The sequence below is a fragment of the Hevea brasiliensis genome, unplaced genomic scaffold (genome assembly GCF_030052815.1).
Source record: "Hevea brasiliensis isolate MT/VB/25A 57/8 unplaced genomic scaffold, ASM3005281v1 Scaf1, whole genome shotgun sequence".
Classification (NCBI taxonomy): domain Eukaryota; kingdom Viridiplantae; phylum Streptophyta; class Magnoliopsida; order Malpighiales; family Euphorbiaceae; genus Hevea; species Hevea brasiliensis.
Window position 1 is genome coordinate 5562689 of NW_026614585.1, and position 72089 is coordinate 5634777.

At 33.4% G+C, this 72089-nt stretch overlaps 4 protein-coding genes and 1 long non-coding RNA gene across 6 annotated transcripts; 1 reads left to right on the top strand and 4 right to left on the bottom strand.

Annotated features, from left to right (window-relative positions):
* Positions 1 to 478: 478 nt before the first annotated feature.
* Positions 479 to 13484, bottom strand: LOC110645058 (26S proteasome non-ATPase regulatory subunit 4 homolog). 2 transcript variants are annotated; one of them, XM_058141347.1, is made up of 10 exons: positions 13270 to 13484; positions 13056 to 13169; positions 12839 to 12944; positions 7494 to 7608; positions 7207 to 7416; positions 5814 to 6105; positions 5512 to 5611; positions 1174 to 1256; positions 1011 to 1079; positions 479 to 892 (listed from the first exon to the last, which is right to left on the bottom strand). In XM_058141347.1, the coding sequence occupies exons 1-10, from the start codon at positions 13279 to 13281 to the stop codon at positions 845 to 847; spliced, it is 1149 nt and encodes a 382-aa protein (XP_057997330.1). In that variant the 5' UTR covers positions 13282 to 13484; the 3' UTR covers positions 479 to 844. The 2 variants fall into 2 exon arrangements, with proteins under 2 accessions (XP_057997330.1, XP_057997329.1); XM_058141346.1 differs by having other exon boundaries at positions 5512 to 5614.
* A 5615-nt stretch (positions 13485 to 19099) lies between these two features.
* LOC110639228 (uncharacterized) lies at positions 19100 to 24473 on the bottom strand. Its single transcript, XM_058141318.1, has 3 exons — positions 23198 to 24473; positions 19984 to 20329; positions 19100 to 19511 (listed from the first exon to the last, which is right to left on the bottom strand). The coding sequence occupies exons 1-3, from the start codon at positions 24277 to 24279 to the stop codon at positions 19251 to 19253; spliced, it is 1689 nt and encodes a 562-aa protein (XP_057997301.1). The 5' UTR covers positions 24280 to 24473; the 3' UTR covers positions 19100 to 19250.
* An 8323-nt stretch (positions 24474 to 32796) lies between these two features.
* Positions 32797 to 33719, top strand: LOC131176350 (uncharacterized). The gene is made up of 2 exons (XR_009146454.1): positions 32797 to 32838; positions 33402 to 33719. It is a non-coding gene; the product is annotated as an uncharacterized LOC131176350 (long non-coding RNA).
* A 1984-nt stretch (positions 33720 to 35703) lies between these two features.
* LOC131176333 (uncharacterized) lies at positions 35704 to 37204 on the bottom strand. The gene has a single exon (XM_058141396.1). It carries the CDS (start codon positions 36688 to 36690, stop codon positions 35947 to 35949), a length of 744 nt encoding a protein of 247 aa, XP_057997379.1. The 5' UTR covers positions 36691 to 37204; the 3' UTR covers positions 35704 to 35946.
* Positions 37205 to 38881: 1677 nt separating this feature from the next.
* LOC110639236 (peptidyl-prolyl cis-trans isomerase CYP21-1) lies at positions 38882 to 47253 on the bottom strand. Its single transcript, XM_021790100.2, has 7 exons — positions 46771 to 47253; positions 43892 to 43970; positions 43654 to 43701; positions 43084 to 43107; positions 42780 to 42962; positions 42566 to 42641; positions 38882 to 39302 (listed from the first exon to the last, which is right to left on the bottom strand). The coding sequence occupies exons 1-7, from the start codon at positions 46855 to 46857 to the stop codon at positions 39140 to 39142; spliced, it is 660 nt and encodes a 219-aa protein (XP_021645792.2). The 5' UTR covers positions 46858 to 47253; the 3' UTR covers positions 38882 to 39139.
* Positions 47254 to 72089: the final 24836 nt, after the last annotated feature.

Here is a 72089-nt window from a genome sequence, read left to right on the forward strand (position 1 = left end):
ATTTAAAAATTTAAAAGATTTTATGTTATATTTTAAAATAAAAAGACTGTAGTGTTACAACTATATAAATTATGAGACAGTTATTAAAATTTATTCCCATTTTGGACAAGGGACAACAGCCACGCAATACTCATAGGAGACTCATGCTCTTGTTGGACCTTAGGCCTTGCTTCTATTATGTGATTGACAAGAAAAGATTAGAAAGGCCGTTTGGTCCATGTTATCTTTTCCATTGAGGTTTTGCATCAGACAGCAAGTGCCTTCTTCTGTCTGTCTCATTTGTCTCTGGTAGCACCGTTTCAGATGAACAAACATAATCACATGCAAGGCAACTGTATTATAGACAACATCTGACAAATATCTAATCCTGTTTACCCTTCCATCTATAAACACTGCAACGTCTGTACTGCTTCCAAATTCTCAACAGATCATTAGGTTTTGGATGCATAGTTTAGTTGCTTTATAGATAAAATCGATGAGCCTTACATGGTACCTTTCAATTCTGAGAAACATTAAGCCCATATCCTGCTTTCACCGAAGCAATACAAGTACATCTATTCCATATATCTGCTGCATAATAATATGTTGGCAAACACAAGATGGCAGCAATTCATCAATCATCCCAATCACTTTCAAGTGAAATGCAAAAACTTTAATTTTAAAAAAAAAAAAAAAAAAAAAAAAAAAGGCATAGTGAATTCAGCAAGTGTATACTACCAACTTATTCTATTTGTTCTTGTACCATATTGTCAAGATGAATAGAAGCCTTCCTCAATTCAATAAAGTAAATACTCCATCCAAGGCAGATTGCAATTGATATAGAAGCCTTCACGGAGAACAAACTTCACTTCTCATCATTTGGTGGCTCATCTTCCTTCTTCTTTTGTTCAGACTAGTAACAATTGGGAAAGAAAATAATCAGTAATTACATGTTCAAAATATTTGAAAAAAACTCACACAAAGCATAATTCAATCAACCACGCAGGTTATACAACAGTTCATTGAACTACCTCAGATTGGCCTTGCAAAGATGCAAGCAGATCTTTAACTGAAGGATCATTAGGGTCAACTCCTGGAAGCTGTAAGAAGAATAGAAAAGTGTTAGGGAATTCATGGCATGTGCCAAAACTGGTCAATTAAATAGTTCATTAGCACAGGTTCAACAATACATACTGATGCAAGGACAGATGACACAAAGGACTGATCCTCCAGCACCTTGCTCATATCTGATTCATCTTTCATGGACATTTGAAGAGCTGCATTTAACAGATACAGGAAATCAAACAGATGAAACGAGATTCACCAGTCTTCCCAAGTTTGGTACACAACTTGCCAAATTGGCCAGGTTTGCAAAATACTTGAATATCAATTTCACCATGACTTACGACAATTAGTTTGCTAGGAGTTAAGCAAGAACCTTTTTTCACAGAAAATATTTTCCTGAAAAATATTTTCTAACATTTGGAACACTTAATAAAATTGAAAAACGAAAAATGTTTTCCCAATTAAAGGGAAAACTAAGTTATTTCCAGACTTTGACAACCTTGTTAAAAAAGAAAAGAACCTAATAGAAAATCATATTAATACTCAACTCAACTCAACTAAGCCTTTATCCAAAAAATTTGAGGTCGGCTATATGGATTCGCTTACTCCACTCTGAACGATTTTGGGTTAAATTCTCAGAAATGTGTAATGCTTCTAGGTCATGTTGTACTACTCTCCTCCAAGTCAATTTAGGTCTACCCCTTTTTTTCTTTATATCCTCTAACCTAATGTGCTCTACTTGTCTAACTAGAGCCTCCGTATGTCTACGCTTCACATGACCAAACCACCTCAATCTCCCTTCTCTCAACTTATTTTCAATTGGCACCACTCCTACCTTTTCTCTAATACTCTCGTTACGGACTTTATCTAGTCTAATATGGCCACTCATCCACCTTAATATTCTCATCTCTGCAACTCTTATTTTAGATGCATACGACTCTTTCAGTACCCAACACTCACTACCATATAACATAGCCGGTCGTATGGCTGTACAGTAAAATTTTCCTTTCAATTTATTGGGAATTTGACGATCACATAAAACTCCCGTGGCACGTCTCCACTTCAACCATCCGGCTTTAATCCTATGACTAACATCCTCCTCACATCCCCCATCTACTTGAAGGACTGAGCCTAGATATTTAAAGTAATTACTTTGGGGCAGTATCACTCCATTCAAACTAACTCCTTCCCTATCACCAGTTTGGCCTTCACTGAACTTGCAATGCATGTATTCTGTCTTCGTTCTACTTAACTTAAAACCCTTTAACTCTAGAATACTTCTCCAAAGCTCTAGCTTTCTATTGACTCCTTCTCGTGTCTCATCTATCAGAACAATATCATCCGCAAACATCATGCACCAAGGAATACTCTCTTGTATATGTTTCGTCAGTTCCTCTAAAACTAACGTAAAAAGGTAAGGGCTTATGGCTGATCCTTGGTGTAATCCAATTGAGATCGGAAAATCTCTTGTGTCCCCTCCCACTGTACGCACAATAGTAATTGCTCCTTCATACATATCTTTCAATACTTGTATGTACCTAATAGATACCCTCTTTTGTTCTAACACATTCCATAAGACCTCTCTTGGAACACTATCATAAGCCTTCTCCAAATCAATAAAAACCATGTGTAGATCTTTCTTCACATCTCTATATTTCTCCATCAAGCTTCTAATGAGAAAGATCGCTTCCATAGTTGAACGACCGGGCATGAAACCAAATTGATTGAGAGAGATAGAAGTATCATGACGTAGTCGATGCTCCACAACTCTCTCCTACAACTTCATAGTATGGCTCATGAGTTTAATTCCCCTATAGTTTGAGCAACTCTGTATGTCTCCCTTATTTTTAAAAATAGGTACTAAAATACTCTTCCTCCATTCATCAGACATTTTCTTTGAGTTTAGAATCTTATTAAATAATTTAGTTAACCATGCCACTCCCATATCTCCCAAATACTTCCACACTTCAATTGGTATTTCATCGGGTCCACAGGCTTTACCCACTTTCATTCTCTTTAGTGCTTCCTTTACTTCTAAAGATTTAATCCTTCTAGTATAATTCACATTCTTTTCTATTGTTCTATAATCTATATTCACGCTATTACCATTTTGACTATTATTAAAGAGATTATTAAAATAATTTCTCCATCTTTCTTTAATGTCCTCATCTATCACCAACAATTTTCCTTCTTTATCCTTAATACACCTAACTTGATTGAGATCTTGACATTTCCTTTCTCTCCTCCTTGCTAATCTATAAATATCTTTCTCCCCTTCTTTAGTTCCAAGTTTTTCATATAACTTTTCAAAGGCCTGTGCTCTTGCTTGACTAACTGCCTTTTTTTGCCTCTTTCTTTGCTATCTTGTACTGTTTATATGCCTCATTATTATCACATTTAGGTAATTTCTTATACCATTTCCTTTTTCTCTTCACTGCCTTTTGTACTTCCTCATTCCACCACCATCTCTCTTTTGAGGGTGATCCATGTCCTTTAGACTATCCAAGTACTTTTCTAGCTACTTCTCTAATCTTTGATGCCATCTGTATCCACATATCATTGGCCTCCATATCCAGCTTCCATGCTTCGGACTCGAGAAGCTCATTTTTGAACTTCACTTGCTTTACTCCTTTGAACTCCCACCACTTTGTTCAAGCTACACTATTTCTTCTGACCTTACTTGAATTGTTCATAAACTTGACATCCAAGACCATCAACCGATGTTGACTTGTTAAAATCTCTCCTGGAATGACCTTGCAATCTTTGCATAGAACTCTATTTGTTTTCCTAGTTAAGAGGAAGTCGATTTGGCTTCTATGTTGCCCACTTTTGAAAGTCACTAAATGCGACTCTCTTTTTATAAAGTAGGTATTTGCTAGTATTAGGTCGTATGCCATAGCAAAATCCAGGATGCTTTTTCCCTCCTCATTTCAACTGCCAAAACTAAAACCTCCATGAACATTCTCATAACCTTGTCTATCACTTCCTACATGCCCATTCAAATCTCCACCAATGAAAACATTCTCTTCATTCGGTATGTTTTGTATTAAATCATCCATATCTTCCCAAAACCTTTGTTTACTCTCACTGTCTAATCCTATTTGTGGGGCATAAGCACTAACTATATTTATTGTTTCTCCTTCTAGTACTAGCTTTACTAGTATAATTTTATCTCCTACTCTTTTCACAGCTATTACTGCGTCTTTCAATGTCCTGTCTATGATTATGCCCACTCCGTTCTTGTTTCTCTCCTTTCCGGTAAACCACAGTTTGTACCCTGAATTACCCACTTACTTACTTTTCTCTCCTACCCATTTAGTCTCCTAAATGCAAGCAATATTCACCATTCTCCTTTCCAAGGTATCCACAAGCTCCATTAATTTTCCAGTAAGTGATCCAACATTCCAAGTACCAACCTTGATCCTTCTCCTATCCTGCTCCTTCCTATTTGGTTTCTTTCTATGATATCTTCTATTGTTTTCTATGTCTATCTTGTGTTCTGTTCCACTATTTATTCTACTATCTGTCCTATAGACTAACTTCTTTACCCACACCAGTCCATGATATGGGAACCCTTGCTCACTTAACACCACACCCGGGCACCGGCATGGCGCGTCGCTTTCGGTGAACGCCCTACACCCTTGCATATTTCTCACTACACCCGGGCTCCAATGTAGCGCGTCGTTAGTAGAGGACGCCCCAACGTTTATATCATTTGAATCCATATCATAGGGTGTGACGAAATTTTTACGCTGGTCGTCACCTACCGCAACCCTCCTCCTTTATCCGGGCTTGGGACCGGCTAAGCGCAAACTACTTAGGCCATATTAATACATACCCATAATCTACTAACAACCACTAGTCATCCTTAGCCGTCGCTGATTATCAGTGGCAGTTGTTAGTAACAACCACAATTTTTTACCCTTTTTCCTCAATTAAAAAAAGGGTTCTTAAATTTCTTCGAAAAAGATGAAAGTTCTTATATGCTCAGACATTTCCATAGACATATATTTTGAAAGAAAATTAATATTTTCTTAAGTACTCTACACCAATAAATACTTTCGCATTGATTTTCAGTATTACAAACAAGAAAATATTAGAAAATCCAACACACCATATATGAATGAAATGTCAAAATAGATTCTGGAAAATTGGCTTGATGTTTACCCATTGAATTGCATACCATCAAATAAGAATTAGCATCTAAAAACATATTCTCCTTGTTTCTTAATTGCTCTGGAGTTGAATTACCGCATAAATAAACTAAATACTAAATTAATGATATAAATGTAGATTCCCTAGAGAATTGGAGATTGACTATGAGTTTGGAATTGCTAATAAATAGTTCATGCAGCATTTTACACACATAGAGTGATTTTTATATAAAAGTTTTTTACTTGACATCAGCCATTAAGAAGAGAGGAATGTGATGTAATTAGATCCTTGAATAAAATGGAAGGCACATACCAATAGCCAACTCCTCTTCCTCATGAGTTGCTTCTGACATATCAACATCATGCACAGAGGGATCATTATGTCCAGGAGTTTGCATTGACAGTGTTATAGCCTGCTGCAACAATAAATTAACTTCATCCCATTGCAATATCATTTGCAAAGAAGTTTTCAATCAATCAAAAAGAGAAATTCAAACTAACAAAGACATTGAAATTGAGCACCAGCATGCTTCAACCAATAGACAAAGTGGCACACAACTCATACACATTTACAGGTAGTCAATATATATTGTAAAAGTAAAAAGCGATACTAACCACTGGATCAGTATTGTTCCCAGATGCTTCAGAAGCTCTATCATCAGCACTATCAACCATAGTTGCATCCTGGGAATTGGATGATGGTTCCTCTACCTTTTCTTGTCTAGCTGATTCCTCAGCAGCCCTCTTGGCAGCAGCTTCTTGCCTTGCCCTCTCCTCTTCCATAGAAACTCTAAGGGCAAGAGCTAGCTCAGGATCTAAGTTAGGATCTACACCAAAATCAAAGTCATTCCCTCCTGCTGCTGCAGGAAGGTCACTTCCTCCCCCCTCCCCATTGAGTACAGGAGTACTGCCAGAGTAATAAAGGATTATAATCTCTCAAACTGTGTTTTTAACAAGGCAAGATATTGTAATAAATCATTAATATTTTCTGAAGAATAATATCATACATGCAAATTTATCATTAAACAAGCATGTATTATTGTACGAAATTCTTATCACAAGGGCACATACTGTGAGCACCTCTTTAATTAACTTTATAATACTCATTAGTACCAAAATCACAGTTCAGCTTAAAAAAACCACACTGAGTTTCAACTATGCCAAAATGATTCAATGCATATAGAAAATTTAAGCTAGGTGAGATCAGCCTGAATCTGAAATCACAGTTTAGATTATTGACATTGCCATTTGATTTGTTATTTTAATGATTTAATAAATCCATTTTCTTGGGATCTGTTTTTCTTTCATAACCACCATAAAGGCAATGGTGAAAAGTGAAACTAGGAGGTTGTGGTTAGGGGTGTGCAAACGGTCGGTTTGGTTCCGAACCGAACCGAACCGATAAAACCGAAAACCAAAAATCGAAAATTTTAAAAACCGAACCAAACCGATTGATAAGAGAAAACCGAACCGAATTGAACCGATAAATTTCGGTTCGGTTCGGTTTTAAACCGATCAAACCGAAATTTATAAAATTTCATATTTTTAACATTAAATCTAAATAATAAAAACATAAAAACAAAAAAAATTAGAAATCAAAACTCAAAAATCTTTAGGTTCGGTTCGGTTTTCTTTGATTTCGGTTCGGTTCGCTTCGATTCGGTTCGATTCAATTTAATTCGATTTTTTTCGATTTCCTATATATATTAATAATTTTGGTTCGGTTCGATTTTTTTGATTTTTTTATGAAAATAACCGAACCGAACCGAACCGATTAACCGAAATTATCAAAATTATAAACCGAACCGAACCGATTAAATTTTAAAACCGAACTGATTGAACCGAATTAATTGGTTCGGTTCGGTTTTTCAGTTTAAACCGAAAACTGCACACCCCTAGTTGTGGTGGTCAAATGATGTCAGAAAAGTGAGATCAAAGTCGATCTGTTACGTATCAAGTAATATTGCAACTGTACTCAGAATTTAAAAATTAAATCAAGATATCGCACCTGATAAGCACATCAGAGAGGGCATTTGGACCAGGAGGAATGTGAACTATATGGCTGCTGTCATTATTGTTCACAGCAGAAAGGAGGGCCTCTAACTTCTCTGGCTTTCGACCATCTTCTTCACCAAAATTAACAATATCAAGAGCTACGCTGTTCTTCTTCAATGTCTTCCCTATGACCTCCAGCACCCTTTTGTCATATTTGACAGGACTGAGTATGCAGCAAACAACAAAAACTTAGAAGTCCACAAAAATGGAAAAGCAACTAATAAACGAACAGGCAACTACCTTCCAGCAAAGACTATTATTCTTTGCTGCTGATTTTTGTTCTGGCGATGCTTAAGAGCTAGTTGAGCAACCTGGATTCCAGCTGCCATGTTCATCTCACCCCCCATTTCAACATCTACACAAAATTTGTTAAGAAATGGAGAGAGCATGAGTTGCCCATTTGATATCAAACAAGTGAGGAAAAAAAGATAAAAAAAAAGATGTATGTTAAATTGACACAGAAAACAGTCTGAGACTAGCCTATTTACACAATTTGTTAGAATTATACCAGGGCCAGGTATTAAATTCATACCAGGTGGCAAATCAAACAGTTGAGGAAGAAGGGTAGGGAAAGAAAGGAGAACAGCAGCAGGTGGGGGAAGTTTTAAAAGAACAAGATAGGTCTGGGATTAACAAGGATGATGGAGTGGGAGATGAAAAGGGTGAGACCCATTCTAAGGCTCTGATGGCTGGCCCAAAGCCACCAACAGTGCCATGAATGCCATCACTTGGAACTGCCAGGGGTGAAGGCAACACACAGTAGTTCGAGCTCTGCGGGAGCTCAACATGAAATACCACCCTTCCATTAAATTCTGGATGGAGACAAAGAAGAAATGGAGATACATGGACAGAATCAGGAGAAGTTTGGGTTTCAATAATGGTTTTTGGATTGATCCAGTGGGAAAGTCGGATGGCTTGGCCTTGTGGTGGCATGATGATGTGGATGTTCAAATTGGTATAAATACCAGTAATTTTATTGATGCTATTTTTTGTGTTTCGGGCAAGGATATCAGTTGGCACTCAACTTTTGTTTATGGATGTCCAAGCAGAGAAGACAAGATATTTCTAGGAAGTTATTAGAAGCTTAAAAGCATCAATGCCTGAGCTGTGGTTATGTATGGGAGACCATAATGCAATTTTATTAGCAGATGAAAATATGGGTGCCAACCAAGTCCAAAATTCTCAAACCTGAGATTTCCAGGACTTTGTAGCCAGCTATGATTTTCTAGATATTGAAAGTAAAGGCCCCAAATACAGTTTGATGATACAACTATTCTTGAGAGGCTTGATAGAGTATTGGCTACAGTCGAATGGAAAGAACTGATGCCCAAAGCTTTTGTTAATCATTAAGCCTTGTTAGCATCGGATCATAGGCCTATTGTGCTTTGCTGTGCGCCACTGCCAGTAAGGAGAAGGTACCTGTTCCATTTTGCATCGAATGGATTCGTCACCAAGAATTCAAAGGGTTGATTAAGAATGCATGGAGAGAAGATATGGGAGGCTCCCCAATGTTTAATCTGGTCCAAAAATTGAAGCATTGTCTGGGAGCTCTAAGCAGATATAATCAAATCCAATTCTGCAGGGACAACAATGAGATCAGAAACCTAGAATGCCAGCTTGAACAGCTCTATGAGGATCCCAACAACCCAAGCAACGATGCAAGGGAGATAACCATCTTGAACAAGCTGCACTCTCTTTGGAAGAGGGAAGAGGAGCACTGGAGGCAGCGATCTCACATTAATTGGCTAACTTCAGGGGACAGAAACACTTGGTTCTATCACCTCACAACCATTTAGTGCAGATAGAGGAATTCAATAATGAAGCTCTAGAAGGCAAATGGGGTTTGGGTAGATACTGAACCAGAAATCAGGGAGGAAATTCAGTCATATTTCAAAAACATTTACTCAAGCCCACCCTGTGGTAGAATGGATGAAGTTTCAAACTTGTTACCTTCCCTTGTCACACAGGAGATAAATGACAGCCTGCTAGCTCCCTTGCATGATGATGAGATTAGGAAGGCGGCTTTTAACCGAGATGGCTCTAAGGCACCAGGTCTCGTTGGTTGCTCGAGTTTGTTTCATCATAGAAGTCAGGATGTAATAGGGCCAGATGTATGTAAGGTAGATAAAAGTTTTTTCTGAAAGGAGATATATGTCTAGTGAGATGAACAGAGCCAATATAGTCTCAATCCCCAAATGTAAAAATCCAACTTCAATCAATTAATATAGGCCGATAAGCCCATGCAATTTCGTTTAAGATCTCAAAAACATTAGTTAACAAACAAAAGCCCTAGATGAATAGGATGAATTCTTTGGTGTCTCAAGACCAAGCAACCTTTATACCCGAGAGAGCCATTCAGGACAGCATCATCATTGCTCACAAAATTTTCCATCATATGAGGAAATCTAAAAGCAAATTGCATTCCATGGCTATCAAGTTAGGCATGTTCAAGGCCTATGACCAAGTAGACTAGAATTTCTTACACTCAGTCCTCACTGATCTTGATTTTAAAGCTCACTGGATTCAAATGATCATGCAATGTGTAATGTCCATGAGTCTTTCCATTCTTATAAATGGCGCTCTTTGACACCTATTTATCCATCTAGGGGGATTCGTCAAGGCAATCCCCTCCTGCCGTACTTGTTCTTATTTGTGTCATAGGCTCTCTCCTTCATCATAACAAATGAATATCAAGCTGGGAATTTGAAGGGAGTTAAACTGGGAAGACATTGCCCAGCTATGACGAATGTCCTTTTTGCAAACGATACCCTGCTTTTTGGTAAAGCTTCTCGATTGGAGGCTAGTAGTATTAGTTCCATAATTTCTAAATACACAGAAACTTCAAATCTGAAAGTCAATCATCACAAGTCAAACGTGTTGTTTAGTAAATGCACCCTTATCAATCTGAAAGGCGAGATTCTTAGCATGTTATCGATGGGGGGAATGTCTAGCACAAAGAAATACCTAGGACTACCTTAGATGTGGGGGGAGTCTAAATCTCAAGCCCTAAGCTTTCTTGTTGATCATATTACCGCCAAGACTTGGGTGTAGAAACAAAGGTCCTATCGCAAGCCATAATGGAGGTTTTGGTGAAATTAGTTATAAATGGTATACCGAAATATGTCATGGCAATTCTCGAATTTCCGAAAAACTTTGGTGATCATTTGAATCAAATGGCATCTTTCTTTTGGTAGGGAGCAAAGAGGAGAAAAAAAAGATTTGTCAGATCAATTAGCAGCAAGCATCCCATTCTAAATTCCTTGATGGAATGGGATTCAACGACTTCGATAACTTCAATATAGCTCGCTTCGCTAAACAAGCATGGAGGCTTATTTCCAACCCCTCCAGTATGTGGGAAAAGGTGATAAAGGGATTATATTTTCCCCATTCCAACTTTTTGGAGGCTTGAAAGACTAGAAGAGGCTCATGGATATGGAAGAGCATTCTTGAGGGTAGAGACCTGTTGAAAGAAGGCTATAGGTATAATATTGGAGATAGTCGGACCACTTTAGTTTGGTATCACCCTTGGATTTCAAGCATTCTGGGTTTTAGAGTTCAACAACTAGTGATATTTCCTCCTAATGTTAATTTAGCGGCAGATCTCATAGACCATGATTGTCTGAAGTGGAAAGAAACACTAATGAGATCTATTTTCCATCAAGACACAACCAAAGCAATCCTATCTATCTCAGTAGCCCCAAGAGGAATCAAGGACACAGTAGTGTGACACTTTGAGTGGGACGGTTAGTACTCTTTTCAATCAGGATACAAACACCTCGTTGTTAGGTGTTATCATGGGCAATAAGGCAGCCTAGCCACTCATTGTTTGTGCCTAGTGACACCTGGAAGAAATCTTGGTCCCTCAATATTGCTCCAAAAGTAAATATATTTATATGGAGAGCCTTAAATAATGTGCCAGTGAAAGAGAACTTGAAAAAAAGAGGCATTCAGGTGGATCCCTTATGTCTTGTATGTTACAAGGAGGAGGAAATAATAGAAATGCCTATTTTGATGTGAAATGCGAGAACTGCTTGGTCTGCTAGGCCATGCAACTATAAGCTAGACCTAATGGGTTTTCCTTCTTTTCCAACCTGGTTATATCAAGTCATTCAAAGTCTCTATATGGGGAATAATCTCCACAACTATATGCTTTTAGTGGCGTTAATGTGTTTGGAAATCTGGAAAGAACACAACAAAGCTGACTTTGATCATATACTACCAGACCATCTTGCAACCATCCTAAGGGTAGATAGAGCACTGGTTGAACTTACTATGTCAACACTGACTTCATGTCAGATTCTATGGGCTCTCACCAGGCTCCTGTGTCCCAAAGATGGCAACCCCCGATGACTAGTTTCTTGCAGCTCAACTATGATATAGCGTGAAAAGACGAGAAATCATATGCTATGATTAGGGTGTTAATTAGAAATTTGAGGGCTATATGGTGGATGGAGTGGCCAATTTTTGTTTATGTTCATCTCCCTTAACAGAAGAAGCCAGTGCAATCCTAGAGTCCATGTTTGCTAGATCAAAGGGTTTCCAATGCATTATCGTTGGGTCAGACTCCGAAGTTTGCATCTCCTCTTTGCAAAACATGGCACAATCTACCCCATGGGAGATAAGAACAGCCATTCACTCAAATAAATCCTTAGTCAATGTTTTATTTCAGTGGGCTTCAATCATGTGAGAAGAAGTGTTAACGTGGTGGCTCATAAAATAGTAAAATTGAAATTCCAAAATATGTTGCCTTTTAACTGGGTTGTTAATACCCCCCAGCCTTTGTTGGATATTTGTATTTCTGATGCTGGTTTGGCCTTGTAATGCATCAAGCAATTAAAAAAAATTCGCAACAAAAAACAAAAATAGTACAAGTCAAAGAAATCAGTGTATGATCCTACAATTAGGAGCAGAGTTCATGATACAAAACACACAAAAAATCCACCCATTAGATTATCCATCTACTTAGATGATCGTTCTTCAAAGTGATATTGAATTGGCATCAAATTCCTGTTAATTCATATTGTTTTTGAATTGTCAATATTCTCCTGCATTTGATCTTCTGTTTCTCTTGCACATACTTTCCTTTAGTACAATCAATCACATTATACTTTCAATCTAACCAACACATACCTATGAAAGCACTCTTGAAACCAACAAACCCCAATGCATGAGGCTTCTTCCATTGCAGACTCTAGGGCAGGTCTGACATATGTCCTTGCATTGCAAGGAGACAGTTTCCATGGTTTGAACCTATCAACCTACTGCACCCTCACTTTTGAAACACCAAAGGGCAAAAATAAATAACCTTGTATTAAACCTCAAACTTTTCATTCACAATGCAATTTGGAATATATTTGATTCCCACTTGCCGTAATTACTAGACCATCACTTGTGATACCAAATGCTCGTAAAATTCAAACTTGACTAATTATAATTCAATCTCAAATAATAATAATAATAATAATAATAATAATAATAACAACAACAACATAAATTCACCAATTGCAGCGCGCAACAGAAAGCGAGATCGCCCATTAATGAAAAATAATTTTTTTAAAAGAAAAAAAAAATCCCATGAAGCGTACCATGCATACAAGCCAAAATTTTGCCAAGGTCAGTAGTAGGAGTGGTCAAAACACGCACTCCTCTGCCTGCCATTGTTAGAATCCCCACTGTATTCTCTGGATTCGACTGCCAGTTTATCGATTAAAACCCACTTTTAAAAAAAAAAAAAAAAAAAAAAAAAAAAAAAAAAACCTAACTGAAGCTAAAAAGAAAATCTTCTTAAATGCAAGAAATTACTTGTGTTTTGGCGCCACAGATGAGATTAACAGCGTCTGCTTGAGCTTGAAATCGACAAGGAGAGTAATCGCCATTTCGCATCCATTCGGAATTATCGATACATATCATAGTCGCCTAATAACAATCAAATTTTGTTTAATGAAAAAATTACAAAATAAATGGATTAACAAAGAGATTAAACAAGTAAATGAGCTGCAAATTAACCAATACAGACCTCGAGAACCATTGTTGCAGCGAGCGAGCTAGCGCGCTTAGCCGAGAAGATCAGAAGAAGAACTTCGCATTATAAAATGGCTAGTGTTTCTTGCTCATTAAGGTTGAGTATCAATGCTGTACGTGATGTTGGCATGTAACCGTAAATTTATAATTTTCATTTGGGTAAAATTATTATTCATTAATTATAATTTTGATTATATCATGCCATCGATTTTTCAGTAGTAAATATTTATGTTCCTAAATTTTTACCGCATTAGATATTTATATCTCAAAGTTTTTATAATTATTAACACTTTTATACTTCACCGGTCATCATAACTAAAAATTAAGTTTGGTCCACTGATATTAAGCAATAGGAATGTAGAATGTTGTCTTGTATTTTTTTGTTGGATCAACTTTTAGCTATCGAAATTATGTTTTAAGATCAAACTTTGAGAAGTTATGCGTTTTTTGTAAATGAGTGAATATAGAACTGATTTTGAGAAGTGAAATTTATCATCCATTGAAAAATTATTAAAGTGTTTATTATCAATGACTAGCCTTTTTTTTTTCTCGAATTCTTTTTAATCTTTTTTTAACATAAAAGGCTTGATAGACCCATCCTGAACTAGTGAGCTCAAAGTTGCTCACTCACTATTCCAAAAAGTCATGGTTCGAATCTTTTGAGCCTATTATTTATAGTATCATGATCTATATTGATGATATTCTGTTATTTTTAAAAGATAGTTCAGCCCATAAACAACTCTTAGCCCAATTTTACTATTTGATCCAACAATATGAAATTATGATATCTGAAAAAAAGAGCTACTTGACCCAAATTTATATTAAATTTCTTTGAATGAAATTTGAAAATGAAATGTACTAAAGTGGACCTCACATTGCCTAAGAATTGCTCAAATTCTTAGATACAAATGAGGTAATGAACAGACCACAGCTGTAAAGGTTTTGAAGAAAATAGCTCAAAACCCCGCTATTCTAAAAATTCCAAGTACAGAAAAAATAATTCTCCAAATTGACGCCAATGATGAATATTATGGTGTTATTTTATTTGAAAAACTCAATGGAAAATGACAAATTTACAGTCATGTAAGTGGACATTTCAAAGAGTCTAAAAAATACTATCATATGATCTACAAGGAGATCTTGGCCATTAAGAATGGAATTAAGAAATTTGAGTTTCATCTTATCGACCATTGTTTTCTGATAGTGATGGACAATTCAACTTTTTCCAAAGGTCCTGAATTTCAAAAGTAAGAATCTTCCAGAACTACAATTATTGAGGGTCAAAAGTTGGTTTGATAAATATAACTATACTGTCAAACATATAAAAAGACATCTCAACCTCATCCCAGATCTCCTCACCAGACCACTGAATATTTCTTTACTCACTTTTCTTCAGACAATTCCTCTCATCTTTATGGCAGACTCCTTCAGCTTCTCTAAAGCTCAAATACCACAGTTCTTCATTCTAGCAACAGAAGCATTTCCACCCGGATGCACACCAACCATGACCCTGTCCCAAATTGTTAAATTTGCAAAAAACCATTTGTTCCATTTTCAAAACCTATCCAATGTCCTCAGACAATATAAAGACAACCAGACTCAGTTCCGTCTAGACGCTCCATTCCTCACAATTTTATGTTTTAGTCCCTCAGAGGACTTGCTCCTTGAAGAAAAATGGTTCTTATGGTACATGATTACTCTCTATGCCATTGGTTTTGAAGTTTCCAGCATACCTATGTACTATGTCCTAAATGACAGGAGCAATAAGAAAAAAATCATCTGGAACTTTCTCGAATGGTTCCAGCCAATTCCTCAATGGTGCAATGATCTAAAAAAGATCATCAATCACTATAGTCTGTGGCATAGATCATCAAACGATGGTAAGGAATTCTGGTCACTGTTCATCATGCATCGGTCTTTCTTTAGAAACCCTGAAGAGATACTCTGGACTCAAAATTCAGTCTACGAATACCTGACTTATTTCAAGTCTGTCACAACAAGAGACATCTCCACCTTCCTCAGAAAAAAAATTAGAGCCTATCTACATGAACTCAACCACTTTAAGCCTCAAGCTTAAATTTTGGAATCAACCTGATCCGAAGGCAAAACTTGAAGCAGTTCTGGACTACAGTTTAGAGATTTGGCAAGATTCACTAGATCCAATAGATATGGACACCGACACCAAACCCTTTGATGAACCTAGAAGCTCGTGAAAAATAAATTTTTATATGGCAAGGACATCGATTCTGATGACTTATATTATTATAATAATAATAATTTGAGTCCCAGTCAGAATTCCTTCTAGAAAAGAACTCTTCTAGACAGAACAAAAAGACACCCAGAAAATCCAAAATGAAACCTGTAGACTATTCTGGCTCAAGCTTCACAGTATGTAACCCGTGACAAATGCCCTCAGCAGACTATCTCTCTAAAGCTGAAAAAATATGTATCTGTATAATTAAATTTAGTTAGATAAGTCCTCTGTATAATTAATTTTAGTCAAATGAGTCATTTGTTTTATGTATGACCTAGTTAAGTACAAGTCATGTGCTTATCTAACTAGATTTTATCATCTTAAATGTCTCCACCTAACTATTAGGTAGACATGTGTTTGTATAAAAAGTTATTATAATAGTTCCAACTCTCCTCCTATAAAAAGGAAGCTTGGGTTTCATTTGGGGCATGAGTTACCAAAAGAATAACATTCCAGCTTTCTTATCTTATGGCTTTCTAAATTTCTTTTCCTCTCCTGAAAGTCGAGAATTCTATCTTATTTATATCATTTTCTACTGAGATATAAGTATACTCTACACTTGCCACTCTTAGTGGATTCTGTATATCAGAAAATATTAGTTCATCGATCCATTGTTACGATCCTCAAATCTAGTTCTGTATAATAATAAAGTAAAATAATAGATGAAATCAAATGTAAAAAGTTAAATAATGTATTTTTAAAGATATAAGAATAAAATTATTGTTTAATATAAATTAAAAATTAATAATAATTTATCCTTTCATTTTTTACCCTTTCACTTTTCAATGCATTCCTCTGACTTTTTATAAAAGTTGTGACTTGAAATCCAATGCTCAATATAATAGTAGTCTTTAAATTTTAATTTATAATATAAAATTTATTTATTTTACTTTAAATAATAATAAACTCATTATTAGCTTTACATTTAGGCAATGTTTAGGAAAAGGTTAGAAGGTTTTGTAAGACTCTAAAATTACTGGTTTGTACTTGGGAGGATTCATGTTTTCTAAAATGGACAAAAACTCAAATTTGCCGCTCAAAGGAAATTCAAATAAGTCAATTTTGAGTTTTCTCTCAAATTAACCCAAACTTTTTGATTTAAACCTAAATCAACTGGAATTTTGGCAAAAAAATAAAATAATAATTTTTAAAATTTTAACAATAAAATATCAATTTTATATTTTAAATATTAAAAAGTATTTATTATTTTTAATCAAACAAAAAAAAAGAAAAAAAAAAACAAAACATTATACCCAAAAAAAAAAAAAAAAAAAACTCACACCTTAATTCTTCTCCTCTCCCCCTACTTCCAACACTAGCGAGTTACACACCATCAATAGCGTCACCAAGTAATGACAATGGAGGTAGCAGGAGGCTGGAACTGCACAAAATGGCGTAATGGTTCCATGCCCCACAATAGAACCACACAGAATAACATAACGAAGTTTTTGGATTCCTAACACCTTTGTAACTTTGTTCATGTCATTAATGTTGACAGCATAATGACCCCACAACTTCTTCCTTTATGCCTCTATAATAGATCTCCTTATGGGTGGAGTTCAGGGTGTACATGGGTCTAGGGAACAACCTCCACAGGAGTTGGTTAATTATGTTGCCCTGATTAACAAGTTGGATACGCAAAGGGGAGATAATAAGAGTTGGTTTTACGCTTTTACTATTTCTGTGTTAACATTTTTCTGACACCACAGATTTTGGCATATAAATTGATTTACTTATCACTTGTGTTGTTAGAGATAGTGATAGGCATCCTTTGTCTACATTGGAAAATAATGAAGGGTGAACAGTGTTTACAAGCTCCTACTTCCCACATAAATTAGATTTGGATTGGTCGGAAATATTGGAGGGAAATCTAAAATGGCCTTGGCTTGACCTTTAGTTAAAACAATATTGAATGTTCAAAAGATGGGCACTTGGATTTAGGGCCTTTGGATTAAAATTCAGATTTAATTAATAATTTTTATAATTATTAATTATATTTTTGAATTATTTATGTACAATTATTGATAGTTTATAAACTGAATGTTTAATAACTGCTTGTGCCTATACCAAAGGTTGTATTGCTTCATAAATAACTTTAAAAGTACTGTAAATATTTGTTTCTCTCTAGATTTAACTATCTTTTGCTTATCCTCTTTTCTTCTTCTACTCTGCATAAAAACGTTCTTCTCTTTTACATGTTCTTGGAAGAAAATCTTGGTATTGCCATCTAGGTTTTCTGTTAGACTTTGTTTATCCTGGAAGAAATCTGCCATTAACCCAGCAACGGCGTATAATTTCCTTAAGGACAATGTTATCACATTCAAATTCTGTGTTGTATTTTCTAACATGTGTTTGTTGGTAACTATGGATGTAGGTCTACTGTAGAGTGGACCCGAGAATTATTGTGGATCTAAGTTTGTCTTTCTTTACTTTAGTTCTTTTCACCCCTTTCAAGAGTTCAAAAGCGGAGAAGTAAAAAAGAGAAGAATAGAATCAATTCACACAATCAAGAGTTACAAAGTCAGGTACCAGTAGTTATTTTGATGCTTACATAGTTACTAGGAGTGTTCATCAAACCTGATCAACCCATCAAGCTGATTAAATCGATTCTTAGCAACCCAAGTATCGGTCTTGTTATTTAAATTTTTACCTGTGATTTTTTATCTTAGTATCCATCACGTTGGTTTTCCTGAAGATGGTGAAAGCTTCCAAACATGTCATTTTAAGAGGCTTTCCAGTGGCAGTAGAAGTGTAATGAAAGGCTTGGCTCATACCAAGACCAACAATGTCGTCGTCATCATCATCAAAGAATAGCAATTGAAAGAAAGTGGTAGTGTCGGTGCCTCTGCAAACCGAAACCGATATTGAACTGATAAAAACCGAGTCTCTCGCTGTAATCCCTTCCAAAGTTCAGTGTTGGCTTGAAAGTGAAAACCAATAGCATCGGTTCGGTTGAGCATTTACCCTCTAACCCCGTTGACCCAAACCGTGTATAGCCCTAATAGTTATAGTAGAGCTATAAATTTCTACTCCAATTTCATCCATAAAATTAGAAAAATTGCAGTTAAAAAAAAAAAGAAAGAAAGAAATCACAAGATAAGATACATGTTAGAGATATAAGATACCATAGGCCTGGACACTGGTCTGAGCCAATTCCAGAACGGAACCAGCAGCTTAAGCCTGACCAACGGGTGAACCAAATCCAAACCTGTTTTGTGGTTTCTATCAATTTCAGTTTCCAGTTGGTTTCAGTCCGGCTCAATTTCAATTTGTTTTTGATGGTTTCAATTTTGATTTGAAAAAGATTTGGTCTCTATGACATCGCCACCTTTTAAAAAAACAATGGTTTGAATTGCAATTGAACCAGTGGCTCAAACCACCAGTTCCGGTCTGGTTTCTAGGTAGAGGGACCGAAACAGGCTCCCTTTAGCCGGTCCAATTCCGATTCACGCTCTTGAACAGTTGAGTGTTGACCCAGGCTATCAACCCTTTGCCCGGTCTTTTCAAACAGGCTAAAGTAACCAAATTCAGGAGAAATTGGCTCAAGTTGCGGGCCATAATGACATCTAAATGCCCAAAGTTGCCTGAAAACTCTTTATTGAACAAGCCTCAAAATGTACAAATGCATTAATTGAAGGTATGCACAACTCGTCAACTGGCAGTAACATACAAAATAACAAATGACAAACAAAAAGCAAAACATTATGGGTCAAGGATTTTTATTATACATCGGGAGTTCCAGGAACAATAGGCGATCTGTGGCTTCTACTGATGGGTAGGTGAACGTAAACCTCATGAACTTCTTGTTTACAAACCTCGTCTCTATCTCTATCTATAGCGTAGCATATGTAAACAGTGTCGATCACGTTGTCTAGCACATGGATAAAGAAGCCCAGCACCACTATCAAAAGCACCCATGCAAGAACAGCTACAAAGTATGAGTCAACCCCAAGATTGCTCACGCCCTTCAAGATGGCACAAACCTGTTAAAACAAAAAAAAGAATCAGGAAAATAAGAAAATCTTAAGAAGATATAAGCTCTTTATTTCGTCACCAAATGAAAGATAGCAGCAACATGCAAGTTGAAAGAAACCATGGCTAAGAAGAAGTAAAACAAATGCGTGGGTTCTTGCAAGTTACAATTGTCTACTCATATGGTAAGGATTAAGAATTTAATCATAAAATAGCTATATTAGGCACAATTATTAATAAAGAATAACAGTAACCATACTCTCTCCATATATTCATTGGCGTAAAGGCTAAGGCATGAGGAATCTGTTTCCATTTATTATAGTTATTCTCTCTCATATTCTCTCTTATGGCTATTTAGTTGGCACCCAGGATCCGAGATGCAAAACCAATCTTCCTAATCAACTAGTTAAATATCAAATTTTATCAACTTCCATTTTGAACCAGTAACTCACATGGATAATAAATTTTAAAAGAAATACTAACCACAATTGCATATATTGCTGAGAGGACAAAGGCAATTCCAGCCAACAAACGAGATGAGACAGTCTCCACGAAAACGGCAGAGAGAAGATTGCGTTTTAAGAGCTCATATGTCATTCTTGCAGAGGTACAGTAGGCTTCACCAGTTATTGCCGCAAAGTTGATTGTGAACTTGTTAAGAAAATCTACTGCTGACAGTAATGCATTAACACAACACCGCAACATAAGGTTCACCATCCCAGGAATATCCTCTTGTCTTGCACTATCAACAGCAGCCCGCACCATACGAACAACACAAATAAGTAGTCCAGATAGGCATACAGTTCCAGAGGAGGGGCCAAATGCATTTCTGCAAGTGTTTAGAACACATGAAAAACATGAACTTGACATGATTGTGCTTGTGCGTCTCTAAGCATACCCAGAAATACAGGTATCAAGGATGACATATTATTGAAAGCGATAAGAGGACAAGAAGTGGTAATAAGGAATCAAAGTTAGACCACTCTAAAAATTACAAGGACATGGAACAGTATGCAATAAGTCTGTACTTAGACCACTACTTCAAGAGGACGAAAATCATAAGAAAAGGTCCAAATATAAACACTAGTTCAGTAGAAAGAAAAAGCTTATTGTTAGCTTGGGGCCTAGTTTAAGTGGTTATGTATATATATGTAACATCCATGAAGCAGTGGCAGTTGTTGATCTTACTTTAACCACAACTGCCTTGCAAAATACTTGTCCTGCCAACATCACCTAGCTTACTGGACAAGAAGGGGTCAAAGCATGTTTAAGGCATCAATGAATGCTTATTCCAGGATAGAATACCTGAAGCATGTTAGATGGGTCAGGACATATTGCCATAGCCTATGAAGGCAGCACAAGAGACCTTGCTTCAATGTAACTGGAATTACTCTCAAGCTTAGTTTTCCAGACAATACTTTAGTTTCATAAGTACATCTGTCTCCAACTCCTTAAATTGATATAATGGAGAAGGAATATGTGTGCCCAAGTCTACCAAAATCTAAATGTCCTTTATATTATCAAGTCATATAGTAGGACTAGACAATAATTCATTCATTCAAACCTATAGATAATATCTCATCACCATCAAGCATGGTAAATAAATTTTAGAAGATATATGTTAGACAATAGCGCAATTTAAAACTCGAAACTGCTCAAAATATTTAGTAAATAATCAAAACCACCCAAGCTGTACTCTCAAAACATTCAATCTCAAAACAGAAACTTAATGGAAAATAAGTTAATCATCATCTAACACAATAAGAAAAATGCAAAGAAGGACCATCCTACATCAGCAACATATGGCACAGCAAAATCAAAACAAAATTGTTTGGAAATCTACAAACTGAAAAAACTGAGGATGTTGAAGAGAGGAAAAGTTATCAGGTCTTGTGCCAAAGAAGATTTAAAGTGCAACAGATTCACTAAATAGGTCAAAGGGTAATGGAGTTAACGCCTAGAACCAAGCATGAAATCCACTGATGCAATTACAAACAAAAGCATTGTTGACAAGTAAGCAGAGAATGAAAATTTGTTATACATCCATAAAAAATGAAAAAAAATAAAAAAATGAAAAAAGAGCAAAGGAAAGAGTGGAGATAACAAGATCGCAATTAGAGAGAGAGAAATTACATTGTGAAATGTTATCTAATTGGAGGTACTGCTATCTTCACTCCAGCCACTAATGCAAAAACTTAACTTCTGTTTGGTAGAGGAAAAATAGTGGAGGGGGAGGGAAAATGGGACTTTAGGGCTCACATGTTAAGAAGCAAATTTGTGGGACCCTATACCCATTGTCATCCCTCTCCCAAACATAGCCTAAAGTTCTTCCATTGGATGTTCCTTGAAATAAATGAAAACTAGGAATAACAACGAGGCGGGTCAGGGGCAACAGGCTGGGTTAGGGGAGGGAATCGCTCCTCCTGTCCCCACCTCATAGGAGTTCCGGGTTGGGGCGGAGCATTCCCCGTTGGGGTGCGGGGTGGGGCAAGGCAGGGCGAGTTTTCCCATGGGAAATTTTTTTATTTTTTTATTTTAATTTATTAGTATATAATATAAATTTATTTATTAAAAAATAAAATATAATTAGAAATACAAGTTTTACACATTATTTTAATAATACATTTATATATTTTGTTAAAATTATAATATTTAAATATATAAATATATAAAAATAAATTATTTTTTAATAAAAAATAATAATATATTACTGTGTAGGGCTGGTTACAAGATTTCGGGGCGGGAGAAGGTCATCCTGTCTCCGCTCCGCACTAATCGGGGTTGAGGTGGGGTCGGGGAAAATTGATCGGGTTCAGAGAGGTGCAGATCAAGTTCGGGAACTTCTGCCATCTCTAATGAAAACCACCACCAATCAGCACTTAGCTCATTACAAACTCATTAGACCTTCAATGCTAAGTAGCATTGGCTAAAGGTAAACAACCTAAGCTCACAAATAATTTTGAAAATCAAAATTTATAAGGATATGGTGCAATCCACAAGTGCTTAAAAAGTACACACAATGTGCATGTAGGACCATATCCCTGCTATCAGTGCACAATGTGCATAAACATAATTGACAGCATTTGGAGGAAATTGAGCTGATATACGTAATCCATGTGACAATTACTAAAAGCAATTGACAAACACTATGATAGTCAGCAAACAATCGTTTGGCATTAATCAGCCGCCATTATATACCATACAGTCCATACACTAAAGCCAACTGCCAAAAGTTCTGAAAACAAGTATACACCCAACGTTCTCTATTCTCCAAGTATACTCCTAAAATTCTAAAAGATCCTTTCGAAAAAGCATCATGTAATTTCGTGCTTCATCACATACAGGAAAAAGTTTTTTTTTCATCAAATAGATACTTGTGGTTTCGCTCTGTTACCCAGTCTCTCTCCTGTTTATGGCATGCTGACTTGAAACCCACTTGATTTAATTACGGATGACTAATGGCATAAGACGGAACAAGGGACAAAGTATCAGCTCAAAACCACAGGTTACCCATTTGATGAAAAATAAACTTCAATAAAGCCCAAACCACATCATACTTACTTGAAACTATCCCAATTCTAAAACAGAATCAAATAAACTAGTAGAAGAAAATGTTCGGTGCAACCATATAAACCCGAAAACATTATGTAAGTATGCATATGTTAAACAATACAAAGATGCAAAAGCTGGAAATCACCTCAAAGAGCTTCTAATACTCCTCTTAGGAGCTGAGTCTTCCTTTGTGAAGTACCACTGAGCAATAGTCCCACTGATCACATAAACCTGAGCTTCGATCATTACAGTCAAAGACCACAGCATTGTAAGAATTGCCAATGCATAGTACGCAGGCACCCAACTATCCTGCTTCCAAACACAAGCATACCCAGCACTGGATTCCTTTGGCACAATTTTCCCATTATGCCTTGAAAACACCAAAAACACTATAATTGGAGCATAATAAACCACTAAACAAAGTGTCAATAACGGTAACGCCACAAATAAGCCCAAATTCTTAGAAAGTGCATCGGAGGCAACCCCAATTATCATCACAGTCAACTCAATTCTATGCCAATTAACCACAAAAATCCACACAATGACCCCAATAACCAAGAAGACAAAAACCAGCACCAAAATCCTATAAACCAACGGGAATACATCGCTGCAAGAAGAGCTAACTGTGCAGGCAACGAACCAATAAACATTGAAAAAGATGGGAATAACGACAAAGAAGGGAAGCGAGATGTACACAATCTGCTTGGTGTAATGATTGAGCAACAAAAGCAAAAGAAAGCAAATGGGTGCACTCAAGATCAAAGTAATTACAAGACTCCATATCAAAGCTTTCCAAACACCAGAATTCGACGAACTCAAAAGGTAATAATACACATGAGTTTCGAAAAAACCATCAGTGGACGAAGACAACGAGTCCTTGACGCAAGAAGTTGAGTTGAAGTCGTATGTATAGGAGGAAAGCCTGAAGTAATTTTGGTTTCTGTGGAAAATAGAGAAGATTCCAAAAGCGAAAGTGCAAATAACAAAGAAAGCAAAGAGAATGAGAAAGGGAAGGTCCTTGAAGGTTCTGATACCATAATTGTAAGAGATCTGTAGGTACTGGTTAGGGTCGGATTCATCTGGGAGGGGTTGGGTGGCTTCTTCGATAGGAGGAGGGGAAGGAGAAGGAAGAGAAGGAGAGAAAGTGGGTTTGGAGAGGAGAGGCTCTGAGGGGGAAGATGAGTCGAAGAAAGAATTGGATTTGTCGGTTTCCTCGTTGCTGCCCATTAGAGGGAATAGGGTAGACGGAGGTGGAGGTGATAGCGGTGGCGGTGGTGGTAGTGGGGGTCGGGGTGGTGATTATGGTGGCGACAGGGGTGGGAGCTTCTTGGCGGTGGGCTGTGGTTGACTGACAACTCAGCTGGTATGATGGTCGGTTTTTACACAGTGCAAATGATGACTATTTTGGAGTGCGTACTCATGACTGAAGAGACCATAGTTATCAAAACCCGCCGGGGCATGACTCAGCAAGAGGGAGTTAATGGTCAATTAGTAAATTAAATTATTAAAACATCAATTATATATAAATTAATTATATATTTTATTATTAATAAAAATAAATATATTTAATTTTTCTAAAAATTTAATATTTATTAAATTATTTTATAAATAAAATATTAAATAATATTAGAAATATAATATCAAATAATTTATTTTTATAAAATATTTATATATTTTATTAAAATTTAAATTACAAATATTATATGATATAAAAAATAAATTAATTTTATTTAAATAAAAATCAAATAAATTCTTATTTTTTCTGTCAAACTAAATATGTCAAAATTAAATTTTGAACTAAATATTTATTTAAATAAAAATCAAATAAATCTTTATATTTTCGGTTCAAGTTAAATAAGTTAAAATAAAATTTTGGGTTAAATAAGGTTATGCAAAATCTTATTAAGATCAAATAAAATATTAAAAATAATAATTTGAATATTAAATAATTTTTTATAATTTTCTTTAATTTCTTTTTTTTAAAATTTTGTTTTAATTAAAAATAATAAATAATATTTAATATCTGAAAATTAAAAAAATATATTATTTATTATTTAAAAATAATATTTTATTATATGAGGACTTCTTCGATTTTAATTAAAAAGTAAATATTTTTATTTGGCTCAAATTTTTTTTATCTGTAACACCCCTGATTTTTTATATATTATTATTGGGCTTCGTGTAGGTATCCTCAATTCGCGGAAATTCGACAGTTGTCCGGATCTGTGAATTTCCTACTGAACAGACCGAACAGTCTCCGAATTGGATCGAGGTTTTGGCTACCCCACCATTGTCAGGCATCCCGAGCGCGTTCCTGAAATCGGAATCGGCAAAGGTAAACCCGAACCTTGCTTTTTCGTAATTTTCTAGTGCTTAAATAGGATTAAAAATCCATAAAATATTCGTGGTAGCTTAGAAAATTACGATTCTTTTTGCAATAGCTTAGTAATATTTCTAAGGACCGCGAGGCAGAGTTTTATAATTTTTAGAGCTTATTTGAGCAGTTTTTGCAAAAATGATCAATTATAAGGACTAAATTGAAATTTTACATATTGTGATGAATGATTGATTTAATGGGCCCAAGAGGGGCTGTGTGACGTGATTGAGTTGTGGATATGTGGATATAGAAGTGTGTTTTAAGCCCTTTTGCAGGTTGGGTAGGTCCTAGGTATAGGGAGACTCTGCGGATTTTCTGCAATTAGGGCGTATTTGGTCTTTTTCCTTGTTTGTATGGAGTCAAATTTATTAAATGATTGTAATAAAATTGTCAGTGAGCAGATGACCTTCTTCCTCCGCCGCCTCGGTGACCACCACAAGTCGTGAGTAGAATATTAATTTTAATTGTAATTTCGATATTATTATATGTTCAGCATGCCCATGCATCACTTATATGCATATATTTATGTAGTTAAACTCTAGGCACGATTTTTGATGCATTGATAAATGTTAAAGTGCCATGTATGTTGTTGTGGTAATTTGGAGCAGCGGTGTCGTGCGTTGGCGTGCGTGTGATGTGGTGTGGACTATGGATAGGACGGGTAGACACGGCTTGAGTTCTTCAGGACCGGTCCTTCGGGTAGACACGGCTTGAGTTCTTGGACCCCGATTTGGTATTTAAGTGGAAGTCCGAAATGAGTTCTTCACTGCACGAGTTGGATTTAAGAGAGTCAGATAGGATCAGCTCCCATATATTATGATTGATGTTACAGGGTGCGTGAGTGCTCCAAATTACCTTTTTGATGTTATGATGTGAAAATGATGTGGATGTTGCATTTCACTCTACAGGGTGCATTAGATTTAGAAAGTTATAGAGATTATGGTTAAAATTGATATTTTACTCTCTGAGTCGAACGCTCACTCCTGTTCAATATTTTTTTCAGGCTACAGGAGGATTTTATTTTTGGTTAACCTGCTTTTCTCCTTCGCAGGTTGTTTATCAATATTTGTGTAATTTTATTTACTCCTAGAATTTCCGCATGTGTTAGAAGTATTTATTTGATTATGGTCTGTAATATTATTATCATGTTGGACCTGTAAACATATAATAATATGTATGTTTGATGGATTGGATGAGGGAGCTGAGCTCCCATTTATTTTTATGAGGATATGAGTATGTGGAGGGTGAGCTGAGCTCCCCAATTGAGTATTTATTATGTTTACAGGTCGGGTGAGTCGAAAACTCCCCGTTGGAAAGTCCATTTTATGGCCGGACTCTGTCCGTTTGGTTTCTTGAAATTGGGCCCAAATGGGCCTTAGAGTTGGGTTAATGAACAGTTAGGCTTACTACGGGCCTCGGGGGCTTTAGGCTGGCCCAGGTCCTAGTGCCGGTCCGGCCCATAGGTTGGGTCGTGACAAATGTGGTATCAGAGCTTAGGCTCCAGATTCATAGGGAAAAATCATCTAAGTGTTGGGAAGAGTCTACTACGAGTCACATGCGGAGTATAGGATTCTGTTTCGTCTTTTCCTGTAATTCTTTGTTTCTAGATTCTACGTTATACCTCGGGAAATATAAGATTACCTCAGTTAGTGTCTTGATTTTCGTGGAGTACATAGAAATGTGAAATAGAGTTAGTAGACGTGTGAGGTCTATCATGAGGATACGTACTCCAAGAAATGTTATATTTTTGTCAGTATGGGTTTAAATGGTGTGCCCATTTCGTAAGGCACGAGTACATAAAAGTGAGTCTTAAAAGTACAGTTGCCTAGATAAGGATGAGGATACCACTACTGGCAGTCATCAGTAGATGACCCAGTCAGAATAAGTGTGTGATAATAGAAGATTCATGAGAGATAAGAAATTAGGAGACCTAGTCTATCAGGACGTATCGTAGTAACTATACAATGTTCTCGATGTCCGCTCTGTAGTGCAGATTCTGATGCAGGACATGAGATTATTGTGTAGAGTCTGCGTGCATCCCCATGGTGCTCCATAATGAGGGTGTTTGAGATGACTTTTTGGTACGATTATGCGTAGCAGTTACGTATTTGCAGAGGAGTTGGGAACTCTTGGTTAAGAGTCTAGAGTTAGAATATTGAAAGGTCACAGTTGGGTGATAACTAGAGTCAGTGACTCAGTTACCCCAGCATGAGCTAGAGTTACATCAAGAGTTGCCAATGCACTGCAGGTTTGGACTAGTTGCAAAGTAAAAGTGACACCTATAGAGTGAGACCATCTAGTCTTCTGGTATGGAATTTTGGATGATTTTTTGCGAGAATGACGCGTTTTGCTTAGAACTTAGTGAGAATAGGATACCTTGTGTGTATTAGCAAGATGTAAAGTGCAACCCTACTACCTAGGGAAGGTCGAAACTATGAATTGATGATTTATAGAGCTATGATATGATAAAAGAGTCATTAACTTGACATGGTTCTGGCAAGGTGGTAGATGTAGTACCTTTGTTGCAGCAAGTTAGGATATAGTCCTATCTTTTCAGAATGGATCGAAGGTTATTACTGATAATGATGACTTATGGAATAGTGTCCCAGATGGGACTGTAGAGTGTGGTAGAGAGTAGTTGGCTCGGGTATCCTGGAGAGGATACAAGTTCCATTATAGGAATCATATATAATCAGATCATGATGGATGTAAGTCCTTTGAATTGGATGACAGGTTTGGGTGCCCGGAATCTTAAGTTTTGGCTAGTTGAGTAAACATGGAAAATAATAATTATAATAGTGTTAAGAGTAATAAATTAGCGAAGATAAATCACAGAAGGCCAATGGATAAAGAAAGTGCAGAATAAAAGTTTGGACAATTGATTGCATATGCAATATAATCTAAATGCTAGTGGAAGTACTAGCTAGAGTGGTCAAAGGACCAAATCTGAGTATACAGACATATGATAACGCGATAGAGACTCAAGATATAGTTAGCAAATCGCTATTATGTTAGGAAAAGAAATGAAACCAGGATAGAATAGTCAAGTTCTATTTTGGGTAAGACAAAGGAAATAAATGAAAGGACAACCTAAAGAGCGCATAATAAAAGGAACAAAGTTAAGATATAGGATAGGCTAAGCGTTATTCTTGGCAAGGAGAATGACAAGGATGGAAAACCCAAAATGGGACCACATTAGTGAGAAAAGTGATGGAGGTATGGAATACAATAATAATGAGTAAATGTTAGAAGGTGTGCGATGGTATTGCGGACTACCTAAATAGGTAGAGAAAGAGAAGTTAGTAAGCGATAAGTTGAATAAAAGTCATCTAAGGGATCAAATAGGTATGATGAGATGAAAAGAATGATAGATAATGACACATAGGTTTTAGTTTAGACTTTTGAGATAGTGAGAAGGTAGTTAGAGGTTCGTTATGAATGTCATGCAAACATTTTTAGTGTTATCAAAATAATCACTTTGTAGTGAAGCAATAACGACAGGACAATAGTAGGGGTAGAACGAAAAGTGACAAGTCTGGATGGTTATAAATCACTAGAAAGTTCAAGGATCAAATTAATGACCCTAGATAAGGGTGGAATTAGTGTTGGAAGAATTTATTAGTGAGAGAAATCTTTCAGGAATCAACAAAAGTTAAGGGCACAATAAAAGCGATGATAGATATGAATCATAGGTCGAGTATAAGTAAAGTTAATAAATTATAAAATATTATGTCAAGAAGGAAAATGGTACTAAAGGGTTCATGTAGATGATACCTTATAAGTAGAGCATAATTGTGCTAGGAGATGATGAAATTTGGAGAGAAAGACCAAGAAACTTAGGTGAAACGTTATAATATGACAATCGGGTGTAGTTGAATATAAGAGGATATTTTCTTTCTTTTCAAGTTTAGCTTGTGCTTTTGGTTCTAGAAGGTTATATAAGGAACAGAAACTGAGTCAAGGAGACCTAGTTATTGAGAGTTTAGTAGGCACAAATTCATACATAATTTCCTTATATGAGAATGACAGTAAGTGCATACCTAGTATTAAGTATGAAAGGACGAACAGAGTAATGACAGGAGTTAAATTGAGTTAGCTACTAAGGCTTGCGACTGTTTTAAACTATGAGCTAGATGAAGTACTATTTATGGATGAGTTTCAATAGATGAAATTGTTCTGATGGATAATTTGAGGTTGAAGTTTAGAAAGCTATGGGCGATATATGATTATATTAAGGAGAATGAACACGTGAAGTATCTTGTTTGGAATTAAGGCATGACACATATTTCCTACAAAGTGTTAGTTCAGATGGAACTTATAGTTTATGGGGCTCATATTCATCCAAGATGAGCAATTTCCTACTAAGGCTGGTAGGGAATGATAATGTTCTGATAGTTAAGTTGGGAAAGGGGTTACAAAAACGAATTTTCTATGGTTAATTATAAGTGTTACAAAAGGTGAAGAATATCTTTGTGAGGAGTAAGCCGTAAGGTTAGAATTTTCGAAGTAATGGAACTAGTAATCAAGATAAGACTAAGAAATAAAAAGAAAGTTAAAGTTGATGATGTGATAGACGTCTTTGAAGGAAAAGGTGTAAGGATGAGATATGACTAAAATTAAGGAATAAGTACAGCAGGTTGAAAAGATACCAACAATACCAAAAATAGGAAAAGGGAAGTGGATAAGATGCAAAGGGCGGAAGAGAGCTCGATAGAGTCGGTTATAATGACGAGGATAAGGAGTGTCTAACCATCGCCCCTGTGTTAACACTACCTATGAGCGGTGAAGGATACAGGTGTCTTGTGGCGCCTTGAGTTGGCCTAGGGTGTGTTTTGATGCGGAATGGAAAAGTAGTGGTTTATGCTTCAAGGCGGTGAAGAGGCATGAGCGAACTATTCCACCCATGATTTGGAAATGGCGGTGTAGTCTTTGCACTAAAAATGGAGACACTACTGTATGGTGAAGTGTGCGAGATATACACCGACTATAAGAGTTTGAAGTACATCTTCCAACAGAGGATTTAAACTTGAGACAGAGGAGATGGATGGAGCTTACGGAAGACTATGATTGCACCATCCGGTACCACCACAGGAAGGCTAATGTAGTAGCAGATGCTTTAGCGAGAAAATCTTACAGCGGTTTGGCGCACATTTCAGCAGAGAAGAGACCGTTGATTCAAAAGTACATGAGTTGATGGATCAAGGTTTAATCCTAGATCTTTCGGATGAGGGGTCTTGTTGGCTCATTTTTCGGTGAGGCGGACTTGCGAGATAGAGTTAGAGTTTCCCAACAGAGACCAACAATTAATGAAGATCATAGAAAGAGTACAACAAGGTGAAGGTGGTGAGTTTGGATTTGCCAATGATGGTGCCCTAGTGCAAGGTTCTAGGATATGTGTGCCCGATGTGGACAATCTCAGAGATGAAATCATGCGAGAGGCACACTATACACTGTACAATGTCCACTCAGGTTCCACCAAGATGTACTATGATGTGAAAGATAGCTATTGGTGGAATGGCATGAAGAGAGACATAGCAGACTTTGTGTCCAAGTGCTTGACTTGTCGTAAGGTGAAGTTTGAACACCGAGACCGTCGTGAAGTTGCAAGAGCTCCCTATCCCAGAATGGAAGTGGGAAATGATTTCTATGGATTTTGTGACTGGGTTGCCTCGTACCACACGAGGATATGACTCGATATGGGTAATTGTAGACCGCTTGACCAAATCAGCTCACTTCTTGCCTGTGAAGATTACATATTCTGTGGCACAGTACGCCCGGCTCTACATTCGAGAAATAGTCAGATTGCATGGAGTTCCGGCTTCCATAATATCGGCGAGAGGCCCCGATTCACTTCTCGGTTTTGGAGAAAGTTGCAGGAGGCACTTGGCACACGCTGAACTTCAAGACGGCTTTCCACCCTCGCATGCAGACAAAGGACAATCCAAACACTGGAAGACATGCTTTGCATGAGTGTTTTGGATTTTGGAGGTCAATGGGATGAGCAGCTAGCTTTGGTGGAGTTTGCCTACAACAACAGTTATCACTCCAGTATAGGGATGCCACCCTATGAGGCACTATATGGAAGAAAGTATAGGTCTCCTCTGTGTAGGACGGAAATGGGGAAGCGAAGGTGCATGATGTAGACCTAGTGCAAGACACTTGAGAGATAGTTCCTTTAATCGAACGCAAAACTTTCGAGGCAGAAGAGTTATGTAGACCCCAGACGGAGGGATGTGGAGTTTGCAGTGGGCGACTATGTATTCCTGAAGGTTTTTCCAATGAAGGGAGTCATGAGATTTGGAAAGAAGGGCAAGTTGGCACCTCGGTATATTGGACCTTTTGAGGTTACGGATAGAGTTGGAGCAGTTGCCTACCGGTTGGAGCTACCACCCAACCTTTCTCACGTTCATCCCGTGTTTCACATCTCTATGCTCAGGAAATACATTCCCGATCCTTCTCATGTACTACAGTCGGATGTAATAGAACTAAAGGAGAACTTGACATTTGAGGAGCAACCTCAGAGCCATAGTGGACTACCAAGTGAGACAGCTAAGATCAAAACAGATCCTTATGGTTAAGGTTTTGTGGAGGAGCCAGTCAGTGGAAGAGTGCACCTGGGAGTCAGAACGGGACATGCGTAGCAAGTACCCTTATCTGTTCAATGTGTAATCATGTACTTTATTCTGCCTTGTGTAAAATTCGAGGACGAATTTTTTGTAAGGGGGGGAGAATGTAACACCCCTGATTTTTTATATATTATTATTGGGCTTCGTGTAGGTATCCTCAATTCGCGGAAATTCGACAGTTGTCCGGATCGTGAATTTCCTACTGCACTAATGAAAAGTCTCCGAATTGGATCGAGGTTTTGGCTACCCCACCATTGTCAGACATCCCGAGCGCGTTCTCGAAATCGAATCGCAAAGGTAAACCCGAACCGTGCTTTTTCGAAATTGTCTAGTGCTTAAATAGGATTAAAAATCCATAATATATTAGAGGTATCTTAGAAAATTACGATTCTTTTGCAATAGCTTAGTAATATTTCTAAGGACCGCGAGTAGTTTTATAATTTTTAGAGCTTATTTGAGCGGTTTTGCAAAAATGATCAATTATAAGGACTAAATTGAAATTTTACATATTGTGATGAATGATTGATTTAATGGGCCCAGGAGGGGCTGTGTGACGTGATTGAGTTGTGGATATGTGGATATAGAAGTGTGTTTTAAGCCCTTTTGCAGGTTGGGTAGGTCCTAGGTATAGGGGAGACTCACGATTTTCGCACGAATTAGGACGATTTGGTCTTTTCCTTGTTTGTATGGAGTCAAATTTATTAAATGATTGTAATAAAATTGTCAGTGAGCGGATGACCTTTCTTCCTCCGCCCAGCCGCCTCAGTGACCACCGTCAAGTCTGTGAGTAGAATATTAATTTTAATTGTAATTTCGATATTATTATATGTTCAGCATGCCCATGCATCACTTATATGCATATATTTATGTAGTTAAACTCTAGGCACGATTTTTGATGCATTGATAAATGTTAAAGTGCCATGTATGTTGTTGTGGTAATTTGGAGCAGTGTGCGTGCGTTGGCGTGCGTGTGATGTGGTGTGGACTATGGATAGGACGGGTAGACACGGCTTGAGTTCTTCAGGGACCGGTCCTTGGGTAGACACGGCTTGAGTTCTTCTGGGACCCCGATTTGGTATTTAAGTGGAAGTCCGAAATGAGTTCTTCACGGCACCGTTGGATTTAAGAGAGTCAGATAGGGGATCAGCTCCCATATATTATGATTGATGTTACAGGGTGCGTGAGTGCTCCAAATTACCTTTTTGATGTTATGATGTGAAAATGATGTGGATGTTGCATTTCACTCTACAGGGTGCATTAGATTTAGAAAGTTATAGAGATTATGGTTAAAATTGATATTTTACTCTCTGAGTCGAACGCTCACTCCTGTTCAATATTTTTTTCAGGCTACAGGAGGATTTTATTTTTGGTTAACCTGCTTTTCTCCTTCGCAGGTTGTTTATCAATATTTGTGTAATTTTATTTACTCCTAGAATTTCCGCATGTGTTAGAAGTATTTATTTGATTATGGTCTGTAATATTATTATCATGTTGGACCTGTAAACATATAATAATATGTATGTTTGATGGATTGGATGAGGGAGCTGAGCTCCCATTTATTTTTATGAGGATATGAGTATGTGGAGGGTGAGCTGAGCTCCCCAATTGAGTATTTATTATGTTTACAGGTCGGGTGAGTCGAAAACTCCCCGTTGGAAAGTCCATTTTATGGCCGGACTCTGTCCGTTTGGTTTCTTGAAATTGAGCCCAAATGGGCCTTAGAGTTGGGTTAATGAACAGTTAGGCTTACTACGGGCCTCGGGGGCTTTAGGCTGGCCCAGGTCCTAGTGCCGGTCCGGCCCATAGGTTGGGTCGTGACATTATCAAATCTAATTTTGAGTTTATTTTACCTTAATTGAAAATATTAGAGTTTATTTAATTTTTTTAATTTAAATTATAATAAAATAGTAATTTTAATATATTTTACATATAATAATTTAATTCACATATAATAATTTTATAATAAAATTTATTATAAAATAATTGTTATAGAATAAGAATTTTTTACAACAAAAAATATTTAACTATCAAATTAGTTCAATTAGCTATGATTCCAAATACCTCTCGCAAGGTCTTGAATTTAGAATAAAAATTTTTTAACTAAATTACAGGAATCAATGAAAAATCAACTAAATCACTCAGTTATCTCAAGTTAAGTTTTTATTTGATTCAATTATAAATTAAATTAATTTAATATTTGACGGTTCATTCATTCAATATATTAGTTCGATTTAAATTTTATAATAGTGAATAAGACAAAATAAAACGCTTTATTACGTATTATACTTCTTTTTATTTTAATTTAATTAAATTTTAAGATCTCACAATTTTGAAAATAATTTCAATGTAAACAAGTTAAACCCATTGTAATAAATTACACCTTTTTTTTATCTATAATTTAGGGATATTAATAGGTAAATATTTGTAAAAATCGCTCTATCTAAATTCTGAATTTAATTAATATTCTCAATATCCGAACATGTCTCAAACTCTATTAAAACTTATCCTTAACTACTTGAATTCATTCAAAATCTAATTATTATTATTATTATTCAAAAAATACTCGAATTTATTTAATTTTATATTTTTTAATTAATAATTTAATTAAAAAAAATTTATTAATAGTTTATATTTTAAAATTTTAACAATTCTATAAAATATTTAAATTTTATTTATTTAACGTATAATATATAAAATTTATAAATATTATTATAAAAAATATTTTATAATTAGTTAATTTTTTATGTAAATGGATTCAAGAAATGAGTATCAACATGTAAAATCGAAATCAAATACAGGAATTATTTCTCAACGTCAAACATATCCTATATTGATTATATACTATTTAAATATGTTTTATTAGGGTTCAGTCGGATCGAGTACCTATAAATACTAAGTAATTTTTTTTAGATAATTTTTTAAGTTAATTGTATAATTATTGAAGAAAATTATTTTTCAAATAAAAATAAACATCAATATCAAAAGACATTTTAAGCGATTTCATTAAGGAAATAATTATACAATACTATTTGTGGGTAGTTATTAGAATTTAAGGATGATCTATTTCTTAAAATTTAATAAGTTATTTCACAATTATGAATAATTTTAAATGACTTCTCACATCAATTAAAAATTATATATATATTTTTAATAAGTTTAAGAATGCACCCGTGATTAGCCCATGCATTAGAAAATTACTTTTATAATTAATTAGCATTTTTTAAGATTATAAATTCTTGAATTTAAATTTTAATAAAAATTAAATAAAAAAAATCTCTAGATGTTGATCCTAATAATTGAACTTATCATTTTTTTAAAAAAGAAAAAAAAAAATTAAACCAAGACCTATCTAAAAAAGACTACCTCAACCAAATGTTATTGTAGAAAAAGTAAAGAGTTTACTTGCAGGATTTTAAAGCTGAACAAACTCATAGGAAACTGATGAGCTCAATTCAAGAGTCAATCTGCAGAAGCATTGGCTTTACATAGATATATTGAATGTGAACATGCCAATCTCTAGCCTAGGGGTGTTCATTGTATAGGAGCCGTTGGTTTTGATTCTTGAATTGCCAATTTAGGTTTAAGTAAATCATAAATATGAATTAAATCTCTATGGGATGATTCAAACGACAATTTTGGAACCTTCGATTTCAGTTCAAACCTCAATTTAAAATGATTTAGAAGACAGATTATAATAATGTAATTCGAGACGATTTGAGTGAGGTTAGGTGCAATTTGAGGGTGGGGATAGGAAATCCAACCAGGACTAAGAACACCTTCCCTAACAGCATTTGCCACCCAATTTGCGCACCTGTTAGCTGATCTAGGAACATAACAAAGAAGAAAACCAGGATAGTTTAACAAAGTTAGTCTAATATCATGAATAATGGCTTAAACTTCCCAAGGAACTGATAGGGAAGGAGAAGAAGATAACTTAATGATCTGCAGAGAGTTAGATTCCAAAGTGCAGGAAGACAAGCCTCGACTTATGGCAAAATGTAGAGCTGCTCTAACTGCAAATCCTTCAGCTGTTAGAGGAGAAGAGTAAGGAAAGGAAATAGCACACCCATCAATAAGATAACCTGTAGCATTTCGCATCACTAAACCAAAACCTGCAATAGCATTCTTATGCTCAAAAGATGCATCAGTATTAAGCTTAACATGATCAATAGCCGGAGGGGACCAAGACCTCATCCTATCACTGAATTGAGCTTGATAAGTAGACAAAGAAAGAATTGGCGAAGACGTTATAATTTGCATCTCTTCAAGGGCATTCTGTGCTTGTTTAAAAGTTTGCAATGGGTTTGGATTGGATGACTGAAAAATGGCTGCGTTTCTAGCTTTCCAGATACTCCAACATATAAAGCAAACATGCTTGATGGTCCGCTGAACTGGTTGAGAGAAAAAATCCATGAGGTGGTGAAACCAGTCTCTAAAAGATCCAAAATCATTACTATTAGGATGGAATCCCAATATCGATCCAAACCTGGTAGCCTTTGCATGACTACAAAATAAGAGGAGATGCTCTAAAGATTCTTCCGGGCAATCACATAGAGGGCAGGTTGAAGAATTGGAGCAAGCTCTTTGAAATAAATTTGCTTTAGTTGAAAGTGAGTTATGGCATGCTCTCCACATGAAAGTCCTAATCTTTGGTGGCACTTTAAGGGACCATAACTTATTCCAAAATGATTGAGGGACAGCCTAAAATGATGAAGTGAGAGGAAAATGCAAGGAACGAGCTTGGTGAACTTTCAACTGATAATACACCGACTTCACTGAAATTTCCCCACCTTTTGAGAAATGCCAAACTCTGTTAGGCTCTCTGAATGAATTTGCAAGAGGAATCTTCATAATCTCATGACATTCTGCTAGAGAGAAGGATGCATACAAAGTGGGGAGATCCCAATTCTTTGTGGTAGGATTAATTAAGCCAGCAATGTAAATAATAGGGCTATCACTAGGACGCTGACTACTGACCTTAAAGCCTGGAAGAGTAGGATTCCAAGGCTCTATCCATCCATTGACAAATGTTGGACCTGTGATGTTCCATCTTAGCCCCAGTTTGATTGCTTCTCGTCCAACCAGAACAGTCCTCCAACCCCACGATGGATTTCTCCCCTTAACTGCATTCATGAAATCTGAGTAGAGAAAATAAATGGCTTTCATTATGTGGGACCAAAGCCCAGAAGGATGTTTAATTAATTTCCAAGCCTGCACTAATACCTAGAAGGAAAGAATTGCAACAGCCAAATTCAATATCACCCTCCAAAACAGAATGGCAGACAACCTAATTATCCACCTCCAATCAAATAGCTCAAATGTTAAGGTTCCAAGTAAGCTCCAAAACTTGCATTAGTCCCATACTCAGCTCGAAACACATCACATGACCCTATATTGCAAACCAAATCATCCAACTATCTCCCATCAGCATCACATAAAACACCTGTAATTAGGGGTGTACAAGAAATTGATGAAACCAATGAATTCACACTAATAAGGTGCAATTCTTATGATTTTTATTTAGGTTATGTTAACTGTGGATTGAAAATTATATAAATCGATATATTTTAAATATAAAAATGAGTATTTCTTGAAAATTCGAACTGAGTCTTATATTTATTCACTTAAATAGTCTATATTTAATTACTCTGCTAAGCTAAAAATGCACAAATTTCCCCATTTCAAAATTCACCATAGCGCTACTATAAACACCAAAGCCCAATTGAGATCAAAATTAGAACATCTTATTTAATATAGTGCACTTAACCTCCCATCTGGGAGAATATTCTCCAACCAATGGGATTTTATATAAATAAGGATTTAGATTTAAAAAATAATAAAATAACTTGATTTTTTATTTTTTTTATTTATTTATCATCCCTTTTTCATAAATATTATTGTTGTAACAGTGAGAATTAATTTTAACTAAATAAAAAGATTAGTGTTTACAAGTGATATATAGTGAATTGAAACAAGACAGAGAAACAAGATTAGACAAAGAATTAATTATAAACATTGTTTTATTTTTAAAAACATTCATTTTCTATTAAAATGTTTTAATTAAGGATGCACATGCAACAATTATTAAAATTTGAAATGCCAAAGTGATGAAAAAAAATTAAGTTCAGATACAATTGTTAGAGTTTAATTACAATAGTTTATAATATAATTATTAAAAAAATTAAGATTCAGTTGTAAAAAAAAAATTAATTTTTTTTTATCATTTCTCCTTTCTACAAGAAAATTAAATTTATTATCATTTTTATTTGTTTTATTTTCCAATAAGCTAACCCGTATCTTGTTTGCGATTGGTTAGTTCACCTAGAGTAATTCGTATATATATATTTTTTATCTTTATATAAAAAATAAAATAAAAATAAAATTATTTTAAATTGATTCCGAGTTTATTAATCAAATCATTCATTTCAAAAATCTGATAGATAACTAATTAATGAGAATAAAGATAGAATTTCATTTTATGCATCAACATCGATAAAAAGAAAATTTATAGTAAGAGGCAAATCCATCAGACTTTAAAAATCGTGAGGGTTCAAGTCTACCTCTCCCCAAAACAGGCCCGCTCGACTCTCCACAAACTCAAAACCATCAAAATGATGAGAGAGAAATGTGATTGCAAGCGAGGGGAGGGGAAAAGACAAGCTTAAGAGTATGCAGAGGACACATATTTGCAGTTTCTTGAAAAAGACACTGAATCGATCCTTCTTTGCAGGCACTCAGATCTTAAATTCAAACAAAACATCAAACTGGTAATTAGCACTAAAAAAATGTTAAAGAAAAATGAGTGAAGTTTAAACGCTTGAGAACATGAAGAAACAGGCAGTCCTGATTGTTAAATAATTAGTAAGTTTCGTATTAATTAATAACAGTTGCCAAACACCAAAAGAAAAGGGGAAAATATAGAAAAGAAAAGAAAAAATAATATTTCCCGGAAAAGCCTAGGATCTAAATCATGAGCAATGAAAATTCAAAGCCATTTTACAAAAGCAACACAATTAAGTTATCTATGAATTAAATTAGCAAATCCAAAATGGAAAAACTTGCTGTGGTTAACTTAATGAGAAGCTTATCTTTCCTCATCCCACTTGCTCTTGGGTATCTCCCCAGAGTCAGCAATAACTACTTTCTTTCTGGGTTTTCCACTGTATGTCCCTGCCCCCCCTTCAATTGCATAAACAGTATCCATTCCCTGAATAACCTTGCCAAAGACGACATGTTCTCCATCCAACCTGAAAAAATAACATGTTAAACCACAAATTAATAGGGGTTTCAATCTGAGGAGCTACATGTAATTTAGACACCTAACAAGAATTAGGAGATCATAAAAGATGTCATTTGATAAGTTCAAATTTGATAATACAAGTCAACTCCACTTGTTCTCAATATTGTATGACACAAGAACATTTTTATATCAGAAAGAACCAAATACTGACAAAAACAAAATGGCGTGAAATGATAAACTATTCTTCAGCTGCATTTCCTGGAATCAGGATTTTATAAAGCAAGTTGAAAATTTTTACAAAGATCCAGTGCCCAAATATAGCAGGGATGCATGCATCAGTTAGCCTATTGTTCACATGAAATGCTGATATTAAAATTGATTATACGGGTTTGGTCAGAAAATTTTAAAAACATGGTTTCTTGCAAGGTTTTAAATGATAAATTAAAAATTAAAAATAATTCAGTAGAAAATTGTAGGATTAAAAATAGCTTTTATTTATTTGTGAGGAATTTTTTATTTCACCAATAAATGATATGGAAGCTATTATTTAGGAATTTGGCTATTTAGTATACTTTGGAGATATGGCGGCAATTACAAAAGACCAACTCAACTCAACTCAACTAAGCCTTTATCCCAAAAATTTGAGGTCGACTATATGGATTCGCTTTTTCCACTCTGAACGATTTTGGGTTAAATCCTCAGAAATGTGTAATACTTCTAAGTCATATTGTACTACTCTCCTCCAAGTCAATTTAGGTCTACCTCTTTTTTTCTTTCTATCCTCTAACCTAATGTGCTCTACTTGTCTAACTGGAGCCTCCGTATGTCTACGCTTCACATGATCAAAACACCTTAATCTCCATTCTCTCAACTTATCTTCAATTGGCACCACTCCTACATTTTCTCTAATACTTTCATTACGGACTTTATCTAGTCTAGTATGGCCACTCGTCCACCTTAACATTCTCATCTCTGCAACTCTTAACTTTAGATGCATACGACTCTTTCAGTGCCCAATACTCACTACCATATAACATAGCCGGTCGTATGGCTGTACGGTAAAATTTTCCTTTTAATTTATTGGGAATCTTACGATCACATAAAACTCCCGTGGCACGTCTCCACTTCAACCATCCGGCTTTAATCCTATGACTAACATCCTCCTCACATCCCCCATCTACTTGAAGGACTAAAGCCTAGATATTTAAAGTGATTACTTTGGAACAGTACCACTCCATTCAAACTAACTCCTTCCCTATCACCAGTTTGGTCTTCACTGAACTTGCAATGCATGTATTCTGTCTTCGTTCTACTTAACTTAAAACCCTTTGACTCTAGAGTACTTCTCCAAAGTTCTAGCTTCCTATTGACTCCTTCTCGTGTCTCATCTATCAGAACAATATCATCCGCAAACATCATACACCAAGGAATACTCTCTTGTATATGTTTCGTCAGTTCATCTAAAACTAATGTAAAAAGGTAAGGGCTTATGGCTGATCCTTGGTGTAATCCAATTGAGATCGGAAAATCTCTTGTGTCCCCTCCCACTGTGCGCACAATAGTAGTTGCTCCTTCATACATATCTTTCAATACTTGTATGTACCTAATAGATACCCTCTTTTGTTCTAACACATTCCATAAGACCTCTCTTGGAACACTATTATAAGCCTTCTCCAAATCAATAAAAACTATGTGTAGATCTTTCTTCACATCTCTATATTTCTCCATAAAGCTTCTAATGAGAAAGATCGCTTCCATAGTTGAACGACCGGGCATGAAACCAAATTGATTGAGAGAGATAGAAGTATCATGACGTAGTCGATGCTCCACAACTCTCTCCCACAACTTCATAGTATGGCTCATGAGTTTAATTCCCCTATAGTTTGAGCAACTCTGTATATCTCCCTTATTTTTAAAAATAGGTACTAAAATACTCTTCTTCCATTCATCAGGCATTTTCTTTGAGTTTAGAATCTTATTAAATAATTTAGTTAACCATGCCACTCCCATATCTCCCAAATACTTCCACACTTCAATTGGTATTTTATCGGGTCCACAGGCTTTACCCACTTTCATTCTCTTAAGTGCTTCCTTTACTTCTAAAGATCCAATCCTTCTAGTATAATTTACATTCTTTTCTATTGTTCTAAAATCTATATTCACGCTATTTCCATTTTGACTATTATTAAAGAGATCATTAAAATAATTTCTCCATCTTTCTTTAATGTTCTCATCTTTCACCAACACTTTTCCTTCTTTATCCTTAATGCACCTAACTTGATTGAGATCTTGACATTTCCTTTCTCTACTCCTTGCTAATCTATAAATATCTTTCTCCCCTTCTTTAGTTCCAAGTTTCTCATATAACTTTTCAAAGGCCTGTGCTCTTGCTTGACTAACTGCCATTTTTGCCTCTTTCTTTGCTATCTTGCACTGTTCATATGCCTCATTATTATCACATTTAGATAATTTCTTATACCATTCCCTTTTTCTCTTCACTGCCTTTTGTACTTCCTCATTCCACCACCATCTCTCTTTTGAGGGTGGTCCATGTCCTTTAGACTCTCCAAGTACTTTTCTAGCTACTTCTCTAATCTTTGATGCCATCTGTATCCACATATCATTGGCCTCCATATCTATCTTCCATACTTCGGACTCGAGAAGCTCATTTTTGAACTTCACTTGCTTTAATCCTTTGAACTCCCACCACTTTGTTCGAACTACACTATTTCTTCTGACCTTACTTGAATTATTCCTAAACTTGACATCCAAGACCACCAACCTATGTTGACTTGTTAAAGCCTCTCCTGGAATGACCTTGCAATCCTTGCATAGAGCTCTATTTGTCTTCCTGGTTAAGAGGAAGTCGATTTGGCTTTTATAGTTACAAAAGACCAAATAAAAAAAAAAAAAAGTAATGCATAATAAAGAGGTCGGTTTACAATAAGCTCTTTCTTTTGCTTTATTTGTTGTCCCTGGCCCACCCAAAAGGTTTCACATTATGATGCATAATTTAAACAAAATCATTAACAATTTAGGCGATGATACATACTTCATGGAACTAGCTGAACCATATCGATTCAACCTCACTACTAATTGATGAAGAAACTGGCTTTGTTCAATAGAGCTAGTTTGAAATACTTCACAAATTAGAAAATCCAGAAGGGTTAACTTTGAAGGAAAACATAGGCAGACAGGCCCACCCAACAATCCAGTATAGTTCAGCTGCTCATTATACTTTTATTGTTAAGATCACTAAAAAAGACTTACCAGCTGGCCTTCACAGTGGTGATAAAGAACTGTGAGCCATTGGAATCTGGTCCTGAATTCACCATGGAAACGACACCTAAAAAGAGGTTAGAAAACATGTCAATTAAAACTAGAGAAAAGCAGCCTCAGAACTCGAGCAAGTTTTGGCTTCAATCAAATTCAATTCATGCTTGGGAATCATAAGTTGGGAAGTTAGAAATCAATCAAAACAAACCTGCACGTGAATGCTTTATCTTAAAATTCTCATCAGGAAAAGTGCCTCCGTATATGGAATTGCCTCCCCTTCCATCACCATAAACTATGTCACCACCTTGAATCATAAAACCAGATACTATACGATGAAATGGCGTTCCCTTATAGTGAAGAGCTTTCCCACTTCGACCTTTTCCCTTCTTACCTGCAAAAGAAGAAAGTAATGTCAAGAAGATTATTTATCAAAAAGCCTCCATCCCCCAATATGTGGAATCAACAGGATTTACAACAGTAGAAATTAATTAAAAAGATAAAATTTCCAGTACCTGTGCACAAAGCCCTGAAATTTTCTGCAAAAAAGAACTCGAGCATTAGGCAACTAACTGACATGGTTAAACCAAAGAAATCGCACCAAAGAAATCGCAAACACTTGTGCAGTGAACTATACCATCATTTTAGCCTTACTTGATCTCACAAGACAAAGTTACACTAATAATAACCTTCAAATGCATAAAACAAGAGAAGAAAGTAGAAGTTTATTAAATGCATGGTCAAAAGAGGTATTATAGCAGCCTCAAGCATGGTAATTATGTGGAGGTTTGATGAGGAACTATAGATTAAGTCAAATTTTTTCACACAAACAAATGTAATTATATTATTATAGAAGAAGAAGCACCTAGCTTGAGCGTGTTTTACTACATGTTTAAAAGTTTGAACTGAAGTCAACTCATTTAAACATGTAATTGTACAGTAGCCTATATATTTTATGCTAAACATGCGAACAATATCCCAAAATTTTGAATTTAAATCCATAATCCATACATTCTGCCAATGCCAGAAATATGAGACATATAAGATTCTGACACTGAAAAAATCACAGGACTCCAAGAACATACCTACAGTTTTTGGTACAACCTGGCCATATAATCCAATAACAATTCTACCTGCAAAAATTCAGTCATAATTAAGAAGAGATGAGGACATCAAAGTTATGGAGCATTGCAGTGTAGAACTGTCAAGTGTCAACAAAAGAAGAGTATTTATGATAATAGGTTCCGACTTCCAATTCTTATGAAAAATATAATTAATATGAGAAGATTTTCAAAATGTTAGTTCTCGTTGCAAGAGACGTACCTAAGTGTTGTTCATCAATATCAATATCCAAGTATACTCTATGGGTGATCTCATACACCTCTTCTGCCTTCTCTTCATCCTATACACCCATTTAGGACAAAATTAATACTTCAAAAGATGAACCTTGAGAGAGGAAAAATGATTACTCATAAATCAACCTACATTGAACTCAAAAATGGGAAAAAGATCCAGCAAAACAACAAATCTTAACAAATACAAATTTGGTTTCATTTGCCATTATAGCAACTTAAATAACCCGCATTTTATATTAAGGAAACAAAATTAAAATTTAACATAATGATTCCAATTGCCCAAATTGTTCAATACCACAACTTCATAAAGTCCAGCAGGTGTAAAAGCTAAACAAAGATGAATGCAGTAAAAAAGAGACTGCCAAAATAAATTCAATCTCTAACAAATTTGCATTCCCAATGGGAGATAATAGATTCTCAGGCTGCTTTTGTTGGCCAGGAATGGAAAACATGGGACAAGACAAATAGTTCCCCTGTCTTGCACTTATCACATACAAGAGAAGACATTAATCCCATTAATGTTTGGTAAACTTTTAAGAGGACTAGACAATGTGCAAAGATGACAATAAAATATTTATCAATGTTGTGTTTGGAATGTAGTAATTAATAGAACAAGACAATATTGTACAACACTAAAAACGCCTAAAAATATTTTATTTTCATATATGTATGGTGGTACTTGTATGCTTAAGTCAAGCATCAAAGAAAAAGTAAAGAGAACACAAAATTATTTTTTCTTAAAGCCCATATGTCAAACTCAAAATGGAATTGGAAATAAAGGAGGTTAACACCGTGATAGTTACAATAATAAATAAAATGGATAATTTAATATCTAATTTATTAACCAAATATCTCATTTATAAAATTTATTAATATGTAATGGTAAAGTTACTCCGTTTGTGACTCAGAGATCACAGATTCGAGCCATAGAAACAGCCTCTCCACAAAACAGGGGCAAGAGGTAAGGCTACGTACATCAACTCTCTCCAGAAACCACTATTATGAGATGCATTATGCAGTTGCATTATGCAATGGGTCACCCTTTATTAATTATACAAAATATTTATTGATATACTAAAGATATAATACATAAAATATAATAAATGAACATATAAATAAAATGATGTATAAATGCACAAAAACACACACATATACAAAAAATTTGAAAAAAAAAAATCTTTCAATTTACAATATTATAGGGACTGAACACACTATTCAATGGAGAGTGATTGGACATATAAAAGAGGACTGGACAGAACAAGATCCATTATTTTCCAGTTCGATTAGTGCACCAAATACAAGACAAGAAGGAATTATCATGTCCTGTTCATTGAACCAAACACACCATTTAATAAATATTAAAAAAATTACATGGCGAAACTTTGTAACTTAATTAGCTCATTAAACCCAATAGTCCCTATACTCATCAAGTAAAATAAAATCAAAAGCATTGTCTCATCTCTCGTGGCAAGTATAATATTCGTTCCATTGCCACATAGGCATACAACAATGCAATTTATCGAAACAATTTTTTACCATCTTCCCATTAGGCATGGCAAACAATTGTTATTAATTTGTGGTAAGCGAGCATTGATAGTTCATGGACAGTTTTGATTTTTGAGCGCTAGCCCAATAAACTTATTTAACATCAAATGAGACTAGTAGTCCATAAAAAGTTTTGGTAGTAAGAGAAGCATTTTCAATACCCTTGGGAGCATTCTCATCTGTATGGCTCATATCTTCTGCAGATGAGATTAGAAGCCTCTACTTTACCTTTATAGCTGTGCTATTTATCAATCAAACAATGCGTTTGAATGCAAGGGGATGTATCTCACATGTTATATGTTGCAGGCATATAGATGGATTGGAGATATCCACTCCTTTTTGAAAACTCAGTAAGAATTCAGTTCCTAATAGCCTGAGGTTCCTGAAACTTCATACTGAGTTTGGCTCACTAGATGGATGAATCCAATCATATATAAATGCAGTAGCATGCACCTTCCCTACATTGTATCCTAGAACATCGTTCCTAGCTCAGTGAATAGTGATATTTAATTCATCCTCACCCTGAGCAAAATACCATTGAATCCCTAAACAATTTGCCACATCTGTCCACATGCCTAAACATTATCTTGTGCCCTCCAGAAAGGAAAAAAAAAAATAAAAAAAAAGAAGGAATTTTGTTGAATAGTAATGATAAAATAAGCCCACTGTGTAGGAATATCAAGCACTAGTAACTACTTGTTGGCCTATAAGGATATATCAAGAACTAGTCCTAAACACACAGATCACAAGCTCAATCTCTCATCCATGAATTACAAAATATTTCCACTTTCTCTTCTTCACCTGTAAGAATTCTCGTTGAGATGTATACTTGTCAACTCAACCGTGGTAAACGTACCTTTCAAACAGACTAGCTAAAAAGGTCCAGAAAATTGGACCGCAAAGGTAGCTAAAGCTATAATGTCTGGTGATATCAGCTTTCTGAAAATGGTTACTGAAAAACCACATTAAGTAGAAAACAAATAGGAAGCACAATGGCTGTACCATGAAAACTATGAGCTTTCCTCTATCTGTAAGATTAAATCCACAGGCAATGTTCAATTACAACCAGATCAAGCAAAAGTTTCTATATCATCTACTAAACAATAGAATTTTCAAAGGCTAACAGATGAAAAGCACCTTAAAGGCATTAATTATTACTAGCTCTAAACGAAACAACAAAACCCCAGATCATAAAAACCGAAATCAAATAAAACCCATCAATCAGATCCAAATCATGCACATAAAATGGATATACTACAAAGAAAACAAGAGGAAACCAGGATGGCTCCAAAAAACTGGTACCTTTTTCGGGGTAATGAAAGTGAAAATGAGTAAAATGACGAAGACAATGAAGAGAAGGAGACATTTTGGATGAACCCAAACTTGCATCTCTAAACGTATCGGTCTAATGGCTAGTTAGTTATTCTACTCTCTAATCAACATTGATCTCTACTTTTTCGAGCCTCCTCCATAGCTAACTATCAGAAACAAAGAAAAATTCGATATTCTCCATTCACGAATGATTCAGAAGGGGGAAAAACACTGTCAGTGGTCTGGCCTTCTTCAGAAGGTGTAAATGCAGGGGGTTCCTCGAGGCGCGGAAGGTGGAGGGGAGAGTGCACGTGGCACTTGTTAAGCACGCAAAGCCCAGCCAGCGAGATTACTTTTGGGCTCAGCTTAAACCACCAGAGAGGCCGAGGGGAGAGGGATCCGAGCTGAGCCTGTGAAAATATACTAACATACTGTAATCCGAAGACTGAAGGTAATGGACTGGGTTACCCGGGGCTCATCTCTGCTTAGAGGTGGACAGAATTTAGTTTAAATCAAAATAATTGATGGAATTAAATTAAATTAAAATTTTAATTTAATTAATTAGATAATTCAATTTAATTTATAGATTGAAAATAAAGTGGATAATTTTATAATCACATATATTTATTTTTTTATAATTTTAAATATTTTTGTGAGTACTTAAATCTCAAGTCCATAATCAAGGATGTTGTAGTCTCAAGTCCATAATCTGATAGTGAAATCAATTGTTTGATAGTTGAACAATTTAATGGAAGATATTATCATTTTACTGTTGAAGATATTTTAGGAAGTAATAATAAATGAATTTCTAAATATAAACTTTTATCAAGAATGAATATTATATAATTTAATTAAATTTTATATTTTAATATTAATTTTAATTCTAGTACTCAATGAGAACAAATATTTAGGATCGAATTTCGATTCTTTATTGAATCAAACACTTTGAAAAAAATTGTTAATTTCATTATAATTTTCTTAGTTTTAATTTTATTTTATTTTATTTTTGAAATTAAAAAAAAAAACCTTATATAAAAAAAATATTTTTTTTTCTTTGAGAGATTGCTCCTTCATTTCAAATCCTAACTTGGGCAGTGGCCTCATGCACAAGCTGTTGGGGTTGAAAGCAACCATGCAAAAGAAAAGGACAACAAAGAACATCTCTGGCAAAATGATGGGGTACTTGAGGGCTTATCTCTTATCATTTAGTCTGAAAATTGCTAGCTACACATAAGTGATAAGAGGGAGAAGCAAAATGAAGATTTATAAGGATTTTTTTTTTTTTTTTTTAACTGAAAAGATGATATGTCATCCATGAAGAGGGGAATATATCCTATCCTAAATACTGAACTGCATCTAATTGGGGGGGGAGAGGATTGGTAACCCGACAAGCATGAAGGGATCCCAACCTAACATTAATAGCTACCCAGTTAGCAGCATCGTTAGCAGTATTAGGATTAAAACTTACAGACCAGAAAGGATGAGACGAGAGAAAAATAGGAATATGGTGAACTAAATAGTTTAGCTAAAATAAAATATAAAAAAATAAATAGTATATTTTTTAAAATATATAAATTAAGTAATTAATTTTATTAAAATATAAAAATTAAATAATAATTTATTTTTTTTAATTACTCTTATATTTATATATATTTATTTGGTTATTTTTACTAGTACAATATCTTATAGTAAATTAATTAATGACCATAATATGTATTATATTTCATTTGAATAACTGCTAGAAAACAAATTAAATTATCATAAACTTAAGCAATAGAACTTAAACCAGTCGATCTCTTGCATAATTAAAATTAAAAAAAAAATGCTACTTATGTTGTCGATTTAATTTGTCACCTTCAAACAAAATATCATAGATTTTGCAATGGAGATTGAAGAAGTAAAATAAGTAGCAAACAAAAATAATTGATATGATTGGAAAATGTGATTTAGAAAAGCAATGTTATTAATTTCTTTAATTTTGGAAAAGACAATTGAATTGAATGTCCCACAATTGGAGTATCAAAATCCCACTGTTCATGTGCAGTTACACACAAAATTTTATTTAAAAAAAAAAATCAAAATGAGGGGGATAAACTCTTAGAAGTAGGGGTTATCAAGAGTCAATTTTGATATAGTTTTGGATTTGAAAAGGCGAGCTCGATTCAAAGTTTTGGATATTAGGATCAACCTTTAAATGTTACTCTTTTAGAGATGGCAACTGTTTGAATATTTGTGACTACTCAATTCAATAAAATTTTAATGGAAATTGGGTTTGAGATTAATTTAAATTTAAGAAATAATATTTATTATAGGTTTTTGGTATATTGAATACCTATTATTTGAACCTATTTATATAAATAATTAATTAAATATAAAATATATTTTATTTACAATAATATTTATATATATTATATTTAAAAAATGGAATTGATGTTTCAAAATATGTCCAAGAAGGGGGTAAATTAGACTAAAATAATTTTTTCGATTCTTGCTCAAAACCTTTGAAAAATTGCTATTTAGTTCAACCTAATTTTCTACTGTGAAATGTGTGTGATACTGCTCAAATAAATAGTTGATACAAAGTTGGCTTAAAAACATGCAGTGTACTAAAATGACAGAATATATTTGTACTCAATAAAAATTCCAGTAATCTGAATAAAATTACAACACAGCAAACAGAGCAGTAAACAGAATATATCAATTAATAGCAGATATAGCAGTAGACAAATTATATCAGATATCAGTAGATTTAACGATGGCAATTTTTCAATTTGCAGCGGTGTTGGTGATGCATGATATCAATTCTCAACTTAATAAAAATAATTCAACCAGAAATAAATTTGCATAAATTTAAAGAATAAGGGTTAGGAGAATTGAACATTAAATTTTTATAATGGTTCGGCCTAACTAGTCTACATCCACTCTCTCAAAGATCCCACTTTAAGTCTTCACTTCACTAATTTTCTCTTTTAAAAGGCAAGAGACAAAAGCTCTTTGCAAATCTTCACACCAAAACTTTTACAAGTAGCTTCACACTTCTACCAAGTGTTATCCCAAATACTTTTCACAATCAAGCTTCAATAGGTGCTTGTATGATCTCTCATAAATGCTAATAAGGTATTTAAAACTCAATCTCACTCAATACAACAGAATCTATAAAGAAGAGATGTGTAGGTAAGCCAATGATGAGCAATAAAAATAATTTGAGCACTTTGAATGAAAACTTTAATGATCTTAAAAGGTTAGGAACAGTAGAGAAACTTTCATTAAGTGCAAAATGGCCAAGGGTAAGTGTATTTATAGCTTTTGATCATTTCTGACTGTTTGAGAACTCATTTAAATGTTACAATTTCAAATTTCAAGAAAATAGCCACTATTTTATCGTTTTCTGCGATATTGTGCAGAGTTGAGACAGTTAGCATATCAGAACTAGTAGCAAACCAGTTAGCATACTAGGAAAACTTTTCTGTATAACTTTAAAAATTTAAAACTTTACACCAAATTAAAATAAAATACTTTTAGGCCATTGATGATTCAAAAACAAGTTTTGAAAACTTAGGATAAGAATTTGAGAGATTAAAAATAAGTATCATTGGCTTCTACTCTTCAAATCTTTTTACACATATTCCTAAATTCCTTAAACTATTCTTAAACTATATGTACCTTCAATTTTGATCTTCAATGCAGCTTGGAAGGTAACATTTTCCTTCTTCTTTGTCTTTGATTCATCTTGTGTTATCTTAGGATGTCATCCTTTCTTTAAAACACAAGTTCATTATCAACTCCATGAATTTTTTTTTATCCATAGAGAAGCACAACACTTAAAACAATGTTAGTTTGATTTTAGTTGATTTTTGTTATTATCAAAATCTATATTCCTTTGAGCTCATGGGGTCAACAATCTCCCCCTTTCTGAAGATGACAAAACTCAATTGAATCACCATGTAAGAATTGACAAGTGTGAGTATGTGTATGAATGTATATGTGGGAATAACTCCCCCTTTGTATATATCCATATCAACACATATTAATAAATAACTCCCCCTTAATAATTTCAATGAAATATTCATAAGCATTTTTAGTTACTAGGGGTTTTAGGCAAGTGTGACTAGAATATTAACTTAATATGCATAAGATATTTTCAAAATATGCACAAGATAATAAATATGCACAAGATATTTTGCAAACAACCAAACAACATATAACATATTAATAACAAGATATATTAACAATGTCAACCATTCACTTCTCCCCCTTTTTGTCAGTATCAAAAGAACATGAGAGAAAACATGCACATATGTATAGACCAATAATCTATTTAAGTGCAGTTAACTAAAATAGGAAAAATAGTAGAGAACATAGTAAACTAATTAATGTTCAGAAAGTTAAAAATAGCAAACAGAGTGGCAAACTAAGAGTTAGACTGTCAGACAAAATAAAATAAAATCAGTAAGCATCTAGTATGGTTGTAACACCCCAAAAATTTTAAATTTATTATTTTATGAGTAATATTGGTATTTTAATTTTATTTAAATTTTAAGAAATTATTTGAGATTTTTCGGATTTTAAAATCGGGTTCGATTTTCAGAAAATGTAAACTTTGATGATTTTTAAAAATTAATTTAAAGACCACGTGGCAAAACTAAAAATATATTTGGAGTCTACAAATTTTTCTGAGTTTTCCAGAATTTTTTCGAAATTTTTGGATCTCGTTTTCGGTCCCGAGGAAGAGTAAAAAATTCAAAATTTTGTATTCCGAATCGAACAGGCCGAATCGAACCGGACCGGATCGGACCGATCTAATCGGACCGGCTCCCTCTTCTTCTTCTTTTTCTCCCGCGCGCGTCTCCTCCTTCTTCTCTCTTTCTCCCGTTTTCTCTCTCCTCCCGCCCCAGCCCGCTGGCCAGCCACCTCCCCCGCCACCCCAGCTCACCGGCGCGCCGCCCTACCCCTTCCCCATTGCCGGCCGCCGCCGCAAACGGTCGGAAAACGCGCGTGAACGCCCCTACCTTGCTCGCGCGACCGTTCGTCTTCCCGGCCAAAATTCGGCCGATCCGGCCACCAATCGGACCGGGTCTTGTGTCTAAACTCATCTACTCATCGAGAGCTTTCCATAGACACCAAGAACACGGAAATCCATTGAGCAATTTGTCCAATTTTTGCCTGGGAAGTTTTAGCCCATTTTGACTTTCGGGCTAGATTTCTCACAAACCGTGAACCCCACGAGAAAACCGAGAGTACCAAAGCCCTCCACTAGTCGAGAGCTTCGCGGGGATATAAATTTCAAAATTTTCCGACACCATTTTTCGATGGGTCCCACGAAACTTCGCAGTATTTTTCCGAGCATTAAATGAGCTTAGAAAATTCTGAAAAATTTATGTACTAACCCCCGTGTTGTGGGCTTCGTGTAGGTATCCTCAATTTGCGAAAATTCGACAGTTGTCCAGGTCTGTGAATTTCCGGCTAGACAGACCCGTTACCGGAAAAGTCTCCGAATTGGACCGAGGTTTTGGCTACCCCCCTATTGTCAGACGTCCTGAGCGCGTCCCCAGAGTCGAAATCGACAAAGGTAAACCTGAACCTTGCTTTTTCGTAATTTTCTAGTGCTTAAATAGGATTAAAAATTCATAAAATATTCGTGGTAGCTCAGAAAATTATGATTCTTTTTGCAATAGCCTAGTAATATTGCTAAGGACCGCGGGGCAAAGTTTTAGAATTTTTAGAGCTTATTTGGGTAGTTTTTGCAAAAATGATCAATTATAAGGACTAAATTGAAATTTTACATACTGTAATGAATGATTGATTTGATGGGCCCAGGAGGGGCTGTGTGATGTGATTGAGTTGTGGATATATGGATTCTGAATATAGAAGTGCGTTTTGAGCCCTTTTGCAGGTTGGGTAGGTCCTAGGTATATGAGGGACTCTGCCGGATTTTCGGCACGACTTAGGACGTATTTGGTCTTTCTCTTGGTTTGTATTGAGTCTATTGTATTAAATAATTATAATGTAATTATCAAGTGAGCCGGGACAGCCTTCTTCCTCCACCCAGCCGCCACAGTGATTGCTATCAAGTCTATGAGTAAAATATTAATTTTAATTGTAATTTTACTATTATTATATGTTCAAGCATGCCCATGCATCACTTATATACATATATCTATGTAGATAAACTTTAGGCACGATTTATGTTGCATTCATAACTGTGAAAGTGCCATGTATGTTGTTGTGGTAATTTGGAGCAGTGTGCGTGCGTTGGCGTGCGTGTGATGTGGTGTGGACTATGGATAGGACGAGTCGACACGGCTTGAGATCTTCGCTGGGACCCGGTCCTTCGGGGTAGACACTGCTTGAGTTCTTCGCTGGGACCCCAATTTGGTTATTAAGTGGAAGTCCAAGCTGAGTTCTTCGCTGGCACAGTTGGAATTAAGAGAGCTGTATAGGGGATCAGCTCCCATATATATTATGATTGATATTACTGAGTGCGTGAGTGCTCCAAATTACCTTTTTGATGTTATGATGTGAAATTATTACTGGTGTTGCATTTCACTCTACAGGGTACATTAGTTTTAGATAGTTATAGAGATTATGGTTAAAATTGATATTTTACTCTCTGAGTCGAACGCTCACTCCTGTTCAATATTTTTTCAGGCCACAGGAGGATATTTTTGAGGTTAACCTGCTTTCTTCCCTCGCAGGTTGTTTATCAATGTTTGTGTAATTTTATTAACTCCTAGAATTTCTGCATGTGTTAGAAGTATCTATTTGATTTTGGTCTGTAATATTATTATCATGTTGGACCTGTAAACATATAATGATATGTATGTTTGATGGACTGGATGAGGGAGCTGAGCTCCCATATGTTTTTATGATGATATGAGTATGTGGAGGGTGAGCTGAGCTCCCCAATTGAGTATTTACTGTGTTTACAGGTCGGGTGAGTCAAAAACTCTCCGTTGGTAGGTCCATTTTATGGCCGGACTCTGTCCGGTTGATTTCTTGATATTGGGCCCAAATGAGCCTTAAAGTTGGGTTAGTGAATAGTTAGGCTTACTACGGGCCTCGGGGGCTTTAGGCTGGCCCAGGTCCTAGTGCCGGTCCGGCCCATAGGTTAGGTCGTGACAATGGTGATCTATGCCTTCAGCCTAGACCTTCTTCTAATTTGTCTCGGAGTAGCCATCTTCACCATTTTTGGCTTGACAGGTTTATCACTCAAAGTTTGTAAAATTTCAGCAGCCATTGCAGTACGTTAAAGGGATAATAGGGCCAGGAGCTAACTCAGATGTAGCAGCAGTACCAGATTTTGCAGTATGCTTTTTGTCAGTTTTAGCCTTTTTGCCATATGGTTTACCAGTTTCTTCTTTCTGCTTTTTTTTTTGTTCCTCTTTAACTGATTTTGCTTTTCCTTTAGCAGGTGTAGCATGAGCAGGAGTCTGTAGTTCCTGCTCAGAAGTAGAGTCACTCATGTCATCTCCATTTTCTTCTTCACTGCCTCCTTTTCCATCACTATTATTGCTAGAATCTTCATCATCTGATTCTGCTTCCTCTTTTTCAGTTTCTTCTTCTTTCTCTTCTTCCTCTTCTTCTTGTTTTATTTCCTTCTCTTCTTCCTCTTTTTCTTCTTCTTCTTCCTCTTCTTCTTCTTCCTCTTCCTCTTCTTCTTCTTCTTCTTCTTCTTCTTCCTCTTCCTCTTTTTCTTCTTCTTCCTCTTCTTTCTCTTCTGTTTCCTTTTCTTTTTCTATTTGTGGAACAAAACCAGTAGCAGCAGCCTTACTAGTTTCTCCAGCTTCAGTGCTTGAAAGACCTAGATGAACTTTGATTTTGGTTAACTCATTCACAATTTTATACATCATCATCAAAGTTCCATCAATCTTAGAATCAAGTGCATTCATAAGAATATCTTGAAAAGATCTAAATTTTTGTATTTCTCCAAATTCAATCTCAATAAACTATTTTAAATTATTCACTTCTTCCAGAATTTCTTCAACATCAAAAGCATCACTTGTACTACTCTTAGACCTAACACCTTATTCAAACCTCAGTTTTCTGCTATAATCATTTTTCTGTAGGCTTGTAATGGGGATCGTATTTGTTCTAAGTTTCTCATTTTCCAGAGACATCCCAAAATCTCTAAATAAGCCATTAAAAAGATGGGCATAGGGTAATTTGTAAGGTGGTTTCCATTTCATGATTTGTTTCAGCATAAAGTAGACAAGATTAAACTCAATTTCATTCACAATATGCCAAATTATGCAGAGATCAAGTGTGCTTAAATAGTTTGGATTATCAGTTCTAGGGTTCAGCACATAAATAATGAAGCTGTGAAGGATTTTGATGTGTTGGTGAGTATGGGTGATACTGGTTTTATCTTTCACTTCCCCTTTAAATACTTCAGCTTCAAAATCTCTCTTATTAAACCCTCTAACAGCAAAGATTTCTTTGTGAGAACAGATTCTATTCCCTCTATTTGGGATGCCTAGGGCTCTGGCTAACCTTTCTACTGTCACCTTATAAACTTTTCCTTTCATTTTAACCTTAAAAGATTCATCACTTTTAGCATCATCAACTCTCAAATTTCTACAACATTCTTGAACTAAATCCACATATATTCCCTCAGTATTAGAGCATAATTTGTCCCATTTTTGGTATTCAAATAGAGACTATAAAGGAACAGAGACTTAATTAAAAGCAGGCCAGTGGATGTATCTTGGTTCATGAATGGCCCTTTCCATAAGCACAATTGAAGCTTTTGAAGTCTTTTTCTTCTTAGAACCTTTATTCTGGACAGGCTCACTGGTCCTCTTCTTGGACTTTTCTTTTGTTTTTCCAATGACCAGAGGAGCTTCTTTCTGTGTAGATGGAGTTGATGAAGGGACACTGGCTTTGGCAGAATCTGAAGATGATGAGGGTGTCGTAACCTTTTCCTTTTGACCGTGCCATGACCAAATCAGAAAGGGTTGGCAGTAGGGATAGATAATGCTAGGGTCACAAAATGAATAATGTGAGCAGTCAACGTTTAACTATTAGAAGAACAACAGTAAATTTTTGAAGCAATGTCATACATTATTCAAAATTTTAGAAACAGACAGTAAGAAATATCAGGGTTTGTGAATATCAACAACAAATTTATAATTTTGACATATAAGGCATTTTGTTATCGTGCTAATGCTCAAAATAAGAAAACCCATGAAATAATTTCAAGAAAAATTGAAGATGTATATAAAAAGATAAATACCACAACAATGTCGCAAAAAAAAAAATACGTGATACTTGTAGAGCAAACGAAAGTCAGTGAAAGCTAGAGAGAGATAGAGTGTATTGCAAAACTTAACCCAAAAAGAACTAATCTTGGGTGATTTCCTTCGGCAGAGAGAGAGAGATATCGAGGAATCAGCAAGAAGGATTTTAGGGATTTTCTATTTTTGAAGAAAGTGAGATGAGCAGTTCGTTACAGAGGAAATGGGTTTTGAAAATTTTAAAGAAAATGAAGAGTGATGATGGTTGAGAGAGTTGCGAGTGAAACGGGTTAAAAAAAATGGTTTGATTTTAATCAGGTTTTGGGAAGAAACACGTTGGAAGAGAAAGAAAATTTGAAATTTAAACTTGAAAAGACAGAAATGGAAGTTTTGCAGAGAGATTGATATCGTGTATCAGTGGAGAATCAGAAACGAGAGATGGTTCTGTAAATTTTTGAGTCCCGCGCCAGAAATTATGTTCATTAATATATGAAAAGTCTATTTTGCCCTCAGAACACAGAAAGAAACATAGATTTAAACAAAAGGGGTATTTAAATAATATGCTTTTTAAAAATTACAGAACAGGCACTCAGAAAAGAAAAATAATCTTAGAATTTTAGTACAATCAAACCTAATAACCAGTTTGCCAATGAAGAATTAGGAGCAGTGGTAAAGCACTTAGCAAACAAGAAAATTAGCAAACATATTAGTGTGCCACTGTGATCAAATTCTGTAGAATACTGTTCACGTCAGATCAGATCCAGAAATTTTCAAATTACACTAGAAATTTCAGAACAAATTATCAGCACCACAAATCAACATATATCATTTCATTTTCATATAAGAACATGAATATGCATCAAATATCAAGCAAGAGCATCAGTCATACCAAGTTCTCTTCTTATTTTGCAAAAAGTTTTCTCATCAAGTGGCTTTGTAAAAATATCAGCAAGTTATTTTTCAGAAGGAACAAATTCAATTTGAATATCACCATTTTGAACATGGTCCCTAATAAAATGATATCTAATTTCAATATGCTTGCTTCTAGAGTGTTGGACAGGATTTTTTGACAAGTTTATAGCACTAGTGTTGTCACATTTTATGGGAATGTGATCAAACTTAATTTCAAAATATTCAAGCTGTTGTTTCATCTACAAAATTTGTGCAAAACAACTTCCAGCTGCAATATATTCAGCTTCTGCTGTAGAAAGTGCAACAGAAGTTTGCTTTTTACTGTGCCATGAAACTAATGCATGACCTAGAAATTGACAAGTTCCAGAAGTGCTTTTTCTGTCCAATTTACTACCAGCAAAATCTTAATCACTATAACCAATAAGATCAAATGATACACATTTTGAATACCACAAGCCAATGTTGTGTGTGCCAATGAGGTATTTAAAAATTCTTTTAACAGCTACAAAATGAGATTCTTTTGGACATGATTGAAATCTTGCACATAAATATACACTAAAATGAATGTCTGGTCTAGATGCTGTCAAGTAGAGTAAAGAACCAATCATACCTCTATAGAGTTTATTATCTATCTCCTTACCTTTTTCATCTTTCTCTAATTTGATTGTTGAGCTCATGGGAGTTCCAATACTTTTCATGTCTTCCATTTTGAATTTATCTAGCATGTCCCTTATGTACTTGGACTGATTTATAAAAATTCTATCTTTCATTTATTTGATTTGCAATCTAAGGAAGAAAGTAAGTTCACCCATCATACTCATTTCAAATTCACTTTTCATCATGTTGGAGAATTTCTTACAAAGAGAATGGTTAGTAGCATCAAAAATAATATCTACATAAATTTGCACAATGAGCATGTCGTTTCCTAGTTTCTTAATGAAAAAAGTAGTATCTACTTTTACTCTTTTAAAATTATTTTGAAGAAAAAATTTACTAAGTCTCTCATACCATGCTCTAGGAGCTTGCTTTAAACCATAGAGAGCTTTAGTAAGCTTGTAAACATGATTTGGAAAATGAAGGTCTTCAAAACCAGGAGGTTAAGCCACATAAACTTTTTCATCAATATATCTATTTAAGAATGCACTTTTAACATCCATTTGATAAAGTATGAAATTCTTAAAACATGCAAATGCACACAACATTCTAATAGCTTCAATTCTAGCAACCGAAGCAAAGGTTTCATCAAAATCAATACCTTCCTCTTGGTTGTATTCTTGAGCTACTAGTCTAGCTTTATTGCTAATTACATGCCCTTTTTCATCCATCTTATTTCTAAATACCCATTTAGTTTCAATAATAGAATGCTTTTTAAGTTTAGAAACTAGTATCCACACTTTATTTCTTTCAAATTGATTTAGTTCCTCTTGCATAGCAAGAAGCCAATTCTCATAATTTTGAGCATCATCATATGTTTTGGATTCAAATTGAGAGACAAAAGCAACATTACCAAAATATCTTCTAAGTTGAGCTCTTGTCATCATTCTTTATGATGGACTATCAAGAATGTCATCTTTGGAATGATTTCTATGGTACCTCCATTCTTGTGGAATGTTTTGATATTGAGCTTCCTCAATTTGTAGTTATTCTACATTTGGTTGGGAGTCTTCTTGAATTTCAACATTTGTGGAACAAGGAAGTTCTTCTTCTTTGTCATTTTGATCATCCTCTACTAGTTATTTTGGATCAAGCTCATCTTTATTTGAATTCTTGGAATTTAGAATCTGCTCATTTTCATCGTCACAAGAATCTTTCCTTTGCAAGGAAGTGTTAGCATCATCAAAAAGTAAATGCATTGATTCCTCCATGGTCAAGATTTTTCTATTGAAAATCCTATATGCTTTGTTATTTGTTGAAAAACCAAGAAATATTCCTTCACAAGATTTAGCATCAAATTTCTTGAGATTGTTGTCTTTGTTATTCAAAATGTAATATTTGCAACCAAAGGCATGAACATATGCAATATTAGGTTTTCTTCCTTTTCAAAGCTCATAAGGAGTTTTCTTTAAAATAGCTCTAATGGAAACTCTATTTAGAATGTAGCATGTTGTATTTACAGCTTCTGCCCAAAAATATTTTGGTAAACTATTTTCATTCAGCATTGTTCTTGCTATTTCTTGTAAAGATTTGTTTTTCCTTTCAACAACTCCATTTTGTTGTGGAGTTCTAGGAGCTGAAAAAGTATGATAAATACCATTTTGATAACAGAAATTTTGAAACAAATTATTTTCGAATTTCTTTCCATGATCACTCCTCAAAAATATAATACAATAGCCTTTTTTCATTTTGAATTCTTTTGCACAAAGATTCAAATACATCAAAAGTTTCATCTTTATGAGCAAGAAAGAAAGTCCATGTGAATCTTGAAAAATCATCAATAATTACAAATGTGTATGCCTTCCCTCCTAGACTTCTAGGTGTGATTGGACCAAAAAGATCAAGATGCAATAACTCCAATGGTCTAAACGTAGTTACAATATTTTTTAATTTAAAAGATGATCTTGTATGCTCACCAAGTGCACATACTTTGCATTGAAATTCTTTTTGAGAACTTAACTTTGAAAGGCCTCTAACAAGATTTCTTCTAGAAAGTTTAGCGAATGTGCTCATGCTAGCATGTCCTAATTTTCTATTCCACAACCATGCACTATCATCAAGAGTCATAAAGCATGTTTCACAATTTTCTTCAAGACTTGTTAAATCAAGTAGGTAAATATTATCTATTCTAGCACCAGCAAACATAACATTATTTCCATGAATCTCGTAGTGTGTAGGAGTAAAAATGACTTTAAAACTATTATCACAAAGTTGACTAACACTTAAAAGATTATATTTCAATCCTTGTACTAATACAACATTCTCAATGCAAGGATTTTTACCAATAGTTCCACATTCAATGATTTTAGCTTTACTTTTATCACTAAATTTGATATAACCTTCTTCTTTCAAAGTAAGAGAGGAGAATTTGCCTTTATTCCCTGTCATGAGCCTAAAGCAGCCACTATCTATGTACCAGTGTTCTGTTTCCAGCATACTCCTTAGGCAGACCTGAAATCAGTTAATTGTCCTTAGGTACCCCAGCAACTTTGGGTCCTTGTATTTTAGTAATATTAGGTAGGGTTCCTTTAGGCACCCACACTTTCTTTGCCTAAAAGGTTCCTTTCCTAATAGGACAAGCATTAATCATATGACCTTTATGATTGTAATAAAAGCATGTAATATTTGATTGAGAAGAAGATGAAGCTTTTACAAAATAATGGTTTTATTTTCCATATTGCATAAATCCATCATAACCAATTCCAAATTTTTCATTTGTGGATCTTTGATTCCCAAGAAGTACATCAAGTGTTTCTTTTCCTTTCATAAATTTAGTTAAATCTCTTGTCAAAGATTCAACTTTTGCTTCAAGAATTCTATTTTTCTCAAGAAGTTATTCACAAACTTCTTTTGATCTTTGAAGCTCATCATTAACTTCTTTAAACAGCTTCATTTGAGATTTGTAAAATTCATTTTCCTTTAAAATCATACTCAAAGAAATATTTTTTGATCTTAAAGCACAATTTTCATGTATCAAAAATTTGCATTTCTTTTTAAAAGATCTATATTTGTCATATGTCTTTACAAATGCAAGTTCTAACTCATCAACATTAGAAGGTTCAAGGTTTACCTCATTATCACTATCTTCAATGTGTGAGCTTTCACCTTTTTCTTCAATTGCCATCATACAAGTGTTTGCAACATCTTTGTCACTTGCATCATTATTTGATGAAGAGTCACTATAACTCCATGTTGCTGCCATTGCCTTTTTACTTTTATCCTTTCTAAACTTGTTTTTCTTCTTCAATGTAGGACACTTCGGCTTGATTTGGCCTAGTTTGTTACACTCATAACAAACAATTTCCCTTGAGTGATTTGGAGTTTTTGAAGCATATTTCTTTGTGAACTTCTTGTATTTGCTTCCACCTTTTCTAAATGCATTTTTGAACCTCTTGACTATCATAGCCATATCTTCATCATCATCACTTGAAGCACTTGAGTCATCACTTGAACTAGCTTTGAATGCAACACTTTTCTTTTTCTCATCAAACTTTTCGAATATGAAGGCTATATCTTTCTTTTTCTTATGATCACCTTCATTTTCATCTTTCTTGTAAATCATCTCATGTGCAATGAGAGAACCAATTAGCTCATCATAGGTGTACTTTTTTGAAATCCTTGATGTCTTAAATAACAGTGGTCTTTGCTTCCCATGACTTTGGAAGAGATCTCAAATTTTTCTTTACAAGTTCTTGTTCCTCAAATTTCTTTCCAAGAGCCTTTAGAAGATTGACAAGAACTGTGAATCTGGTACTCATTTCAGCAATTGTTTCACCAGGTTTCATCTCAAATAACTCATAATCACAGATGAGGAGGTTTGCCTTTCATCGGTTCCTTCATATGTGACTTCTAGTTTGTGCCATATTTCTTTTGCACTTTGACAACCTGAAATACGATTATACTCATTAATATCAAGAGCACAATTAAGAATGTTAATAGCTTTGACATTTGTATAAATTTTCTTCCAATCACTGTCATCAAATTCAACTTTAGCTTTAGGAATTTGCACAGTTCCTTCACTAGTTTTATAAGGAATATAAGGACCATCTTTAATTATTCTCCAAGCATCAATATCAACAGATTGTATAAAGTTTCTCATTCTAGTTTTCCAAAAAGAGTAATTTGTGCCATTAAAAAGTAGTGGTCTAGAATAACCTTCTGCTAAGGGAGTAGGTATACCAGCAGAGTTACTAGATGAACTAGCCATGTGTATGGATCACTGTAAGGTGTCTAATCCTCAAGCAAGAGAAACAGGCTCTGATACCAAATTGATGTCCCAAAATATATCAAAGAGGGGGGTGAATTGAACTAAAATATTTTTTTTGTTCTTACTCAAAATCTTTGAAAAATTACAGCTTAGTTCAACCTAATTTTCTACTGTGAAATGTGTGTGATACTGCTCAAATAATTAGTTTATACAAAGTTGACTTAAAAACATGCAGTATACTGATCTGACATAATATATTTGCACTAAGTAAAAATTTCAGTAATCTGAATAAAATCACAGCACAGCAAATAGAGCAGTAAATAGAATATATCAGTTGACAGCAGATATAACAGTAGACAAATTATATCAGATATCAGCAGATTCAACAGTAAATAAAATTTTTCATTTTGCAGCAGTGTTGACAGTAAACAGTATCAATTCTCAACTTAATTAAAATAATTCAACCAAAAATAAATATGCATAAATTTAAAGAGTAAAGGTTGAGAGAATTGAACACTAAATTTTTATAGTGGTTCGGCCTAATTAGCCTATATCCACTCTCTCAAAGATCCCACTTTGAGTCTCCACTCAACTAATTTTCTCTTTTAAAGGCAAGAGACAAAAGCCCTTTATAAATCTTCATACCAAAGCTTTTACAAGTAGCTTCACACTTTTACCAAGTGTTATCTCAAACACTTTTCACAATCAAGCTTCAATAGGTACTTGTATGATCTCTCACAAATGCTAAGAAGGTATTTAAAACTCAATCTCACTCAATACAATAGAATCTATAAAGAAGAGATGAGTAGGTAAGCCAATGATAAGCAATGAAAACAATTTGAGCACTTTGAATGAAAGTTTTAATGATCTTAAAAGGTTAGGAACAATAGATAATCTTTCATTAAGTGCAAAATGGCCAAGGGTAAGTGTATTTATAGCTTTGGATCATATATAACCGTTTGAGAACTTATTTGAACGTTACAATTTTAAATTTCAAGAAAATAGCTGTTATTTTATCGTTTTCTGCGATGTTGTGCAAAGTTGAGACAGTTAGCAAACCTGTTAGCATACCATAATCAGTAGCAAACCAATTAGCATATCAAGAAAACTTTTCTGCATAACTTTGAAAACTTTAAAACTTCACACCAAATTATAATAAAATACTTTTAGGCCATTGATGATTCAAAAACAAGTTTTGAAAACTTAGGATAAGAATTTGAGGGATTAAAAATAAGTATCATTGGCTTCTACTCCTCAAATCTTTTTACACATATTCCTAAATTCTTTAAATTATTCTTAAACTATGTGTACCTTCAATTTTGATCTTCAATACACCTTGAAAGGTAATCTTTTCTTTTTTTTTGTATTTGATTCATCTTGTGATATCTTAGGATATCATCTTTTCTTTAAAACGCAAGTTTATCATCAACTCCATGAATCTTTTTTTATCCTTAGAGAAGCACAACACTTAAAATAAAGTTAGTTTGATTCTAGTTGAGTTTTGTTATCATTTAAATCTATACTCCTTTGAGCTCATGATGTCAACAATAGAATTTAAATATTTTATAAAATTTTTAAAATATAAATGATTAATTAAACTTTTTTATATTGAATATTAATTAAAATATATAAAAGTAAATAGATTCAAATATTATTCGAACAATAATAATTATGTTTAAAATGAATTTAGATAATTAAAAATAAATTTTAATTAAATTTAAAATAAATTTTAATTAAATTTAAAATAAATTTTAATAGTATGAATATTGATTGAATTTGAATTCGAGTTCAAGTTTGAGTTCGAGTTCATATAGAGTATTTTTATGAAAATTTTACGGTTCTCATCCTTATACTCTTTATTTCAATTTGATTTTAGTTTTAATTTTAATCGTTGATTTTTTTTAATTTATTCATTTTATTAAAAAATCTATTTAATTAAACTCATCAATTTCAATTTAATTTAATATTAATTTTAATTAATTTAATTTTAATTTTAATTTTAATTTTATTCATTAGGATTTTGATTTCAAGCAGGACACGGAAAGCCTTACTGAAGAAAAGGAGAAAAAGAAATAAAGAAGGAAAGAAAGAGAAGAAAATGATAAAACATGTGGATAAGCACGAAAATCGTGGTGCACCGTACATACCAAAGGTTGAACTTGATAAGCAACGTCATTGATACAGATTATTCTAATGTGCTCGCCATGCTTGTACGGATGCACATTCTATTTTGATCCATCAACAGGCTTTCTTTACTCCTAATAATGATAACAACTTATTCAGAGCTAGTGGAGGCCTGCTTTCTCTGTCTCTGTAGACGTACGCTCTCTTTGCAATTTGATTTAAGGGCGGCCATGAGTCGACAGTGTCTCTTCGCTTATTTTTTCTTGGATTTTAGCTATTTTCTGAGCTGTAAAGATGATTCTTTCATATCCATTCACTTCTTTATGAATTTATGTAATTTTCTCTTTTTATTTTCTATGGAAATGATTAATAATAATAATATAATTTATTTTGATATTTGACGATAAATAAAATAAAATAAAAAAGGACCTACCATGCATCTATCACAATTGGACAATTCTATAATCAAATCTGTGTGGTGATCCATACCACCTTATCTGTACGGTGCATTTCCACCGTCCCTTTCTTCACTTTTTGCTTTTTGGCCCTTCTCTTAAAAATCTTTTTAAAATTAGCCCTTCCACTTCCACTTTTCTCCTTTTTCTTTCCCCATCTTTTTCTTATTATGATGAATTCTTTTTAGGGAAACTAGTTTTTTTATTTAACGCGATACACACATTATTTGTGTTTGTTATTAATATTTATAATTTAATTTTATTTATATATAATTTTATTAATATTATACAACAAATAAATATAATAATAAATATTATTATTATGAATAATCAATTAATTTTTTATAATAATTAATGGTATAAAGAATTTCAATTAGAGTGTGTTTAAAAAAAAGAATTTTAATAAAATATTAATTTATTAAATAATCATTTATTAGAAAAAAGAATATGGCACATAATGAATTAGAGTTTAATATTTTTTATGTTTAACTATATGTGTGTGTTGTTGTAAATATAATTTGAACTCTCGTAATTTTTTGAATTGTTTATGAGTTAGTATTAAGTATTTTTTGAAATAAGATTTATAATGAGATTATATATAAATTATTATTTATTATAAATTAAAAAATAATAAAATAATTTGACCATTTCCCAAAATTCTTCTATTCATATTTTCATATTTATAAATTAATTATTAGAAAAAAATACAACAATATATGTAGAAAAGTTAAATTAATAATTGAATGAATTTTTATTATTTATTAATATATATATATAATTTATCTACTTAAATTTGATTAAAAATTTAAATTCTTAATTTTAAAATGTAGCTAACGCTAAATTTTTATTTAATTAAATATATATATATTAATTTTTTTATTAAAATAAATTAAATAATTTTTAATGAATTAATAATACTTATAAGATTATAATTATAAAATTACTATATTAAGAATCATAATATATTTTTAGTATAAGTATAATTATTATTAAAATAATATTAAAATTTTAATTTATATTAATTATTGTAATATTAAAAAATGAAATTATTAGATGTTTAATAATAAATATTTCATCGTTAAAAATTATTAGTGACAATATAGAATATTATAGAATCGGTATCATAAAGAATTTAGTGACAAATTTTTTGTTACTAAAAGATTTGTGAAGATAATGTTTAGAAATCACTAATTGCTAAAATTATTGGCAACACATATTTTTATCGCTAAATAGTATTAGTGATGAATTTATACATATTAGCTACATGTCGTTGTGTTTAATATGTATTATTGGCAATATATTATTTATCTGTCGCTGTAAATATATATTTTTTAATATTTTTATAAATAATAGATTGATTAATAATATTTTTTATTTTTTATTTATTCATTTATTATTTTAATTAATTACTTCTTATAAAATTTTATATTTAATTGAAAATTTTAAATTTATATCGACTCTAAAATTAAGAATTTTAAATTTATATAAATATTAAAATTAATTTAAATAATAAAATATAATTATAGTTAATTTTAAAAATAAAAAGTAATTTGGATAAAATTAATATCACCCTGCTTCATATATTTATGTATAATATAGATAAAAAAATTTCATTTATAAGGATAAAAGTTTATTTTATTAATTTTTAAAAATATAAAAATAATATAAAATTTACTGAAAAGTAATACTTTCTTTAATATTCTCTAATTCTATATATCGATAAAATATTTAAATTCGAAGCTTAATGAAAAAATATTTTATTTGATAAATATTATAAATTATAAGTTGATTTTCATATTTTAAACAAGTTTAATTTCTTAAATATTGATAAAAATATTATCATCATTATGAATTTAATATCTTAATTAAAATTTTAAGGAATTCAAAAAAAAAAACAAAATTTTCATAAAATAATAACACAAGTTGAAGAAAGATTCAATAAAAATCCCATCAAGAAATTAAAATAAAAAATTAAATAAAAAAGGTACATATATATATATAGTAATATATTTTTATTGAAAAAAAAAAAAGAAAAGGAATTTTCTATCCAATCTCCAGGCTCCATACATATTAGTTCATTTTATGTGAGCAAATAATGGATCTCAATCATCTCAATTATAGTGCAATTTTTAACTGCAAAATAAAAGTTAAAAAAAAAAATTGCATCTTTCTCTCTCTATATTAATTTTATATATGTTATCTTCTAAAAAAAATTGTGTATGTTAAACTAAAACTCCTAATTTTTTTTATTTTATTATATTTTGTATCAACATTGAAACTTCAAACTCTAATTAATTAATTTGATTTTGAAGTTTGGAATTATAAATTTATGACTTTAAAAATATTTAAAAAAAGAAGATAGATATTTCATTAAATTATATAAAACGTAAATATTAAGTACAAAGTTCCATATTATTATAATTTTGCATAAAAAAATTTAAGATAAACTACTTATATATAATATAAAATAATAATCTTGATTCAAAACACTTGATCATATTAATAGAGCATTCCATTTGCCCATTTGGTGAGATGTATACTACAGTCGGTGATAATCTATCATTGTTTGACTTTTATTTTCTTAGTCTGATTTGAAAATTATAAAATTATGATATTTTCATAAAGAGAAAATCTATACTTACTATCATTATATTTTTACTCAAATAATAAAATAAAATACCTAATAACTCCATGATAAAAAATAATAATAATAAATCCTCATAATGGGAAAAATAATAAATTCTTGCAAAAAAATAAATATCAAATTTTCATAAAAAATAGACAATAAATTCTCTTAAAGAAAAAAATAAAATTCATATCTATCAATAAAAATAGATTAAGAATAAACACATATCTATCATAAAGAGAAAAATCATTAGAAATAATATAAAATAAATTAAAAAAAAAATAAAAAATTACTTATAAAAATAATAATTACCGATAAAAATACTCAACAGTGACTAGACAAATGGCTAATGAAGAATGAGAGAGTGGGGGATATTTTAACTTTAAAAATAATTTTAATAACTTACTGGTAATTTGATTTTTTTTTTTTTTAAAAAAAAGAAAAGAAAAGTGGAAGATGAACACGCTTTAATCATTCATTATCTTTTAGCTTGGCGAATGAGATTGTTAATTTAGGTAATAATTCAAATTCAAATTTGTCAACTTGATTAGACTCAACTCTGAAGCTTTCAGTGGCCAAATTTCTAACAATATGCTTAGCAAGTGGCCATTGACGGTTCCTATCTCAATTGTCAAAATCTAGCAACACCAAGGATCACACCCCATTGTCATTGTCACTTTCTAACAACATATTCATTCATGAATACCTACACTGATTTTTTTTTTATATTTAGCATATAATTTTTTCTTAAATATAAATTAAATTTAAGAACGAGCTTTTAAATTTATTTTAAAATAATTTTAATTGGTGTATAAATTAATTTGAATTTGTTATTGTCTATAAAAAAATTGTATAAAATTTATATATTTTTCTATAATTAAATTCATTTGTTTAAATCAAATTGCTTTATTAAAATATAACACAATAATTTTTAATATATATATATATGTATATATATATTATTTTATTTAAAAATAATGTTATAACTATCAAAATAATGCCTGAAAATGAGTAACAGATAATTGAGTAATAAGTGCCAAAGTCTAAAGTTGATATAAGCAATCGCAAGATACTCAGACATTCAAATAAAGAGTTACTCATCTAAATATATCTCTGGATGCTTAGATTATATTAAAAAATAAAACCCCGAGATAATCATCTAGACAGAATTTCATTTCATAAGGACTCTTAAACAAAATAGACTCTTAATCTACGCAATTACAAATTCTTAATTCTAATATGAATTTACACTACTAAAAGTTTATGTAGGAGCTATTAGATATAATCAAACATATTTATTTATAATCTAAATCTTATTATTGATTTAACAATCAAAATAGTAATTAATTAATATACTCAATGCTCTTTTTATTTTATAAATTTAATATTTAAATCTATCATTTTATACTCATAAAGAAGAGAATAACATCAAAAAATGGTGATTGGATGCAAGTTGTGGCTTATTTATGTGAAATAAGACAAAGCAATATGTGGAGGTGCAAGTAGGCCATATTTTACAATTAATGTTCAAATTTAGACAGACTGTAATCAATAAAGACCGTGAAAAATAGTAAATAATTTTAACTTCAATGATTTAAAAGAAAATATTTTAAATTAATAATATATTGTTATTTCTATCCTTTTTTTGAATTGCTATTGTTATTTCCACCCAGTTGCATTATGAATGCATAGTGTGATTCTATTGAGACATAGGTCGTACATACCACCTCATATTCGCATCTTATCAGAGATCAAGTGGGTTATTTGATAAGCCAGCTTGTTGATGGTGTGGAGAACAGAGTTATTAAATGCGCCTTGTACACGTCTCAAACTAAGTAGTTTTATAAGGTAGAACTTTTTAAGTAGTGTCTATTATTTTTATTTTATTTAAAATATTTTTTTATTTATATTATTTAATAATATAATATTTATATTAATATTTAAAAATTTTATTTTTAATTTTTAAATATTAAAAAAATATTTTAATTAAATCAATATGATAATATTACTATTTTTTATATTTAATAATTAATTTAATAATTTTTTTATTAAATAATTTTATTTTAAATTATCATATAAATAATTAATTATTAATAATTAATAAAATAATTAATAATTATTAAAATAGTTAATAATTACTATAATAATTAATTAATATTCCTAGACAAAGCCCATAAATGATAGCTAAAGACTCATTAAATTAATGCATTAATATTATTTTGATACTTAAAGAAATTAGAAAGTATTTGGTACAAGATTAATAAGAATAATTATTATTCTTATAATTTTTAACTGCTTATTAATATTGTTTAGATATTTTAAAATATTATATTAATTTTTCACTTTATTAATATTTATACCCTTTGAGAAGTTAAATATTAACCATTAGAAACTATGTTTATAATTATTCTCTTTAGGATGTGTTTGGTAAAATATTAAAAAATTAATGATTAAATATTATACTTATAAATTTTAACTTTTAACGAGAGTAATTATTAACTTAGACTCTCTAAATTTAGCATTTAATTTCTAAAAAAGATAATAATATTAACGAGTTGAAAAATTAACTTAATTTCTTTAAGAATCCAAACAATATTAATGAGGATTTAAAAGTTATAAAATAACAGTTAACCCTTATTAAATTTATACCAAATACCTTTAAAAATTAAAATTTATAAAAATAATATTTAAATTTTAATTTCTTAACCTTTTACCAAACAGATTATAAACCTTACTTGTTTATATTTTCAATACTCATGATTTTTTAACCTTCTTGTCATCATTATTTTCAATATTCTCTTATTGCCTCTCATATTCACTGCTTTATGAACTCCTTATTTATACTGTATCTAAAGTTATCCTCTTTTTAATTTATTTTACTGTTTTCTGTTATTACTTTAAAAAAAAATGTAATATGTCAAATAGGTAATTTGCTTCTTAATTATTTGTCTTTTATTTCTATTAAAAAAAAATATTAACATGTTATTTAGACCTCTATTTCTAAGTTATCTAAATTTCTTTACATTGTCCTTAGTACACTTCTCTTGTAACCTGACTCAAGGGCTGTTGGCCTTCCCTTGACTGATATTTATTTTCTTAGTTAATAAAAATATTTCTTTCAAATTCACAGATTTATTTAGTTTTTTTTATCTTCTTAATGAAATTTTTAAAAATTAAAAAAAAAAACCATCTTCACATTTTTTTAAAGATTATTGTTCTAGCTTACTTGTTGTATGAGAAAATTTTCAAGTAAATATTAAGGTGAGTTTATATTATGCTACTATGTTATATACGGTAGAGAAAATTTTGATCGATCTGCTTAGAATTAACGTATTTTTGTGCATGTAAAAAAAGATGTAAAAAATTTATATTTTTTTTCTTTTTTCTATGAGTATAGATGTATAAACAAACTGGTATTTTTTATTTTATAGGTTTTACTTCTATATATAATCTCATTATATGAATAAAATCTTCCATTTCGCAAAAAAAAAAAAAAAATAGAGATCCAATGGATGCTTAAATGATATATCTCATCTCATGAGAAAAATGGGTCAATTTCGAACCGACAAGATAATGTTGTAAAGACAATGACCACACACCTTACCTTAAATTTTATTTTTTTATGAAAAAAAAAATTAATAATAATAATAATATTTTAATGAAAATGGCGACATGTAGTGAAGTCCATATTCGTACGTAACACGTTTGAAAATTTGTAGTTAAAGGAAAGAGTTGGAATGAGGGAGGTAGCTTTCGAGTTTCCCCTTTGATGGAGGAAAATTACAAATGCACCTGACGTGCGTGAAGGTCATATACACTCCTTTAAGGGAAGCAAGAGGCCGGCCAGCCACTCAACTCCAACTCCAACCCAAGGTCCTCACCCAAATACACACCACAAGCTTATTTTCCTATAACGATTTTAAAAAACAATAAATATAAATAAATTATTGTATGAAAAATAAATAATATTGAAATATACTCAATCTGTTTTTATTTTGTCTTGTTGAACTCGAAAATGTTGGAGAGTAATATTTTATAATTTATTTTTTTAATTTTTAAATATTAATATAAATATTTATGCATCGAGTAAGATAAAAATGTAAAATTTTATTGTGATGTTGTTAGGTATGAGGGCAGATGTATGATGATTGTCCTATTATGTATAGCTTACATGCCTTATCACTCATTACATTAGCTTTTCTTTGTTTCATTGCCGATTGCATTAATTTACAGGAAAAATCATTTATAATGTTGATGCTGTGTGTGGATCTAAATTAATTGTCATTAGATAAAGCGTACAATTCCCGCTGATTATTGTAATTATAGTATTCTATTAGTATTAATTTGTTTGTAGTTGATTATTATTAATTAAATATAGAATATTTTTTATTACAAAGAGAGTGAAAACTGGACGCTTTCTCTAGCAAGAAAATCTCATTATAGTTTCTTTTCCTTTTCAGTCTCAAGTCAGTCGAGTTCTCTTTTTGGTCGCCTTCCTTGCCCTTTGGGCAAGGGATGGTGGTTTGTCCGACCTGGTAAAGGGTTCCCCTCCTCTTTTTCCAGTTTAGTTGTCCATAGTTATGCTTTGTTTGTCTTGTTTGCCAGATCTTGGGGCATCTGGTTAGGAGTTTGCCATGGCTAGATCTGAGAAGCAGTGGCCTGTTTAGCTGAGGATGGTAACCAGTAGGGATTAAAAAGCTGATGGTGGTAGGTCCCTGTGTCGTTCAGTGTTCTAGTTGATGTTGGCTCTGCTCTCCTCGCTGGGTGGCTCAGCATCAGAAGCTCAAACCATTAAGGGCTCATTTTCTTCTTAGGCGACAGATCAGGGGGGCGACTCTTAAAGTGCTCTCTGTGGTTATGGGTTTCCTTTTGTTGATCTTCTCTGGTTTAGCCATGTCTAGGCTTGTGTTTTGCTTTGGTTGTGTTATGTAGTATTATCGGTGGAGTGAGTTTTGCCTATGCTTAGGGGTGAGTATTATTTTGTTCAAATCAAATAAATCGAAATTGAACCATTTTAATTTGATAATTTAATTTGATTTTTAAAATAATTTGGTTCGATTTGATTTTATATTATAAAAAATTTAATTATTTCGATTCAG

Excerpts from the sequence above, each read along its gene's own strand:
- LOC110645058 (XM_058141346.1), bottom strand. Across the intron at positions 7,417-7,493 it reads ATAATAGTCTTTGCTGGAAG|TCCTGTCAAATATGACAAAA; the intron begins GTAGTTGCCTGT and ends CTGCATACTCAG. Across the intron at positions 1,080-1,173 it reads TGTCATCTGTCCTTGCATCA|CTTCCAGGAGTTGACCCTAA; the intron begins GTATGTATTGTT and ends TTCTTCTTACAG.
- LOC110639228 (XM_058141318.1), bottom strand. The coding sequence starts at position 24,279 with ATGGGCAGCAACGAGGAAACCGACAAATCCAATTCTTTCTTCGACTCA. Across the intron at positions 20,330-23,197 it reads AGTATTAGAAGCTCTTTGAG|AAATGCATTTGGCCCCTCCT; the intron begins GTGATTTCCAGC and ends AAACACTTGCAG. Across the intron at positions 19,512-19,983 it reads CAGCAATATATGCAATTGTG|GTTTGTGCCATCTTGAAGGG; the intron begins GTTAGTATTTCT and ends TTGTTTTAACAG.
- LOC131176333 (XM_058141396.1), bottom strand. The coding sequence starts at position 36,690 with ATGTGGAGAGCATGCCATAACTCACTTTCAACTAAAGCAAATTTATTT.
- LOC110639236 (XM_021790100.2), bottom strand. The coding sequence starts at position 46,857 with ATGCAAGTTTGGGTTCATCCAAAATGTCTCCTTCTCTTCATTGTCTTC. Across the intron at positions 42,642-42,779 it reads GATAAAGCATTCACGTGCAG|GTGTCGTTTCCATGGTGAAT; the intron begins GTTTGTTTTGAT and ends ACCTCTTTTTAG. Across the intron at positions 39,303-42,565 it reads ACCACTGTGAAGGCCAGCTG|GTTGGATGGAGAACATGTCG; the intron begins GTAAGTCTTTTT and ends TTATTTTTTCAG.